This window comes from Elgaria multicarinata, chromosome 5, assembly GCF_023053635.1.
Source record: "Elgaria multicarinata webbii isolate HBS135686 ecotype San Diego chromosome 5, rElgMul1.1.pri, whole genome shotgun sequence".
Classification (NCBI taxonomy): domain Eukaryota; kingdom Metazoa; phylum Chordata; class Lepidosauria; order Squamata; family Anguidae; genus Elgaria; species Elgaria multicarinata.
In genome coordinates this window covers 34,166,061-34,237,024 of record NC_086175.1, presented here as the reverse complement: position 1 = coordinate 34,237,024, position 70,964 = coordinate 34,166,061, and the positions used below count along the sequence as shown (strand labels likewise).

At 47.8% G+C, this 70,964-nt stretch overlaps 2 protein-coding genes across 2 annotated transcripts; one reads left to right on the top strand and one right to left on the bottom strand.

The window, feature by feature from the left end:
- Positions 1-26,682: 26,682 nt before the first annotated feature.
- ZIC2 (Zic family member 2) lies at positions 26,683-31,291 on the bottom strand. The gene is made up of 4 exons (XM_063127452.1): positions 31,102-31,291; positions 29,957-31,071; positions 27,475-27,638; positions 26,683-27,009 (listed from the first exon to the last, which is right to left on the bottom strand). Exons 2-4 carry the CDS (start codon positions 31,014-31,016, stop codon positions 26,683-26,685), a joined length of 1,551 nt encoding a protein of 516 aa, XP_062983522.1. The 5' UTR covers positions 31,017-31,071; positions 31,102-31,291.
- A 13,046-nt stretch (positions 31,292-44,337) lies between these two features.
- ZIC5 (Zic family member 5) lies at positions 44,338-52,466 on the top strand. The gene is made up of 2 exons (XM_063127406.1): positions 44,338-45,706; positions 50,686-52,466. The coding sequence occupies exons 1-2, from the start codon at positions 44,338-44,340 to the stop codon at positions 51,144-51,146; spliced, it is 1,830 nt and encodes a 609-aa protein (XP_062983476.1). The 3' UTR covers positions 51,147-52,466.
- Positions 52,467-70,964: the final 18,498 nt, after the last annotated feature.

Here is a 70,964-nt window from a genome sequence, read left to right as displayed (position 1 = left end):
CACAATCCTATGCATATTTGGACAGAATACAGCTCCCAGCATTCCCCAGTCAGCCATATGCTGGGAGTTATAGGACTTTTTGTCTAAACATGCATAAGATGCACTCTAAAAGTCATATTAGATTGTAAGCCTATGCGGCAGGGTCTTGCTATTTACTGTTTTACTCTGTACAGCACCATGTACACTGATGGTGCTATATAAATAAATAAATAATAATAATAATAATAATAATAATAATAATAATTTATGATCAAACTCTACTAGGCTACTAGGAGGAGGGCTTTCTCTGCTGTGGCACCCCGGTTGTGGAATGAGCTCCCCAGAGAGGTCCGCCTGGCGCCTACACTGTACTCCTTTCGTCGCCAGCTGAAGACCTTTTTATTCTCTCAGTATTTTAACACTTAATTTTAACTTAAATTTAAATTTTACTGTTTTAACTCTGTATTTTAATCTTATATCAATTTTGCTGCGTGGGTTTTATCCTGGTTGTGCTTTTTATACTGTATTTTGTAATTGTGCTTTTAACCTGTTGGTTGTTTTGTTGTGGTTTTAATTTTTGTGAACCGCCCAGAGAGCTTCGGCTATTGGGAGGTATAAAAATGTAATAAATAAATAAATAAATAAATAAATAAACTCTAGAGAGGGATCAAGGTTGAAAAAGGAAATTAATTCTGTTGAATACCAGCTGGCTGATAGCTTGCATATTGTGGTTAAAATTAATTTCTTGCTCCATAAATTCACTACTATAACAAATGCAGTGTAGAATGTGTCATAATATCTCATTATAATGTGCAGTCACCATAATCTAATCAAATGCATGCTGCCTCAGATTTTCCAGGAAAGAGCTAAATATCAACCAAATGGCCAAATTTCTCACTTTAGTCCATAAGGTCACTGATTTGACCTTATGGACTAAACTAGATTATTTGTGGGATCATAACCCACTCTTGTTGGTGTGCACCCCTCCTCCCAGGGTCTCAGACAGAGGGGGGATTCACCTGCAGTCATCCTCTCATCCTCTTCAATCTCTCTAGCCACCAGAAGATAAACAGGGAAGCCTCCTCACTTGGTCTTAGATATTCACTCAGGTGAGGCCCCATAAACAACTAATCTCTGAAATACCTCTTCACTGTTCCAACAAGGACTCTATTTGTCTCCTTACTCCTGAGCAATAGCTGAGGCCTACATACCCCTGAGGTAGCCTCCCGGTTGCCTTGGCAACAGGGCTGTTTCTCCCTGCTCTGTCACTACCCTGCTTGGCTGCTTCTTACCACCATTGCCAGGACAACCACAGGGCTATTTGCCATGCAACTAGAAGAGGCTCATCATCAGCTGTCTAGGAATTGCCCCACCCTAATTTTTGGCCACTTGTCCTTCACTTAGATGGCAATTATCACCCACACTTATTGCAGATTTGCAGACAGTTCAAAAGCTCTGCTGTGGGTATTTCAAGAATCCACAGCATACACATTCCAAAGTTAACATATATGTGGCTGACTTAAAGCAATGCTTCCTCTGTTCCTATTCCTAAAGGATTCTCTCTCCTCCAGCAGAGGCTAGTAGCTCCGATTTCAGTGGGGCTGTGAATCCATTCTGGGTTTTAGTCAGAATCAACCAGAACGCTAAAGGAGCTATCCAAGGTACTGAACCGTATCCATCAAATAGGTTCAGCATCTTGGGTAGCTCCTTTAGAGTTCTGGTTAGTTCTGGAAGAATGAGAAACCTGCCATACATGCTAGGCTGGCTTTGCTCACTATGCTTTCCATTTTGGTAAATATGAAAATCTGATATTAATTGATAGATGGAGAGGAACTTTTATTTTACTGTTAACAATATGCTTGCTACTCTTTTCATTATACTTTTAGTGAATAATATAACGTGTGTATTTAGAGATATTTGGGATCTGCTTTATCATAAAAAAGCATGTTATTCTCTTAGACTGAGCAATAAATATAAATTCTTTAGTACCAAATTTGGATTGTCTGGTTTGAGAGACATTTTAGGGACCACTACTCATATATTAATTCTTCAAGTCCAAAATACTCAGTAAAGATTTGTAAATCTATTACTGAGTTGGGTCTGTCCTTAAAGCTGCTGTATTCTCTCTTATTCTGATGAAGAGATACACCCTCTCAAGTTTGGGAAATAAGCTAGTCAAATGGAGTGAGAATTAGTTACTCATTTGAAGTGTACTGAATACCTGAATGACTTGTATATGTATATAGAGGAAAAAATGCTTCATGCATCTGATGAAGCATGTGTTAGTCCATAAAACCTTATGCTATAATAAGTCTTTTAGACTTTAAAGGTGCCACAAGATTGTTGTTTTTTGCTGCAACAGACTAATATGGCTACCCCTCTGGAGATATTATACTTCATCCTACACAGGTATTTAGTTAGAAAGCTTAATCCTTCCGCAGGTATTGGTTGAAATACAGTATTTCAATACGTACATAGCTGGGTGTACTGGCAGCCAATTCTCCCAACAAGACTGTTTCTATTGCTGTTGCTAGTATCATTGCCTGTGCAAAGAGACTATACAACAGAGTCTTTGTGGAGCACTCAGCAGAGATATTTACTCTTCTAAGGGCTGTTTCCTGTGTGGGAGTTCTCCCAGTGCCTTAGAAAACATAATCCGGGTAAACAAAAATTAAAGAAAATTGAAGTATGAGGACTCCTTAATATTACTCAGCTTTGGAGGTTGAATATAAACATTAGAACAAGGATACTACTATTATTTGCTTGTTTACCTTTTCTTTTCTTTTTTCTTGCTTTGCTTGTTTTCTTTCTTTTTGTGTGTGTGGTCAAATCAAGGCCAAGTCTCCCAGTTGGTGAAATAAATTCAACTTACTTGCAAGTGGAAAATGGGATATTCCCATGGGAACTGGCAATCAGCATGATTTCCAAACCAGTTAAATCATGTATTGGGTTTAAGACAGTATAATCCCACCAAAAATAATCCCCATGATTTGTTTCAAACTTGATTCAACCTGGTTTAAACTTGGAATGATCCACTGAAAATGGGGTTTATGATCTGATTCTAGGATCCAGAATCTCATAGTATACGACACTAGAGATATGAATTGAAACCACAAGGGAAAGGGACCATAGCTCAGTGGTAGAAAGCACATGCATGTAAAAGTGATGCATCTCCCATTTGAAAAGTGATCAGGTAGCATGAAACCTTAGAGAATTATTGTCAGTCAGAAGTGGTAATAGTGGTTAGATGGACCATCAGTCGGATCTGGTATAAGACACCCTCCTTTGTTGTTGGACCTTATGGCAGTGCAAGAGAAGCCACCATGGTTCTAGTAGCTCCTCCTGCCCCTGGCTGATACAGTACAGAAATGGTATGCGTTGAAGCATTGTTCTTCATTGATGGAATCTAACAGGTGGTGTTAAGTGTACTTTTATGCCCATTGTACAACATCCAGCAGACCAAAACACAAGAATAGTCTTACTAGACTAGTCTAGCAAGTCCAGCATTGGTCTATCTAGTCCAGCATTTGGTTTTCAACAGAGGCCAACCAGATGTCGCTAAGAGCTCAGAAACAGGAAATGAAAGTGATTCTACACACACACACACACACACACACACACACACCTTGTGGTTTGCCATCATCTCAGCATTTTGTTGTTGTCCCCAGTGCTCAGTCCTCCATTTGTTAGCCTGTGGTGATGGCTGTAGAAGGAAGGAAATACCATTAAAACTTGAAAATGCTCAAAGAGAGAAGCATCTCAGGATCTCAAGTGACACATCCTCAAGTGGTGAACTCATTTTCTGAGTGTAAACAAAAAGGCACCATCCACACATGAGGAAGGTGTCAGCAGGCTTGGGGAAACTCGAAGGTTTTCAGAAGTACAAAAAATATTTAGGGGGGGGGAGTTTAAGGGAGCACCCACATCTCCAAAACAGTCCAAAGAGGACTAGACTGAGCATGTGGAGTGTCTACAAAATGCTGAATGTTTGTTGAGAAGGGAATGGAAATTGGGGTGGCTGCAGTGTCCAGGGGAAAGTATGGCTGCTAGCTGGAACTCCAAACAAAAACACTCCGCACTGCAACCTTTTTTTGTGAGTCCCACTTGTGGATTACATTACCTGACTCAACAAGTTTGTTAACAGCAAAGTTCTCTGAAGTTGGTTTCAATTTGGAGTTGAGTTTTGGGCATTCTCTTTTTTGGCCTCAGAGACCAATAGTGCAAAGTATGATCATAAAGCCACCAGTTCCAAAATAATCCCATGCCCTCTGACCTCACTGGAACTACTCAGAATTATGTTGCTTGTGTACTGCAGGTGATTTCTGCCCAGCTCTCCGAATCCTAAGGCAGCTCTGATCCCAAAACAGTGAGGCCAAAGGAGAGCTAGGGCTAAAATACCTACTGTATATGCACTTACCTGGGAGTAAGCTGCATTGAATTCAGTGAGACTTACTTCTAAATTGACAGGTATAGGATGGTAAATGAGGCTGAATACCAAATGGTAAATGAGGCTGAATATCAAATGCTGGAGGGTTATTATTATCCTTTTTATATGGTTTTCTAAGTAGTGGGATAGATGCAGAGTGCTTCACTAGATGGACTTACCTTACCATCTAATCCAGTGGGCTCTCCTTACGTGCTTAGTTCACTGGATATGTCCTGATTTAAGATGATTCCTGCTACTTCTGCTTCCATGTCTTGCATGCATCTGGAGGAATGTGGCATGTATATTTTCCAGCTTACCTTTTTATCAGTATTTTGAAAGGTCCTTCACTGTGTAATGTAAGCTCTTTTTAGTTATCTTAAAGGATGCTGAAGACACAGAGTATAGAGCAGTGATTATTCTTGGAAGAACAAACATCCCACACAACTTCCAAAGGTACAGTGAATCCTACTTTCATTTTGCTGGACTGAATGAACTTGCATTACATGGCTCTTCTCGTTGAGCCAAGCCTCAGCCCTCCATTTTAAGTTGAATATGTGCAACTTGCTGAATGTTATTTCTCAAGAAAGTCTTCTTTAAAATACACTTCTTGTGGAAGCAACACCAGGGAATTAAAAGTCGTATAGAAAACTTGCTTGCTTTGTTGTCAGTGAGTGACACTAGCACTGGAAGACATGGGTTCAAATTCCCATTTGGCCATGAAAACTTGATAGGTAACCTTGAACCATTCATGTTGTGAGGATGAAATAGGGAAAAGAAGAACTAGCTGCTCTGAACTAGCTGCCCCTTCCTAGAGTTGGAAGACCTAAAGTCGGTAGTGCACGCACTGGTAACTTCAAGGCTCGACTTCTGCAATGCGCTCTACATAGGGCTACCTTTGTGCCTAGTCTGGAAACTTCAGCTAGTTCAAAATTGGCAGCCAGGTTGGTCACCGGTACACCTAGGGGTGACCACATTACATCAGTCTTAAAATCTCTTCACTGGCTGCCAATTAGTTTCCAAGCGAAGTATAAAGTGTTGGTTATCACCTTTAAAGCTCTACATGGTTTGGGTCCATGCGGGATCACCTTCTCCCATACAATCTGCCCCACACACTCAGGTCCTCTGGGAAGAATTTACTCCAGCCAACAAAAACAAGGCTGACAACTATTACCCAGAGGATCTTTTCTTCTGCGGCTCCCAGTCTTCCAGAATTTAAGAAAGCCATAAAGACTGATCTCTTCTGGCAGGCCTACCCAGTTGAATTTTAAGATGCCCTTTTTAATGGTGTGCTGCTTTTAATGATGCACTGGTTTCACACGTTTGAATTAATTGTATGTATTTTATGGTGTTTTTATTTGTGTTGTACCCCGAATCGACCCAGAGGGAGAGGCAGGTAACAAATTATTATTATTATTATTATTATTATTATTATTATTATTATTATTATTATTGGAGGAAGTATGGAATTTAAAAAAAAATCTATCATCACCACTATTTCCTATATATGTATACCTGAGAGGCAGGCGTGATCTGTGTATTCACAAGAATTGGTACAGACCTCCTTAATTTTAATTGGGCTATAATTTCAGAGATTAGTTGTTTATGGGGCCTCACCTGAGTGAATATCCCTTTTCTCATTGAAATATTGGGTAGAATTAGTTCAGTGGGTGTTTAAGGAACATGAATGTGAAGTTACAAGAAGCATGGCAGTATTGATGCTTTTTCTCTCTTCATTTTTACCTGTAGTTCCAATAACAATCCAAATGAAAGGAATTAGATAGGAAAAGTAAAACACTAGGGCTTTTGACTGTTTAAAGAATGTTTTATTGTATATGGTATGCATTTTAATTAATCAGTTTGTGGATAATATTTAAATCTATTTGCATATTACCAAAACTTTGAATTATGTGCTTTCCCCGAGCTATTGAAGGAAGTGTGAGACTTAAAATGTAATTTAAAATGTAAGAAATAAACCTACCAATCATTGTTAGAAGGAAAGTGTTCTCTATTACAGCAACACAAGGAAATTAAAATGACTTGGGCAGGGGAATAACTGCATCCTTAACTCTCAGTAACTCTGATTTAAAATATGCCCTTAACACATTATTTAAGAAGGTTCCTGAAATAGCTAATCTGAGAACATAATGGATTAGGTGTACATTTTTAAGGCAATTTCCAGAAGGTTAGTTTATTGCAGCAGAGAGAGAGAGAGAATGCCAGCTGGGAAATGCTGGGAGTTGTAGGACATTTCCCTGTCTAAATAGGCATAGGATTGTGCCCTAACAAATATATTCCGGCATAAGCTTTTGTGGACTTTAGTCCACTTCATCAGATGCATGGAGTATTATTTAGGATTTCAGATTTTTATACAAAACATTGGGGTGGGGTGGGGTGTAAAGAGTGAAATAAGAATGAAATTAAATATAGAAAATAGTGATTATGACAATTACATTATTAGCAATGGCCATTTAGAGTTCGATTGTTGCTGGTAATAGAAACATCCTGGCACTAGGTAACGCAATTAACACATGTGTGGTTAGAAGCAAAATCGTCTCTCCTCCTCACACAGTCCAGTTACACACTTGCTGGTGCGGAAAAGCTGTAAGTGGGAAGGAAATGGGGAGGTGTGCCTGGTGGGCCAAGCTGCCATCTTGAGGAGGGCAAATGGCTGTTTACTGCGTGTCGTCCCTGTGGTGACAATGAGGACCAAAGGCACTCACACAAAGGTGTGAGTGACTTGCGCCAGGCAGATTCCAAAAGAGGCTCCAGGGGCCACGTGGATGAGTTCCTGCTGGCTTCTTTTATAGCCGCTGCGCCCTTTGTTTTGACTTCTCGGCGGCTTTCCTGAGAAACGCGCAAAGAAAATGCGGTTCGCCTATAACGGCCAGCAGCAGGCAATCCCAAACCTCGGAGGCAGCGAACGCTGGGCGCGCATCTTTAACGCGCTTTTCCAACTGTACTTCTGAACTAGTGGCGTGGGGTTTTATTTTTTAAAAAAACTGTTATTTTTGGGGACCATTTCTTGATTATAAGGGGAGAAAGGAACCAAGCCTTCCCCCGAAAAGAAAAATGGAAAGAGTTCGACGTGCAGCGAGATTAAACGTTGTAGAAGGTGTTCAATCTAAAAGAAGGTCTTTGATTGGTCCAAAAACTATTTAGGATCGGGCTGCCACCCTTGAAAAAGGAATTCGGGGCGCGGGCTCGCGGATCCTTTCTGAAGCGACTATTCTAAGCAACAGCCCGATCTTCAGAAGCAAGTTAAACCGGAGTCGTCGGATTTTAGCCCATTTATCTGGTAGAAAGTCTTGACGACTTAAATGTTCTTTGTCGGTTATGATGATAGCTATTTTTGGCACCACAGAAGGTATTTCTTAGAAATAAAGTGTATTTTAAATTAATGGAGCAAAATTTGCCCCTAAATGTGTTTTGAAACGGACAGAGGCCCCCAAACTGAAATATTAAACTAGTTCTGCCCGAACCCCATGGAAGAGGGATCAAGATCCGAGCTAAACGCATTTATTTAAGTTCTGTTCAAATCCGTGGGACATTACTGCTAGAAACCGTGTTTTCAGGTCGAAGTGCACGTTGGAAGCGACTCCCCGGAGGGCTTATTTGCGCATCTGTGGCGCGTTTTCACACTGTAGCGCATATTACGTTTTCCAACGCTTCTCCCTTTCCCCCACCCGACAAATAACATTCACACGTGCGTGCGTACAAATGAGAACGAGGGGGTGGGTCAAAGGCGCATCTGAGCCTCACGTGTGAAAAGGCCCTTAGTATTCCGGGCATGCGTAGCCAAGGACTTGCCTTGGCAAGACAACAAAGCCCTTTAAAAAAAAAAAAGCAGCCATGCAAGTTTCCCTTTGGAGAGGCTATTGGCAAAGAAAAATCCAGTGACCAAAAGTGGAGGGTGGTCTCTCTCTCTCTCTCTCTCTCTCTCTCTCTCTCTCTCTCTCTCTCTCTCTCTCTGTTTTTTGCTGCATTTCCTAATCAAAACAGCTTTTCCTGTAGCTAATTAAGCCCCCTCCTCCATCCAAAGAGGAGGGGACTAGTAGAAATCCCCCCTCCCCCCTTTGCCACTTTCCTTCATCGGGACACCACTTGAACTTGAGGCTCAGTTGCTTCGGAGAATCCTCGGTGTTTTTAATTAAACACAGCTCTCCCCCTTTCCTGCTCAAAACCCATCCCATAATAGGTTCAGCGCTTGCTCTCAGTTGTCCTGGCAGCTGCTGCTTGTCGGCTGTTGTGTTTGAGCAACGGACTGTTTAAGAGGGGAGCGAGAAATAGCTCCACGCAGCCCTTAATAGACCTGTCGGGACAATGAATGCACCTTGGAAATGAAACAAGCCAGCGGCGGGCGGCTGAGCGAGTCGCGGCCAAACTCGCTGCAGGGGAAAGTAGACCCGGGGCGGGGAGAGAAAGGGAGCGGAGCCTTCGCTCGGAGAGGGGTCGGCCGAGTCGCCTGAGCCGAGAAACTTGGAAGGGAGTTTCTTTGTCTTCCAGGATACGGGCTGCCCGGACTGGCTGCCAAGGGAAGGGAAGTTTCGGATCATGGCCTCGTTGAGGGCCCTGACTGGACCAACAACCCGACAGCTCCGAGCAACCCTTCTAACACGCCCTGATCTCGAGCACGTTTACGCCGCAGTCCTGTACACGCTTACCTGGGCCCAAGTCCCATTGGGCTCAGTGGGGCTTACTTCCGAGGAGACGTATGGGGTTGCACTCTTAGGCACACCGAATGAGGCACCCAAGGAAAGTACATTTAGGCCGAACTCCTCTTATCCACTCTTGCCTGGGGGTAAATCCCATTGGAGTCAGTGGGGCTTACTTCTGAGGAGACATGCCTAGGATTGTACTACTAGGCTGCAATCCTACCAGCACTTTCCTGGAAGTAAACCTCATTAAACGCAACAGGATTTACTTCAAAGTAAACACGCATTGGAGGAGCTCTAAGCATAAGTAGAGTTCCAAGTTCTGTAATTTCCATGTAATTGGTTTGGGTTCCAGATCCGAATTACTTTTGAGCAGGAAGGGGTTTCACAAAGGGTGTATAAAGCACAGATGCATGAAGAACACGATGGTTTATTAACTAGAGAAAGAATTCGTGCGAGATCGAAATCATCCGGAGACCCTTGCAGCAGAATCTTATACATGCCTACTCAGAAGTAGGTCCCATTGAATTTAAAAGGACTTGCTCCCAGGTAAATCGGCATAGGATTGCTGCCTTCGTGACCCCAATTCCCCAAGCCCAAGACTGAGCGTAGCCACGGTGTAGCTCCCTATTTGGTTTGCTCTGCAGTAGAAGACACAAACTTAAACCAATTCGGGGGCGGTTTTCACAAGCGACTGTGAGAAGAAGGTCTGGAAGTGAGAATCTCTGGTAGAAAGTTTTTAGCAGGACCACCGAGGGCGGAAGGTCGCGGCTTTTGTTTTTGGTTTTAATGGTATGGAATCTACGTTCTAGATAATGTAAGGCGTTACGACAGAATCGAGGCGCGGGCGAAAGAAAAACAAAAGTTTTCCGCCCGGCAAAGGGGAAAGAAAAAAATAACCCCGCACTACACAAAGCTCCCCGGTGCGCCGCTTCCCCGTCGTCGGAAAGTGGAACGCCCCAAATGACACGAGGGAATCCGATTTCGAGAGGCGCCCCCAGTTTTACGCAGTGAATCATATTTCAGGACTACGTCTTCTTGAGTTAACATTTTCAAGACTGTGAAAACAGAAGGGCTTCCTTCCTACAAGGTCTGATTGAGACTGGAATCCTTTTCACCGCTCTCAAACGCCAGCAGCCGGATTCGAACTCGGGGCAAAGTTCTCATTCGATTTCCAGACCATAATAGTGTGGCATCGTTAACCCTAACTGATATTTCTGGTTGGGGGGGGGGGGGTCGGGATAGCCGGAGGGGGGAAGTACTAACCAAGATTTCAACGGAATTACCACCCAAGCAGCACGCGATCCTAAATACATATAGATGGGCAGCCTCGGTCCTTGAAGTCAGTGAGAGGTCGGGGGGGGTTATATGGAGCGCCGTCAGGGCCCTCGCTTCGATTAATTCATCACGAAAGACTCTGGAGCTTCCGAGAAAAGGCTAATTTATTGCTCGGTTTCCCTCGCTCCGAGTTGCCATATCCTTTTTGGCTAAAATCAGGTCAGTTTGGCAAGCAAACAACCAACACGTCACCCTGTCTGTAAATGTAGGTTCTGGAGGGTGGAGCTGGGCGGGGGGGGGGGGGGCTCAGAAAGTCTTTCTTTCGAGAAATCCTCGCCAAGGATTCTGCCCAAATCGACACAGTTGGTTCCAAAAGCCAAAATGCCACTAAACCATTTCTGTCTCTAAGGCTTACCCGGGAGTAAGTCCCGCAAAGTAGGCGTGTATTTAGTACCAATATAAACTTTCTTCGTTTATCCTTCACACATCCACATGGCAAGTTGTCCCATTCGTCCCAAAGGGCATTTAAAAAAGAAAATTAAAAAAATCTAGAGAACAAGGTTTAGGAAGGCTCTTGATGCAAGAGTTTGTAAGTGACTTGGGCTGCAGTCCTACACACACTTCCCTGGGAGTAAGTCCGGTTAGCTTGAATGGGACTTATTTCTTGAGTAGACGTGCATAGGATTGCACTGTAAAATAAATATATCCATTCACATCTAGGGCACGCAACTGAATGCAAGCATCCCATTTAATTCCAGGAAAAAGAGGTATAGCGCAATCCTATGCCTGGTTACTGGAAAGAAAGCCCCACTGTTTTCAATAAGGCTTCATCACAGGGAAATGTGCATAGGATTGCAGGCTCGAGTCACTATTGGAATCAATGTGCTTAAGGGAGCAATCATATGCATGATTCGTTCCCCATGCTGGCTGGGGAATGCTGGAAGTTGTAGGACTTTTTCCCTGTCTAAACATGTTTAGGATGGCGCTCTAGGATGACTGGGGTCGTGCCCCCAGTAGTACCTCTCCGATGACATGCGCCTGCAATTCCAGGCAAGTTTACTTTGGAATAGATCTGTTTATTTCATAGGGGGTTACTCCTCCATAAGTGTGGATGAGTTTGCTGCTTGTGGGCCAGATGAACAAATACTCTTGGGAATGGATATTACCCCCTCTTTACAAGAGACTTGCTTGAAAAAACAGGTCGGTTTCACCATTGATTTCAAAGGCTGACTTCCAAGTGTGCTTAAGGTCTGGTCAATCCAGCTCATCTCTAAACCGAATCATTCTCAATTCGCCTCTTTCAGTGGCACTTCGGGTTTAGGATCAGAGTGTGGCACTTTGTATGACAAGGAGGAGGAACGTCTGCATTATTATTATTATTATTATTATTATTATTATTATTATTATTATTATTATTATTATAGGGACACGTTAAGGATACCTGGCGTTCATTCCTGGTCTACTTTTAAAACGCCGAACCCCATCCACCACAGGCTTACCTGGAAAGAATTGCCATTGAAATCCATATTTCCAAATAAAATCGATAGGACTTTCCCAAGAAAATGGGGTCTAGTTTCGAAATGAGGCGTTGGGGTGCCATGCGAAGATCTTAAGCGCATTGGCAGCCCGATCCTACATCTTTGGGAAGTGAACACTTTTGGTTTCAGCGGATATTGTTTCCAAACAGGGCGTTTAGTGTTATTCGGAATTGGAAGTAAGTCCTGCTGACATCGAAGCGGAGTTAATCCCGCATGAGTATCCTTAGATTCCGCGCGTCACTCCCCTTTCCCAAATCATGTAACCGATTGCTTGTCTCAAATTTATTTATGCTGGTTTAAGGGTGTGCCAAAAATCGAGATAGTGACCCTGAAAGGTGGACACTTTGATCCGGAGCATATTAAAGTCAATTTGAGGTCTCCACCTCCACCAACCCACCCACTTCAAAGGACCAGGCACAGTGCGGACAGTCCATTTCAGTTGCATAGGGACCCGATCCTGAATCAATTCTTGGGGAGGGAGAGGAGGAAACGCGTGCAGCAAGGTGAAGGGGTCGCCTCCCAAGCATTCACCGACGTGCTTTTCAAAGGTGGGAAAGCGAGGCTCGAGGCATCTCTGCCTAAATAAACAGCGATTCCCTCTTGCCTAGGAGGTGCGCCTGAAAGGTCCCTAAGGCTGAAATCCTAAGCACACTGACATCATGTTTACTCAGAAGCAAGTTCCACTATGTTCTCGGATATATTCAGAAGAACATTTGCAAAGAAATTAGCAATCAGTTGAAGAAGAGGACACATTTGCGATGCCTCCACGCAGAGGTACTATTTGCATGCATATTAGGTCTGCAAACCTTTCTGCTGCCTTTAAAGCCATCTGTCAGCCTTTCGTCGTGGTCGCTTTTTAGGCCTCAGAATAACTATAATGTTGTTTGAAAACCAGAAACAAACCACGGGTTATCCAGTCTCCCTGTACTAAGCCCAGGGATTTGTGTCTTTCGGACAGAGGGGCATATTATACATAGTCCAGAGCAAAGAGTCGACCAGGGAGTTGAACCAGGGACAGAGCTATTTCTGACAGATAATCTCATGTGGTCTGGAATCAGTGAGGCCTTTCCTAGGTGTGGCGGGATGCAGGCCGTGGAGTCCTTGCCCCTGAATTTTCAGCATCCATTTAAAAAATAGTACTGAACCCTTTTGTCTGTGGGAATATAGTGAAATGTTTCCAGGCAGTATTCTACCCCATTGCTCGGAGTTAAACCTCTTCCCACCCACCGGAGTTCTAGCCAATGAGTGAGAAGGCACCGGGATAACTCATCAGGACCAGAGACTTATTGTTTATTTCAGTTTGAATCGATGTTATTAATATTTAATTCATTTAAATAAACATTTTCGGCTACTTGTAATTTGGTGCTGGAAGCTTTGCATTGGTTCATATTCTTAGGACCCCTTCAATATAAAATGCTTGTTTAGGAGCATGTGCCCCTCTGTGTGTGTGTACACACACACACACACACACACACACTTACTTGCAAGTAAGCCGATTTAATCGGAGATAGGTTACCTTGAAATCGAACTGAAACAGGCCAGATTAACCACTAAATCTAAAGAGGGGCCTGTCATAAATAAAAGTACAGGCTATACTATGGATTTGTTGTGAGATGGTAGGAGGAATCCGAAACCATACCGAAAAGCTGGGTGTCCGGGTGCCTCCAGGTCACACAAAAATATAATTAATAACAGAATTCCACACAACGAATAAGTCGGAGAAAGCGAGCCGAAAAGGTGATCTTTGGAATAAAAGCAATGCTTCAGTTTTTCCGAATAGGGATCGCAGTGAGCCATTTATTTACCACAACTCCGGGTACCCAGTTTACAAGACCATAAATTCTCCCCGGCATGTAACTGGAGAAATAAAACCCCGGAATAGTGGTTTTTAATTAAGTTGTGTTCGGTTTGCTCCAGATCCCCGTTCGGGGACTGCTCTGCTCCCCAGAACCCAGATAACTGAAGCCCCTTTCTAAGGACATTTATCTTTTTCTTCTTGCCTTCCTCTTCAACTTGAAGGGGTTGGCAGAGGTTAACAAGTTAAAGAGCTGTTCTGTTCCACATTACTTAAGTATTGTGCTTTTTATAAAGCTATGATCGAATGAAGGTGACTGGAAGGAGGAGCAGAACACTCCCGGGCATAAGAAGAAATCATGCCGGGCTGGGAGGGAAGGACCAGTGCAGATTCGTACTTGGATTAAAACCAGACCTCCAGGTTTCTGCAGTCTTCCCGAAATCACGGCAAGTCACCCGGGCATGTTACCTTAGCGCCGAATAAGCTGCAATCCTATACACATCTATTCCGGGAAGGGACATGCCAAGAGGTTTGGAAAGCTTATAAGGGCCTGATCCCATGAGGATCCGGACTGGGCGATTTTCAGGCTTGCTGGAACCCCGAGATCCACTAATGGGAGCCTGGTTCAAAAGGCTTGGAATTAAAAGAATTCCGAGCCCAGAAATTTGTTTTGACAGCTAGCAGCACTGTATGGAGCTCACACATCTCTCTCTCTCTCTCTCTCTCTCTCTCTCTCTCTCTCTCTCTCTCTCTCTCTCTCTCTCACACACACACACACACACACACACACACACACACACACACACACACACAAATCCACTCTCCGATATTCTCAGCAGCAGCAGTCAATTTAGGACTTGGGGAAGTCATTTTGCTGCTGCCCTTCTTAAACGATTGGGAGTCAGGAATCCTTGCGGATCTACTGCAAATTGCTCAGGGATCTACCAGTAGACCCGGATCTCTTTCCTGGTCACCCCTGCTCTAGCTCTGTCCTCTTGTCCCTTCTTTCTGTAACAGCCCCTGCATAATTAAAACATTATCTCTTTCTTTCCTTTTTTCCTTACTTTTGTTGTTGTTTTTACAGACAGTGGGCATAACCCCAGCCAAAGTTGAGCACTTTGAAGTCCCTCTGAAATCAGTGTTAAACATGGGACCAAGTCTCCTATAAAAACATGCTTAACTTCGGCTGGATCGAGCCTATTAGGTGTAGTGTTTTATTGCCTACATTAAGCTCTTTGCTTTTTATATCTTACTTTATGTGATTTTCTAACGTATATTAAAAATCTGTTTTTTCACTCTAAGTTATGTGTAAAATACAGTAATCGATTCTCTCTCTCTCTCTCTCTCTCTCTCTCTCTCGCGCGCGCGCGCGCGCGCACACACACAGACACACACCTTCAGATTTCCTCCAACTTTTGGTGTTTTTAAAATCCTTTCCTTTTTCCTAGGACTTTTCGGGGAGTGGGTTTGTGGGGTGGGGATGGCCGACGAAATATTCGCCGCTTTTGTCGCCCTCATCATATTTTGTTATTCTTTTGTTTGTTTGTTTTCCTGCTGGGGACACCCACAATTGTTCGGGTGTCGTCGTCCCTCCACCCCACCCCCGGTGGAGTGGAAGAGGAGGGGACGAAGTGACGGGTTCGTTTGGTTTGGTTTGATGTTTGTTTGGTGTGCTTCCCCCCCCCACACCACCTCCCTTTCAAGGTCTAGGTTTAGCTGACGCGTCCGGGCCTTTTCAAACCGAGGCGCTGACGCGGCGCGCCTTTGATCGGGGGCGAGAAGGAGGAAGCGTGCGTGGCGCAGGAATCCGCGGCGGCGGCGGCGGCGAGCTCTGAACTTGAGGCTGGTTGGCTGGCTGGCTGGCTGGCTGGCCGGCCGCTCCTCACAGCTGCAGCCTTGGGAAGCGGGCTGGGCGAGAGAGCGGAGGGGGAAGCCGCAGCAAGGCGTGGTGGGGGTGTCAGCCGGAGGTGTTCCGTCCAATAACTCAAGCCGTAAACTCGATCCTTTAAAATTACTTCCATAATAAATCAGGCCACAAGTTAAGAGCGAGCGAGCGAGCGAAAGTCCTTGGACCTGGGTCGCCTTGCTAACAGTAACCACGTGGAGGTGGGGGGGGGCTTCATTTAGGGTCTCCTCGCGGCCCCCAATCCCCTTCCTAGACGATCCCGGATTAACAAAAAAGTTGGTGGAAAGGGGTCTGGCGCCCGGGAGCCCAAGTTCGTTTTTGTGCGAGGCAAATTGCCCCTGAGAGCACCTCGAGGACGAAGAGTCGCGTCTTTCTATGTCAGGCAGGGAAGAGGGAAGAGAGGGAAATTCATGGGAGCGGTTTCTTTTTCTTTCCTATTTTCCTTCCCCCAGGATCAAAACAACCCGAATTTGGATATCAGATGCAGCCCAAGCGTAACCCAGTGGTGCAGTTCGGTAATTTTAGACTCTGAATTTAGTGGTTTTAGCCCATTTTTCAGATCGTAATGTGTATTTCTCCACTTGCTTCGAAATGTGGTAAGCCAGCCCTGCTGTCTTTTCCGGGGTGTGTGTGTGTGTGTCCCGCTCCTTTTTCCCAGTGGGGCGTTGGACTTCTGCCCCCGAAGTTCTATCTTGACGGCACCACTGAATTTATCAGAGACAAGGAGGTCGCTGGTGTAGGGGGAACACCCTCTTAAAAAGTTGCCTTGGGTCTTACTGTGACGTAAACCTAGGCGCCTAAATAGGGGCTACTGGACCCAGCGGGGCTTACTTCCCCACTGAGTAAAGAACGTTGGAATGGGCACTGTAAATATGATGAGGATCCAAGTTTATACTAGACACGTCAACTTGGAAGACAATGTAGCATTGAAATCAGCGAGAATGGCCGGTGTTTACTAGGGGAGTAAATCCGACTTAGTTTAGTTGGTGTTAGGATTACAACGGTACATCAAACCCTACACATATTTACTCAGGAGTAAGTCCTGCCACATTCAATGGGACTCTTTATCGGGTAACTCTGCCTAGGATTACAGACTTAATTCTTCATTTGGAAGTTCTCCGGCTGATCACACTTACCTGGAAGTAAGTTCTGCCAAAGAGCAGTAAGGCCGAGTAGGCATATTTGAAGGTCAGGACCAGCTACACTTCTGTGTTCAGTTACAATCCCTTGCACACTTGTTCGGGGGAATACACACTCTCAAACAAGTGGGCCTTACTTCCAAGTAAACAAGGATAGCTGCGCGTGTCACCGACTGAAACCGTCAGGACTTACCCAAATACTTGCTGATGGGAGGAGAACGCGGAATCTAAGCGCGTCTGCAATCTGTTCGAAGTAGAAGGCCTGAGGGTTTCATTTTATTTTTATTTATTTATTTATTTTATTACATTTTTATACCGCCCAATAGCCGAAGCTCTCTGGGCGGCTGTTTGTATAAACAACCCTTAGACCCTGCAGACAAGCCAAATGTCAGGCCAGCCACTGCGCGTTTGTGTGGACCTGGCTCCTGAGCGTGTTTAAGCCCTAGGAAGCGGCCTTATCCTGACTCAGACCAGGGGCGGGCAGCAGCGGCGGCTCTCCGGGGTCTCAGGCCGGAGCTTTTCCAGCCCTACCTGGAGACGCCCAGCATTGCCCCTGGGACCTTCTGAAGGCAAAGCAGGTGCGACATCCCCACCCCAGGGAGGCATCTGGCGACCCCGCAGCGGCTTGCTGGTTTGAGTAGGAAGGAGGGTCCGGGAGGAGGAAGGGGCGGCCCTTTGGGGCTGCTGGTCTCCTCCCAGCTCCGGAGTAGCGCCTCGGGCTGCAGAGGGGGCGGAGGGGAAAGGCCGCGGTGGGCAGGAGGCGGTCTGGCGGAGGGGTGCGCGAAGTGTCGATGGTGGGCGGAGGAAGATCTGGCGGAAGCGCCGCGAAGAGGAGGAGGAGGGCGGTGGGGTGGGCAGTGGAGAGAAAGTCAAGGCCAATTAAAATCTGCAAGCGGCTCTCATTAGTATTCATGACACACCGGCCTTTCTGTTTATCTTTCTCGGCGGATCAATATCCCCGCGGCCGGAATGGGGGCCCCGCCTGTGGGTGACCTTTCACTTTCTCCTACTCCTCGCCCCATCGCCGCTCCTTCTGGGCCTTCACCCCTCCACCACCCTACCCCACGGCTGGGGAGAAGGAAAGGGCAGAAGGAGAGGGTTGGCAGGAGGGAACGCTGCAAAGGGGGGGGGGGCTTGGGGCAAGCCGCCCTCCTCCTTGTCACCACTACCACCAGCAGAAAACTGGCACGTCGAGATCCTGAACACGTGTCCCTGGAAGGCCCCTGGGAACGGAAAGCGGGTGGCTTCCGCTTGGGGTGGGCCGCCTAAACAGGCCCAGCACCGAACCCAAAGCCCTGGCAAAGGCGGATTTTTTCCCTTGCTGGGACGCCATTCCTGCGGGCCAACCTAAATCCCTGGGGGACAGCCTTGGACTATACATCTCCCAGCGTCCCTCATGCTGGGAGTTGAAGTCCAGCACATCTGGAGGGCGCCAAGTTGGGGAGGAAATCCCACTGGGGTCACTGCTGGAATTTGGGATGGGAGAGAGGAGTGGAGGCCTTCCTCAAGAGTTGGGAGGAGGAGAAAGCTTCGGGGGGGGGGGGCTTGTGGAGAAAGTGGCCACTTGGTTGCAGCTGGGTGGGCCAAAAGGCAGGAGGCCTCAAGGAGGCAGAGTTCTGGACCTGGCTTCCAATCCCCGCTCATCCACGAAGTCACTCGCCCTCAATCTAGCCTACCTCAGAGGGTTGTTGTGAGGATAAAACGGGGACGCACTTGGTGCACTCTGCCCCCTGACCTACTTGGAGGGAAGCCTGGGATGCTGTAGTAATAGAAGCAGTAATACCTAGCGAACCAGTCACCCTAATCTGTCTCCCCTCCAGCTCCCCTCCCCCCTAACAGGGCCTTCCCGGGCCCAGAATGTCAGCCCGTAATTTGTAGACCGCTTTTCAATATGTCCTCAAAGTGAGACCGAGCCAAAGTCAAAATATGGATAACAGGCACGGTGCTTTAGACGGAGGCAAAAGTGAAATCTCTCCTCCCCCCCCCCCCACCCCGCATCACACTGAGCACAGGTTTGTCTTTGCTTCTGTATTCTCACCTCTGCGTGTAGAAATCGTAAAAGACCCCCCCCCACCTACCCCCAGGAGCTAATCTGTATATTTACACACAGAGATGGGCTTTAGCTAGACCTAAGGTTTATCCCGAGAGCAGGCAGGAACGACCCCGGGACGATCCCGGGATAAACCTTAGGTCTAGCTAAGGCCCCAATCTATCACACAGTTATTGCGAGATCCATCGTTGCTTGGAGGGATGGTTGGATAGACCCGGCTGTAATACATGGTTTGATCTTCCTCTCCCTTTTCTATAGTATATAACATTACGGCATATAAAATGATGATTTCATCTCCTGCCCCGCCTTTCTATAGTATATAATATGATCGTGTAGAACATTATAAGTTTAATCTCCCTCCCCGCCCCCTTTCTTTGAACCCAATCGCCGACTGAGTCGACATAGCTCGACCCCTGAGCACGTGGGGGATGAATCTCAGCCCTGGCTGGGGATGACACCGACTCATTCGCCCTTCTGCCTACCAAGCGGGGCTTCTCCCGAGGAGGCTGAGCGGGCCCCGAGTCCCGATGCCACCGCCGCAGTTCGGCAGATCGAAACGGCTACCGTTTGGTGCAGCTGATGGGAGACGGCCCCGTTCCCAGGCGAGCGCTCCTCCAGAGGAAGTCCAGGGGCCCGCGCGAGTTGGGCTTGGGCGGCTTTGCTTTTCCTCTCCGGACTTGGGAAGCCTTTGAAGTGGTGCGCCCCGCCCCCCCGTCTGACCGTCCTTCCCTTGCTGCTTGGGAAGAAAAAAAACCCGGGGCTTTGGAGGCAGCCTGCCCGAAAGTGCCCCTGCTTCGAAACCAGCCTCGCTCCCCAGAGGGCCTGGCCCGGGAGCCCAGCCCACCCACCCCCGAGCGGCGAAATGGAGCCCCCCCCCGCCCCAGCGCAGACCCCCCACTCCAGGGCGCCACCTCCTCCATCACCCCTTACCCCTTCTTAGAAAGCGCCTTCTAAGCGCCTCCAGCCGCGGGACTGGCCTCCACGGAAACCAACTCCCCCTCCGTTTGCTTGGATTTCCTCGACAGGCGTCACCCTGGGGTCCAGCCGGCTCCCTCCGCTTTACAATCTGATCGGGCCAAGGCCGCGATCCTTTTCTCCAAGCCTGCTCTAGGCCCTCTGACCCGACGAGGCCGCTTTCCAGAGAAGCCTGTTGCAGCCTGGGGTCTGGCGGAGAGTTCCTATCCCAACCTCTGCCTCCCTCCTCAAATTCGCTTATATCTGCCCCAGGGGGTTGCGCAGGAGAACGGCTGGAAGTGTTTGCCTGCACCAGACGATCCGGTCTTTGCCCCTTTCTCTTGGAGAAGCTTGCCCGAAGCGCCCGTATAAGTGGACAGCGGGTTTTGTACCCTTTTGCTCAAAGAAGCTCGGTCCAGTGTGACACCGGTCCAATGTGCCTTAATTTATTTATTTATTTTATTACATTTATATACCACCCCACAGCCGAAGCTCTCTGGGCGGTTTACAACATTAAAAATAGTAAACATTAAAAGTATACATTTTTAAAACACACACACATAAAAACAGTATAAAAACAGTATCCATTTAAAAAACAGTATCCACTTAAGTGTTAATCCCATTCCGTTCATTGTTTCTGGGTGAGCAGGCGCAGGGTCGGGTGGTGGTAAGGAAGCACCTGGGCATTGCTGAAGCTTGCACGGGCTGACTTCAGTTTCTCTCCCGCTCTATGTGGCTGAGCAGAAGACCGCCTCTGTCTGGCCATAAGCGAGGAATCGGCTATTAAAAGGCATCAATGTTATCAAATGTATTTCGTTGCCCTCTGTTGTATTCACCGGTAGCTCTTCCTACACATCGCCCTGCTGGGATAGGGTGGGGGGGGAAGGGGACCCAATCCAGCCGAATCGAAGCACTTCGAAATCCTCTTGGTGGCACATGCTACAAACCAACCAACGTCCCATTGAAATCCATTGGGCTTATAAATACTTAACTTTGGCTAGAGCCTTCCTGCGCAATTTTCTATGAGGTTGCGCTCCAGAGAAGGCCTCGGGGTGGGCGGGCAAAAGTGAAGCAAAAAAAAAATCACCCAACAGCAACAAATTCTCCTCACCATTCCTGCTTTCCTAACCACTCCTTAGGCCAGACTTTCCCAAACCTGGTGCTGGACTGCAACTCCCAGCTGTCTGGGGGATGCTAGGAGTTGTAGTCCAATCAGGGCCCTTGGTTTGAGGAAGGGTCCCTCATAGGCTTAGGGCTTCGATCCAGGGCCAAGGATCCTCAACACGCTTCCGTGGTGGAGCGAACTGCAATCCATGGGAAGTCCTCTCCTAGTGAAAGGCGCCTAAGAAGAGGCCGAAATCAATGCCTTCTGCGAGCACGTTCTTTAAACGGATGCTGATTTGGGCCGTGTAAGATTTTCAAGCTGCAATCACGCAGACTTGGTCGTCTGGGAAAGAGCCCTCTTGGACACAAAGGGACTTACTTCAAAGATACATGCGTAGGGTTGCGCTGTCAGAGAACTGAGGCTGGGTTTTAAGCCTGGGTCTCTAAAACCGGAATTTAGTGAGCCGGTTAAGAACAACAGCGTTGCCTCTAGGCGGATCTGGCTGCGTCTGGTGATGTCCGAGATTATGCGCTCCTTACACACTTCCTTGGAAGTTTAAAACAAAAACAAAACCTCACTGACTTTAATAGCGCTGCCTTTCTACACGCTGCTCTTTGGGTTGTTATGGTCTTCGAAGTGGGGCTGCCAATTGGGTTAGACAGACATTGCACACGCGCCCCTCCCCTCCGGTGAGATTGAGAAAGACTGGGCTACGGGATGTCAATGGCGGTGAGGAGAGGAAAGGGGGCCTCTGTGGATCTTTGTGGGCAAGATATGACAGGAAAGGTGGTCGGCATTTCTCTATGCCTGTCAGTTATTTCTGGTTCTCCTTTACAAATGAAAACACAGCCACTGCATACTTACATACTACTACTACTACTACTACCACTACTATATACTATGATGTGTATACTTACTACTGTATCATGTAACACTACTGCATATCTAGTACTATCTCATAACAGTGCATAGTACGACTGCTTAGGACTGCTAGATAATGGAACACCATGACTACCAGTAGTTACTATTGTTCTCATACTCACTGTAGGTGTGCCTGTCACCAAACATAAGAGAAACGAGAGAAGAGGAGATTTTTAAATTATTTTTTTTGCAAAATCGAGTCAAATCTGAAAAAGAAATTCAAGTAGGTTTGGTTAGAGAGACCTGGATTGGAAGGAAGAGGAGGAGAAAGTGTCATGATTGAAACAGGGAGGAAATAATATTATCGATGTAGACTAACCTTTTCTGAACATGCCTATCCGTTTGGGGAGCATGGATGTGCCACTTAAACAGAACTTAACCCGGATCCCTATTTATGTCTCCTTGGAAGTAAGTTCCACTGAGTTCAGTGGGGCTTACTCCAAGGTAACGTCGCATGAGATGACAGCCACAGATAAACCAGTCTCATTGATCCTACGGATTTGGGAATCACACCTGAATGCATGTAAAAAGTCCAGAGAAAGGTCTGTTGGATCTTTCCGGATTCCCCCCCCCCCCACGCTTTATGTAATCTGCGTTCTATTATTTATAGTGTGTTCTATTATACATTCTAGACTTGTTCTATCATGCATTATACAGGCGACACGAGCATTATAGTACCCTTCTCTGTCAGGGTGATATGTGCGTCGGCCGCGGGGCAGATCTACCTGGACCTCGTCTCGTCTCTATCTGTCTGCGTCCTCCAACCACACGGTCCTCAGACTCGCTGGCAGGATCCCTCTTCCGCCGCAGGAGCGCGAGTCCTTGTGAGTCCTGGGAGGAAATGGGGCGCTGTCCGCAGCCAAGGCCAGCTCAAGTTCAAGTTCACGGCCAGCCTGGGGGAGGGCGGAGGGAGGCGAGAGTCCCTGCCCTCCCCAGGGGCCTGAATGAAAGGAAAGGCTTCTGATGTCAGGCGCCCGGGAGGGACTCGGGCCACTTGGGGAGGAGCGCTGCGCTGGAGCAGAAGCTGCCCTGGCGTGGCTGAGGCTTCTTCGTTCCCCACCCCACCCACCCTGGCCACCGGAGGAGCCTCGGCCTGACATCGCGCCCAAGGAAGGAGGAGGGTGTCCGGCGAGCCTGGCTAGTGAGCTGGGCGGGGAGGGAGCCTGGCTGAAGGCGCGGCCGGGAGCAGAGCTGGTGGACCCCGGCGGTCTCCCCGGAAGGACGCTCCCCCTCGCCTAGGCCAACAGGACCGTCTCGCCAAGCCGATCGGGCGAGCAGCTTCCGAAGAGGTACCATCTCTCCTCGGAGGGTTCCTGGCAGCCTGGAGTCCGGGGTTCCTCCTTCCTCCAGGGTGCTGGATCTGGAAGACAGCTTCCCGTTTCACCAAAGCGCCGGGCCGGCGAAAAGGAGCCGGGGGAGGCATTCCCAGCTTCGAGGGCTCTCGCTGCACCTCTCCAAGATCCAACTTTGGACGCCACTGAAGGGCCGACGGGTGTGGACAATGAAGAACGCGGCATTGTTCAAAACCACCAAGCAGCCCAATTTCAACCCGGCTCTTTCTGGGGCATCTCAGTTACTCTCCATCCTTCCCACCGACAGTTTACCGGTCACAGCGCGATCCTTTCGAGAGATCCGCGCCATTTGCTAATCCTTTTAATAAAACTGAGACTGTAATCCCCACCCACCCAACACACACTTTTGGCTTAATATTATTAAGGGAGGAAAATGGGATTTTTAATAACCATTTGATTACTTCAGGGTTTTTACATTATGCAGCCGAGAATGAATGAATGAATGAATGGGCAAGAACAGAGCAAGCTGCAAAGGAGGAAGCCTGCCAGCTCTTTTTGGGGGGCGGGGGGGGGGACCGGACCGCAGCAAAAAGCAAACCTGGATAGCCTTAGGGCGTGGGGTGGGGGTGGGGAAATCCTCTCTATGCCCCCTCTTCCATATAGAAGGGAACATATCTAGGTATCTATCCCCCTATATCTCCTGCACGAACACCACTACAGGGAAAAGCTTACCAACAGCTCTACTCTCGGCACATTTACTCGGAAGTAAGTCCCACAGAGCTGAATGGGTCTTTCTCTCAAGTCAGTTGGTGCACCTAAGACTCCTCTCTTCCCTTCCATCGCGCGGGATAGTGTGGCGAACATAAATTCCAAGAAAAGGATTGGATGGAATGGAAGGGAAACAAGCCACTGCGTTGGGGAGGAAAATGTATCTTTTGCGAGGTTTTTGGCTGGCGCTGAAATGCTTTAGCAGATGCCAGGAGCACATTTCTGCCGGGCTTGGAAAGGGGAAAGGAATGCTTGCCTCTTTTTGGTGCCCAGGTGGCTGCATCCGATTTTGGGCAAAGGCCAGCCTTTCGAAGGTTTTTAAGCCCGCACAGCTCGGTTCCACTTCCTGATTCCTAGAAAGCTGCCTTTGAAAATCAAGTTTGTCTTTAAGCATCGATCTCGGATTCAAGTCAAAAGGATGGATTCACACTACACTAAAATCCAGTTTAGCCTTGCAAAGGCTAAGTTAGGTCGTTCTAAACAAAAAACAAAACAAATTTTTTTAAAAAAAAAACCAAACACCATATAATTTTCCACTCCTGTAAAATATTATTTCACATTTTAAACCACTTTCATATATAATCTTATTGGTCAATTGGGTGGTGGAGTTGGAGGATTTCTTTAACAAGCAAAATATATCAAACCTAAGCTTTCTATACTCTTTGCATCTTTAGCACATATTCTCATAGCTAACTCATGATTGCACCTTATTTCCCACAGAAAGACCACAAACAAACCAATGTATTTTTAGCCTTATTTCTCTGCACTCCACAAACCTTATCTGTGGAAAAATAGATTTTGGCAGAGAAGTAACTTTAAATTTAAAATTTAAATTTAAAAAAGAGTAAAAGAAATGACTCCAGTTTAAAGTACAGTATGGGAGATAAGTTTCAAACTCTGGAGGAGCCCTGATTTTATGGGAAAGCATCATGGATGCATTTCTATTTTATTTTATTTTTTAAGGAAAGAAACCAACATACAAACAGTGCTGATTTCAGGAAAATGATTAAAACTTAATATAACCAGTACTGGGGGGGGGGGGGATTACTACAGAGTGGCATTTTTAGAGAGAAAAATATTTGAGCATAAGTGTTTTTAAAAAGCAAGAAACTAAGAACATTGGTATTGATAGTTTAGAAGGGCATAAAACTGAAATGAGTAAAATGTTTAAATTGAAAGATATGACACAGCCAGAGTTGTAAACAATTTTAACTTCCATTGAGTTTCAGCTGGAGACATGTGAAATACATGGCATAATTATTCCACTGAAATAGCACATTAGTGCTTATTTTTACAAACCTAGGGTAGGATCCAAAGTCCTGTGCAGTGCAATTCTATGTGTGATTACTCAGGAGTAAGAACCACTGTATCAAATCAGACTTACTCTGCAACCTAGAAATTGCAACCTAGAAATTTGTTGTTGTTGTTGTTGTTATTATTATTTTCAATAGGGTTTACAAACCTATAATGTATTAAAATGTTATGAAGGTTTTTTTGATTTAAAACTAATAAAGCTTAACTTTTGAATTATTTGTAAAGTCATGTGATTTCATTGCCTTTTTTTTTAATGCATTATATATAGAGTGACATTTTTCTCTTTGAGAACAACCTAACTAACTAAAGGAAATCTTTGGCATACCAAGAAAGGGAAATACAAGAAAGGGAAAACTATCAGTGACTGCAGTTTCAACACATTTTATTATATTTCTGTATGCATTACTCTCCAAAAAACATATCACAAGAAATAATGAAACCACATAAACCTTCAAATAAAAAAATTCTGAAACAGTTTATGCTCACAATTGTACATATTTATAGTTAAGAAACATTCTTTATAAATACTGTTTCCTCTGTAGCAAGTAATACCATAATTTAATTACAAATGGATAAATATGGCAACAGGTATTTACACAAGGAAGGGTGTTATTAGGGAAACAGAAAAAAAAAAAAACCTAACGGCACTACGTTTATTCCCACCCACCCCTCCCCACAAACTTCCAAACAGGAACTAACAAATCGAACTTGCAAAAAGCACTAAAACATCACATGTAAACCCAGCTAACCGAAAATACATTCACAAGCATTGGAAGAGGAGGAGGAATTGATCTGGGTTGTTTTGAAGAACAGCATGGAGACTTTGGCACGTGTTTTTTTTTAAAATCTTTCCAGTCTATATTGAATGAAGTATACAATCAAAGTTGCCTCTCTCTTTTTTTTTTTTTAAAAGGAACACAATATTAAATACCACAATTACAAAAGAAACCATTTGCTTCCACATTACTTTTCCCACTCCCCTTTTAAAATGGGTGAATTAGAGAGAGAGAGAGAGAGAGAGGGAAAGAGAGAGAGAGAGAGAGAGAAGGAAGAGAGCCAGAGGAAGAGAACAGGAGGCAGAGAGCGCATCAATTCTGGGTGAGAAAGAAAATTCATAAAAAGGAAAACCCAATGCAGAGTTCACAAAGCGGACCAATTTCTATACACCAAGAAAACTTTGATTACCACCTTGAATTCCTCTATGTGCACACAGAGTTCGAGGGATGGAGGCCCGGGGACTCGCTCCTCAGCCGTGCCTGATCTTTTGTTCCCAAGGCGCCGGAGGCAGAAGGAATGAATGTTCGCCAGGCTCTGGGGTCTGGAGGCAGTGGGGGTGGGTGCATCTTGGCGGGTGAAAACCTTTTATTGTTTTTAATTCCTTCTTCTTCTTCTTTTTCTTCAAAGGGAGATGTGATTCTCACTTTCTCTCTCACACACACTCTTATGCTGCTGTCCCGATGTCCCGATCCGAACAAAAGAAAAAGAGAGAGCGCGCGGGCGCCAAATCAGACTCCAACAGCTTCGCTTCCAGGGTCTGGGGAGAGCGGCGGCAAGGCCAGGCGGCCTCAGACGTACCACTCGTTGAAGTTGGAGGTGAGGCCGCTGTGACTGGAGCTGCCCCCGCCGCTGCCCCCGCCGCTGCCGCCGCCTCCCCCATTACCGCCCGAGCTGCCGTTGCCGCCTGCGCCGCCGTTGCTGCTCCGATGCACCGCGGACACTGCCGCCGCCGCTGCCGCCGCCGCCGCTGCCGCCGCTGCTGCGGGAGACAGGTTGTTGGTGGCCGTGCTCTGGGTCTCTGCGCTGGGGGACACCAAGCCCGGTGGGGTGGAGGACTCGTAGCCGGAGCTGGCAGCAGGGGAGGACTCGGAGCCTTGCGGGGAAGATTCATGGACCTACAAGCCCCAAAGAAACAAAGCAAACTTATGAACTGCCCTTTGAAAAAGGAGACGCACAAAGGGGGCACCCAGATCCTCAGGCCAGGACTCCCCTTCCACCCATTTCTGAAGGACTAGAGTTTCATACACACACACACATACATCCCTTAATACTGCAGTCATTCTCGTTCCGCCCTCCTCAGTGCTGAAATCCGGTGAAAAAGTGGATGTGTAAAGAGGCTAACCTGTGTGATTACATCCCAAGGAATTTTGTCTTGTTTGCAAACTTCCACCCCGTTTGAAACATCCTCCCCCCTCCCCCAAAATAAACGCCTCCAATTTCAGTGGGGCTTTGCTTGCCAGTAAACATGTAGCCTGTGGCTACCAAAGCGATGCCATCCACGTGCTTTCCTGGTTTCTCTCTGGTCCTCTCTCATTTAAGCATTCCCTGCCCTGCCTTGTGCTACCTCCTCTTTGGATTACCTTCATGTGCTTCCGCAGGGAGCTGGGGTGGGTGTAGGATTTGTCGCACATCTTGCACAAATAGGGCTTGTCTGAAGTGTGGACGTGCATGTGCTTCTTTCTGTCGCTGCTGTTGGCAAAACGTCTGTCGCAGCCTTCGAATTCACACTGGAAGGGCTTCTCGCCTGCAGGAAGAAAGGCAAACCTGGTGTAAGAATCACCCAGCCGACTTCCGATGCATTCCGCTTATCTAAAGCAACCTTTCTCAAGAACTAAAGCCAACGAGGGGCCTGAGAGATCACGGAAGAAACTGTACATTCCTGGTTTGTTCTTTAAACTAAAGGAAAGCATTGTCGATTTCACTGACTTCCAATTATCTAAACTCACGTATTTGGAATTTCTGTAAATTTCAGTCGAATTTAGGAAGGAAGTAGAGTGTGAAGTAAGATGTATTGGGCAATACTTAGCTTAAAAAGAAAAGAAGAAGCAGAGGCAGATCATACAAGACAACCAAGATTTTCAGAAAGTCCCTGGACCCGGGGATTGGTTACACACACACACACACACACACACACACTGATCACAGTGTACAATGTCAACCTGTGATTGTTTTTAAAAACATTATTCCCCACAGAAACGGAGAGAGAGAGAGATGCTGCAGAGTCTGTTGGAGGGCATATATTTCGTCCGTTTTGTTTCAACTGGTGTGAGAAGCTACGTCTGCCCCACAGGCCAAAGCACTTCTCCAGTTCTCATTTAAAAACAACACCCATGCCCTGTTAAACCTCAGAACCAAATGACTCAATGTCTGAAAACATTGTGTATTTTCCTCCCCCTTTTTATGCAAGCCTGGAAGTAAATCTTCAGATATCCACTGGGAAGGGGGAAGGGGGGAGGGGGGGAAGAGAGAGAGAGAGAGAACCAAAGGAAACACATGCAAAATCCTCGCTTGGCATTTTCCTAGAGTTGCTTCACCCTGTAAGCCAGATTTCCGAGTAATTTGTAGGTGTGAGAACTCAAGCCGCCACCATCGCCGGATCCCCCCCCCCCCGAAATCGGAGGCGGGAGAGACGCACAATTTCACGTGAAATTCCATTAGCACCTAAATTGTTTCTTAAAGACATCCGCTCAGACCCCAATCGCGGGCATCTCCATGCAAATCAACATCGCGTATTTGTTAAACCTTGTTAAAGCCCGTCTCGCACCTAAGCCCGTTCTTAACACTTCCACAACACAACCAGAAAGGCCCACAGAGCTTTCCTACTTAGTCAATATTGATGTCCAGAAATCGCTCAAATATTTGGTTGTCTTTTTCCAGGGGTGGGGTGGGGTGGAGGAGGGATGCAAAGAAGAAGACTTCACACAAATCTGGCCATTATCACAGAGCCTGGAAAACGCCTCGGCTTGATTCCTCTGCCTGGACTCACGAGAGTTGTCACCCGGAAACACGGGCTCCTTTCTCGCCTCATTTGGGGTGGGGTGAGGAGTAGAGGAAATCCCACGCCTGGACGTTTGTCAACCTGAAACCCTCTGTTGCTTATTACATAATTTTAATAAACCCGTGCAAAACCACCTTCAGCTGCCCAAGTGAGACTTCCAAAACACTTTTGGAAATTAGAAAATTTTATGGCCCTGCCTCACCCCATTTAAATTTAATGGAAAGCAGCCCCTGTAAAGCGCAGTGAAGGGGCAGCGGTGGGGCGGTGGGAGGCGGGAGAAGCAAGAGCTTTTGCTCCAAAGGTTAGCCATTCTAGAATTTATAAAACGCAGCCTTACTTTTGATCACTTCAGCACATTTATCAAACGGCATATCTGTGGCTTGCTTAGCTGCCCTTTTATTTATCCACTTTCTTGAAATACAGGGAATGCGTTTGTTTCAATAACGCCTCCGACCTGATCATATTTGGAAATGAATCCGGTGGATTTCAAAGGAAAGCACTTCCAAGTCAGCATGCTCAGAATTGTAGGTTCACACGGAAGAAGATCCCTCTGAAACCAAAGGGATTTCTTTTGTTCTGTTTGTTAAGAGTGTCCAGGACTACAGTGTGGGGATCATTTGTGGTTTGCCCTGGCCTTCGTGACTTACCATTTGTGCCCCCTTTTGTGTGGGTTTCTTTGAAACCTTCCGTAAGTAGATTTACTTGGAACTCCCTTTTATTTCAATATATCATACTTCCATGTCATGGTTCAGCCAGACTTAAGAGCTGTGCGCACATTCATAACCAAATCTGCCTTTACATTGTTGTTATTATTTATTAGTATCACTGGTATTAGTATTATGCCATCAGTTTACCCACCATGCCCTTTAAAGGGATGCTGTCGAACAAGAGAAAACAGCTTTTAGGGCAGGTGCCTAAAACATTCACAGAGGGGTGGGAACAGGATCTCGGTGCTTTGTTTCTGCATTAAGAGGAAGCGGTTGGTGCCGGTGTTGTTTTAAACCCCCACCCCTGCGGCCGCCTCCCTTTCCTCCCCGGCGCGGGTCTCTCCCGCCCTCACTGACCTGTGTGCGTCCTTTTGTGGATCTTGAGGTTCTCGGACCTGGCGAAAACTTTACCGCATCCCGGGAAGGGGCACGGGAAGGGCTTCTCGCCCGTGTGCACGCGGATGTGGTTGACCAGTTTGTATTTGGCCTTGAAGGGCTTCCCTTCGCGCGGACACTCCTCCCAGAAGCAGATGTGGTTGCTCTGCTCTGGCCCGCCGACGTGCTCGACCGAGACGTGGGTGACCAGCTCGTGCATGGTGCTGAAAGTTTTATTGCAACTCTTTTTGGGGCTGCTGAGCTGCTCCGGGTCGATCCACTTGCAGATGAGCTCCTGCTTGATGCACTGCTGCCGCATGTAGCGGAAGAAGGCCCCGGGGTGGTGGTGATGGTGGTGGTGGTGGTGGGCATGCGGGTGGGCGTGCGGGTGGTGGGCATGGTGCGCCGCCATGTTCATGCCCATGTTCATGTTCATGGGGCCGTACTGGCCATGCAGCTGGGCCGCGGAGTAGGGGTCAGTCCTGGGGCTGGACACCTGGCGGTACTGATCCGAGCGGCCGAAGACTTCCCCGGGCAAGCCCAAGCGCATCTGCCCGTTGAGCACGTTGGGCGAGCCGGGCGCGCCATGCTGGTCCGCGATGCCCGGGAACAGCAGGTGGCTCTGCGCCTCCGCGTGCGGGTGGTGGAGGCTGCCGCTGGCCGCCGCCGCCGCCGCCGCCCCGAAGAGCCCGTGCTGTCCGCCGCCGGCCGCCGCCGCCTCCCCGAAGCCTCGGCTCCGAAACAAGAAGTCCCGCGGGGAGTTGAAAGGCGGCCCGGAGTAGGAGCCCACATGGGCGGCGTGCGGGTAAGCCGGCGCCTGCGAGCTGAAGGCCGAGCCTTGCCCCGGCGAGAGCTCGTGCGCCGCCGCCGCGTTGAGCTTGAAGGCGCCCAGGTGAGCCGCCGCCGCCGCCGCCGCCGAGTCCACGAAGCTGTTCTGCAGGCTCAGCTCGCGCTCCTGCATCTCCGCCGCCGACGGGGGCGGGTGCCGGGCGAACGTGCCCACTCCCAGCGCCGGGAACTGCGGCCCCGCATCCAGCAGCATGCCGCCCGAAGCCCCCTCCAAGGCCCGGGGCTCGGGGCTGCTGCTGCTGCTGCTGCTGCTGCTGCTGCTGCTGGAGGAGGAGGACGAGGACGAGGAGGAGGAGGGAAAAGACGAGCCGCGCCGAGGAGCGAGAGAGTCCAGGCGCAGGCGGCAACCCAAAGGCTATTAAAGCAGCCGAGCCGGGGGCGGGTGGGCAGGCGGGAAGGGCAGCGCTGAGGGGGAGAAGACGGAGTGGAGGGAGGCTGAGACGGCGGGGGTGGAGGGAAGAGCGGAGGAGAACGAAGAAGGGGGGAAGAGAGGGGTGGTATATGGGGCGGGGGGGGAGAAGGAGAGATGGTGAGGGGACTCGCCTGGCCTTCCTCTGGAAAAACAAAACAAAAAAACGCCACCGCCACCGCCACCCCCCCTCCCACTCTCCACGCACACACTCACGAGCCCCTGGCGAAGAGATGTCACCGCCACAGCCACGCCGACAGCCTCTCTCCCAAACAGGCAAGGCGCTATATAGACACGCTCACGCTCACGCGCGCACCCGCACCCGCACCACACACGCACACACGCACCGTCACCCGCGCGCGCCACAGAGTGAGCGAGCCAGAGTGGCCGGCTCTCTTTCTCACACTCCGCACGCCCTCCGAAAACAAACACACGCTGCGCGCCGCTGCACTACCCCACCCCTGTGCCCTCTGCGCCGCCAACTCCTCCCCCTCGCTCCGACGACCACCCCACTCGGGTTGTTGTTGTTGTTCTTCTTGTTGTTGTTGTTCTTCTTGTTGTTGTTGTTATTTATTCCCGGGATTTTTCTTCGTCGTCGTCTCCTCCTCCTGCTGCTGCTGCTGCTGCTGCCGCCGCCGCTCTCCCCGCCATTCGGTTTCGCCTCACGGACTCCAAACTTGCAGTCGCCGTTTTCCTCACGGGGGAAGGAATCCGGGCGCCTCTTTCTCGCTACAGCCTCTCTCTCTCTCTCTCTCTCGCTCTCGCTCGCTCTCTTTCTCTCTTTAAGTTGGGGAGGAGGGGGGAGAGGCGGGGGAGGGGAGAGGAGGGGAGGAAGAGGAGGGGGAGAGAGATGCGGATTAAAAAAAGGGGGAGAAGAGGAGAGAAGGCGGCCCAGAACAATAACACAGTCGGGAGCTGGGGAGGGAGTGTCCAATCTCCGTCCCTCAGTCCGGGCGCAGGTCCCACTCAGGCACGGCCAGCGCTCGCCATGGAGATGCCCCAGCCGCGCGAGGGAGCGCGGAGATGCGCGCCTTCCTCCTCCTCCTCCTCCTCCTCCTCCTTTTTGGCGGGGGGCGGTGGTGGCTTGTCCTCCCTGGGCGCTGGCTGGCTGGCTGGCTGTCCCTCCTCGCTTCTCGTCCTCGTCTGCGTGTTGCAGTGGGCGCCGCGGCGGTGGCTGCTTTTTATCCCCCCTCCCCACCCCCTTCTCCTCCCAGCCTCTCCCGCTAGCGCCTAGGCTGGACTGGCAGCTCCTCTCCCACCGCCCCCTTTAACAGCAGCCAGGCCGTTCTCAAGGCGCCGTCTCATTGGTCGGCCCGGCCCCATCAATCCAAGCCTCCTCCACCCTTAGACGGGCTAATAGCCACTCGCGCGTCCACTACTCCTCCCCGCCTCCCTCTCCCTCCCCTCTGCTCCCACCCCGGGCGGCGGCGGCAGCAGCTCGCCAGTCCCGGCGGGCACCCCCACACCTTCCTCCCGGCCGAGGCGAGCGAGGGGCAGCCTTTGCCGCGTAGGGCAGAGAGGAACAGGCGTGGGGCGAGGCGGGGACGCCGAAAGACATAGGGTACCGCTCGCAGCAAGCACCAGTTTATGCATCTGAAGCTTCCCTTGTGGGAGAAGCCGGGCGAGGGGGCGGGGGCGGGAGGCAAGAAAAAGAAGATCCTGAAGAGGCTCGTAGTCGAAACCTTTGGGGTGGAAAGGGAGACGGGAAAGCGAGTCAGTCTGAGCCATGTTTTAAAAAGAAGCATAAATGGAAACAAGACTTTGAGTGGGTGGGTGTCAAGGAGGGGGAAATCAGAGCACACAAAACAGCTGCTGGTGTGGAAAGTGTGTGTGTGTGTGTGTGTGTGTGTGTGTGTGTGTGAATGAATGAATGTGTGAGAGAGATTCCAAGGAAAAAGTGCAATGCCAGTCTCCTAAAATCGACGAGAGCTAATCACCCCACCCCATAGACACCGATAGGATATGGATGCACGGGTGTAAATAGAGATGTCTCCGGCTGGTGTAAAAGAAAAGAGCGCGCTAGTGGGTGGTTGTCAGGAGGGGACACTGCATAGCGGGGAGGGGGATACTTAAAAACAACCCGCGACTGCAACCTTTCGCAGATGTAGCTGGGTGTGTGTTCGCGAATCTCATCGCAAAATTCTTGTGCATGGACATTTGCTAACCCGATTCGAAGATTAACTGGCGAAATGAAAATAATATACACTACACATTCCCTGTCAATAAAGATCTGGATCCTGAATGAGTTGGTTTTGAAGTGGACAAAAAAAAAATATCCCCCTAAAACTGCAAATTTGTTAGGGAATAACAATAGAGTAAAAGTAACAAACAAAACAAAACAAAACAAAAAGTAATGGAGGCCTTTCTTTCTCCCATTTAGGAATACAAATAGTCCTGTGCTCATCTGACAGAGGAAACCAGAAAAGCAGGTTGGGTTGTGTGTGTTGATTTGGGGTTCTTTATTTTCAAGTGGACCACATTCGCATAACAACAAAGCCCTGTTCTTATGCTTTCTCCTGTTCTTATGTTCTCTTGCGCCCACACAGGCCCATTTCTTAACAGATTTTGCTTTCGGAAGGAAGGAAGGAAGGAAGGAAGGAAGGAAGGGGAAAGAAAGAAGCAAAAGAAGCAGAAGAAGGAAGGAAGGAAGGAAGGAAAAGAAGGAAGGAAAGATTATGGTAGGTAGATCAATACATCATACAAGCATATAGGCACCAGGCAGACAGACATATATAGAAGCATAAAGGAGTAAAATAATTGCCAAGAATTGTCGTCCTTGGCTCGTTTTAATTAAGCTTTTATTTTGGCGCCAAGATACATTTTACTACAATGAAAATGCTGTTTGGCAACGGCAGGGCATTATTTCTACCTAGCTATCTCGCTTGCTGAAAGCCTTAGACGAATATAGGCTCTGTTGGATAAATGTGCAGGTCGGGTTTCCGTCCAGAGCCGGAGCTGTTTCCAGGACAAGCAGGTACCTTGCTTCTTATATGAAATTATGCATCACACAGTCCCCTTGCCTCTGGATGAGAAAAGCCGCGAGCTCTTCCTCCCCCCCCCACGCCCCCTCCAGCCTACTAGCTGCCTTGCCCCGTGTCGTCTCGGTCAGGATTGCTTCGCCAGAGCTCTGGCTTCCCTTGCCAGCTTGCAGGATGGACGGGGGAGGGGGGGACACGCGCACCCCCCCTGCCCTTTTATTGACCTGAACAGCCTGCATTGCAGAGGCAAGGACCGATTCCTCTGGACCAGATCTCCCCTCCCTTTCCCGAACCCAGCGCTTGAGCGATGCCACCCCAGAGAAGCCGGTATCTGTACGGCCTCCTCTGTATCCTCTCGCATTCGGCGAACTTGAACCGTCGTAAAAACATGACGCCACTGCGCACAGGGTTTCTTTAGATTCCCCCGACCTTAAGCATATCTGCATGGAGATAAATCCCATCGACTTTAAATGGAATGTTTTGTGTCAAAAATCGGAATCTTAATTGCTCTATTTTTTTTACCGGGGGGGGGTATATCACACGCTCCCCCCCCAAAAAAAATCTGTGGATAAAACAGTGTTTCGTGTAGTCACAAGTTTAGCCCACACATTCGCCCACACTTTCCTTCCTGCCTGCCTTCGGTCGATCCCTCTCGCGCTGTCTACGGCCTCTCCAACTTGCTCAGGACACTTTTTGTAGAGTAAACCCGTCTATTCCGGCGAGAGACCCCGCAGTCTGGACTCTTTGCTTTCCTTTCAAACTTCCAGTTTCTTCCCTCCCTGCAGGAAACAGAGGGGCTGACCCAAGTTCAAAGCTAGATCGCCGGCCTCTCCCCCACCCCCATATCGTAGAAGAGCTTTATTTCCCTCCAAACCGCAAAACCCTCTCTTTCTCTTCCCCCCCCCCCACCCGCAATGTCACGGGGGTGAGAAGGAAAAGGAAAGGAAGGGGTGCGGGCAGAAGAGCCGAGAAAGAAACCTGCAGTCTCTTTCATGGGCCGTTGGCCGGAATGCAGCCTTGAAAGCCCATTCTTTGTCAGGCAAGGCAGCCGCCAGCAGTCAAAACCTCTCCGAAAAGTGAGTTAGGAAGGCCAAGGGAACGAGGCGCCGGGTTCCTCCACAGCCTCCACAGGTCTCTCGAGCACCTTTCCCCGTCCCACCCACTCCCATCCCGCTCTGCAGCCTGCCAGACCTTCGTACCCATCGCCACTGGTTCGTACTTTTCATTCTTTTCCACGCTTCTGCCTTTCTCTCTTCCAGGCCGGGAAAGGAAGACGGAAGGTAGCTGTGCTCAATTTTCTTTGCTGTCTTCATACTTGACTAGGACCTGCCACTTCTGGGCCACCGTCCTCTCCCCAATGACATCTGAGCGCATCGGGAGGGGAGGGGATGGGTGGGTGGGAATCCCTCGAGATCCTTTTCTCTGTCTTCTAGGGCCGTGGCATTGCTGCCTGGATCCTGGGTCGGGTGACCGATGCCGGGCACAGGGCATTGGATATTGGATGTGGAGGGTTTTTTTTATATTTATATGTTATGTGCTTTGATCCGTGGACAGGTTTCTACGTCTAGGTGATTGTAACAATACGTGTATTTGCCAAGAGAAACGGTCAGAAAAGCCGATTCTTCTTTTGACTGAAACCCCATTGATTTCGGTTTCCTAACAAGGCATCTAGGATGGCAGCCTTTCCGTGTAGCCCCGATCCTGTTGCATGTTTACTTGGAAGGTCCAGCGCGGTGTGCAATGGAATGCACTCGCCCATAGCTGCACGTAATATCGGAAATATGTTCCCATGGAATCCATAGGATTAACTCTCAAGCAAGTAGACAAAATCCAACCAAAGGTAAAGAATTCCAGGAGTACATTCCTATCCACACCTACTTGAGAGTTAATTCCCAAGAGATTAAGAGACTTACTTCTGAGTAAACATGCATCGGATGAGGCTCCCCCCCTTGATTTCAGATTTAGAATATTCCCCATGGATAAAGACACACTTAAAGGCGCGCTTGATTTTGGCTTCCCCAGGCTCAAGAAGTGAAGGGCCAGGATGCTACGCGGCCGCGCTTACTTCTTCCTGAAACCAATCGGCTTTGGTTCCAAAATACACGCGGCGTTTTGCGGTGTGTGTTTTTAAGTTGTGAGACGAGAAATATTGATGGGAGGAGGGTGGTGGTGGAAGAAAGTCGCGATAAGGTGCCTGATTCAACCCACCCAACCCCGTGCGAGTCAAACTATTGTGTAGACGTTCAGGATGTGGAAGCAGCGCTGTCTGTTTAACCGAGAAGAGACCGTGGGGTGGAGGGGGTGGACAGCTGTTCCCCACCCCCGCAGCCTCGCTGGCCCGCGATTGTTGTCTGTATCACAGTCACTCCTAAATTCAACAGGCTCATCAACAGGATATTAAGTTGCAGGTCACCTTTGATATCGCCAAGCTCAGCCACTTCTAGGCCATTTGACCTCTGACCTTTGAAGACCGCATGTGCTGGCTGAAGGAAGGGCGGGGGGGGGGGGCAGCCTCCTTCTGAAACGTACACTTTAGAATAACCCACCCTACCCCCTTTTTCTCCTTCTCATGGATTAGTCTACAGAAGCCAAATATACAAGCAAAGGGGGAAGTCATGAAAGTCTCAGCCAAAGTTGTAACTTTTAAAGGGCTCTTTTAAAAACGACAACAGTCCCACCACAACGCCTAGAGGGTGTCCACGGAGAAGCACCCACCTCTCCCCCAACCACACCTCCCCGTTACTATTAAAATTTATTGTTCTTTACATTAGCCAGCAGTTGGGGTGTTACAGAGTACAGTGGATTGAGGTGTGTGTGTGAAGAATTAACGAAGCCACTGTCGACATGTTGGTTTTCTTAAGACCCGCATAATCCATGAGGCAAACACTCCTTTTACAACTGTAAAACAGAGGACCTGATTCTGGGGAAAAAACCCAATCATGGATGATGATGATGATGATGATGATGATGATGATGATGATGATTTATGGGAGTGAATTGAACTAGTGCTTAACTCTGCCTTTGAAATCAGTAGAAATGTGAAATCTCCTCTTGATGGTTCTTTATTCATTCGTAAAGGACCCCAGATCTTTTAATTCAGTTTATCTTTGCTTATCTCCTTCTGCCTCTTTCGGGTACTCTCCAACTAGATCCTAGATTAGGAGAAGCAAAACAAGTTAAGTAAAGCACTCCTCTTTCTTGCGATGAACTATGTAATGCACTTTCTGCTGTCATTCATAAATAACGGGACCATGTGGGAACCATATTGCTTATACAAGGCAAGCCGTCAAAAGTGTCACCGTTTGATTTATATCAGAACAGCTTCTTCCAGTCTTTGACTTTAAAAAATTGAGGGGACCGGAAAGATGCACATATATGTATGTATATATATCACACACATATGCTTAATTTTCTCAGAACTATTTCTCCTAAAAGAAAAAGTGCACACATCTTTAAAAGGAAAGGAAGAAATATTAGGAACCAAGTAATCAGGAATAATACTACGGACTCATCCTATAGCATGCCCTGGCTTTTTCTAAGGTTGTCGTCCTATGGGCACTTACCTATGAGTAAAGCCCATTGAATGATGTGGGACTTGTATTCAAATAATCACAAAGAGGGTCCAGATTCTGTTGCTTTGTGCTGGCCTCAGTTTAACAGTCTATCTGCTTTAAGCGTTAAAAAGGTGGTTAATATTTTGTACTGCCACTAGTTAAGAAATACTGTGTTACTGTTTGGATGCTAATCCTGGAGGATGCTATTTGAGTAACTTAAATGTTTTCAGTTGCAATCCTATACACACTTACTTGGGAGTAAGTCCCATTGACGTCAATGGGGCTTACTTTGGAGTAGACATGTTTAGGGCTGGATAAGGATATTTTAAAATGGTGACCGTTTTTTGGAAAAGCTTCACTGTACATGTTTACTCAGAATTAAGCCCCATTAAATTAATCTGAGGTAAATTTACATAGGATTCTAGCCTCTCAATGTTGTTCATCTCCAAGCTTAGGTAGATTTTTAGAACATTTTTTAAAAAATATACATATAAAACCATTAATGTATTTATGGCCTATGAGGCTTGATGGTTATCATTTCTAATTTAATGCACTTTTTAAATACTCCAGCAGAGATATTGAGCTGCCCATTTCAGACAGGCATTTGATGGCAAGATTGGAGATTGGGGTGGGAAATGCTATTGGATGAAGTTGTGTGTGTAGTGTGTGTGTAGGCATACATGTGTGTCTGTATATAGTATCTCAACTATTAGAGACATGGTTATATTCTCCCTTCAGGTCATTCTTCTTCCCAAGTATTTAAGGAGAAACATATGCTACAGCACAATGCTATGCTTGTTTACTCAGAGGTAAGTCCCACTGACTTTAATTGGATTTACTCACACGTAAGTGTGTATATTTCTGAAGCCTCATACCACAATCTTATATATGTCTGCTTAGGAGTAAGTCCCATTTCAATTCAATACCTATTACTGCCAGATAAATGTGTATAAAATCTTGAAACTCGGCTATGTAGGCCAGTCAAAATAAAGAGCCTGATTTCTGTTTACACTCAATTAACGTTTTAACTACAAAATACCGATTATTTTGAATTCAACGGGGCTTACTTCTGAGTAAACATGTGTAGGATGGAGTTGTTAAGAGAGAGACACTTATTTAGGGGTGGCTGTGTGCTGTCCTCCTTAGCAACGCAAAGCAAGACCCCAGCCGGCTCCATGAAGTTGGCTCCAACCTGCCAGGTTGTACTCGAGAGAGCTTTGGATACACAGCAAGGGGGCGGGGTGGGGTTGTGTATACATGCAAACCTCTTCGTATGTGGAAGAGACAGAGAGATGAAATTAAATAATCGAAATTCTGTCTTTTTAAGCTTGATGTACAATAAAATCAGGAATGTAAAAAAGAAAGAAAAGAAGAATTTGTTTCCAAAGGGAATTTAATTGATCCAGCATTGGGACAACGCATTTAGACAGCCTGGCTTGCCCTACCAACTAATTTTCATATGAAACTCTTATTTGCTTGGTATGCTGATCCTTAGCCATTTTTAAGCGGAAATTACTCTGACCCATAAATGCGTTGCTTTTAGGCTTCTTTTGAACTCCATCGATGATTCATATTCGAGCACTGTCCCATTTCGAAGAGCCAAAGAAGGTCCAATGACCTCATATTAATGCATTTAACCCATTCCTTCCTTTCTTGTTAGAACCCAGCACAAGAAGTAATACTTTTAATCCATTCCTCCTCCCCCCACGCACACACACCCTGTCGCTGTTTTGCAAGAATCTGGGCCTGTCGCCGAAAGCCAAGCTAGTAGCCACCACCTCGGGCGCCCGGATAGTCCGAGTCATTTTAAGTGGCGGAAAAGAGCTTGCATTCAAACGAGAAGCACCAAGAACCCAACAATCAGTGCAGCTGAACAGGCCAGGAAGAGCCTGTGACTCAGCTCCGTTATTTTATTGTTTTCTCGGGGGTGGGGGTGGGGGTGGGGGTGGGGGGGCGCGGGGAAGAGGGTGTATTCTTCCTATGGAAGACCCGTGTACAATATGGTCAAGGGGGGGGAGGAAAAAGGGGGGTCTAAGTACAGTCACGAGGTTCCTAGCATAGAGGCGGGGGAGGTAATGTGAGGAGCAGACGAAGTGTGCCATATTCCAAGATTTGCCTTTCCTAAACACGTTTACTTGGAAGAAAGTGATAAAGGCGTCTCTGAAAATTACCTACAAATAAGTATCGTGGTGCAGCCTCTTCGAAGGAATCGCATGCATACTTCTCAAGGACTGCAGCCTAGAGTTTCACGCTAAGCAAATTTAATTGTTGAATGGGACTTACTCCCAAGTAAGGGTGCAAAGGATTTTTATTTGTTTGTTTTGTGTGTGTCTGAATAATTTCGTGCCTGTTTTGCTTCCAGGGCTCCCCTCCTCCCCCCCCCCTTTTTTAAGATCTTCTTGAGAAAAGCTGTTAATTGCTCTCTCGTTTTAATTGTTCCCCAGAAGGCATTTCTCTCTTCTGGAATATCACCCCCTCCCCCTAAATATCAATAACATGTGTGCACTAAAGACAACTACTTGCAAATGGGCTTCGGGATCATTAGCATATATTTGCATAATGCCGCCGTCAAACAAATGCCTTAAGCAGCAAGCAAACAAAAACACGAACTCTGGAGAGCTGATTTACTAAACGTGCCGTGAAGTGAATTTTTTTTTAAAAAAAAAAAAGTGGAAGAGGAAAAAAAACCAGGGTAGGAGGAGACAGGCGAAGAGATTTCAGACTTATTGGATTGATTGGTTCGAAATAGATATTGCGTTTGTTCAGTTACTTGACATAACAGGTACTTCAGGATCGCGATTCATACACCTGCCATGAATTTCTGCATAGGTCCACAGGTCACAATGGCCCACAGAGCCCAAAAATGTTCTCCCCTTTTTGTATACAACTTATAAGGCACGATCCAGCCTATGAGAACTACTCTTAAACCCCACTGATTCCATTGGGAGGGATGACTAATAACATCGCAAGCCTAGGCGTGTCTACTCGGAAGTAAATCCTATTGAATTCAATAGGGTTTACTCGTAAGTCACTGCTTCGGTTTGCCTGGGATCGTGCCCTGAATTGGCAATAAGCATGATTTCACTGGTGCACACACTAACAATGCAGGAGAGGAGATGACACACAAATCTTCTTGTAAGAAGAGACTTGATTCTTTGGAAGAGTCATTCATGCCCTGTCATTGGCGTATCATGGGGGTATCATCGATTTTAATTCATCAGGCCACAAGCCCAGTCTAACCACCTAAACTATCCTCACCATTGTCCATAAAAACAAAGAGTCTTGTTGACCCCTTAAGGACTACCAAATTTATCATGGCATGCTTATGACATAATAAATGTGTTAGTCTTCAAGATGCCACAAGACTCTTCGTTGTTTCTGCTGCAAGAGTCGTGCAGTTCTGGAAATTGTCCCTAATGTAATGTTTATGCATTTATAGAGGTTGCCATTAAAATCCTTTCTTCCCTGCTCGCCATCTATCTGTCTGTCCATCTATCTAGTATTTACAGTTCCCAATGACAAGGGATATATATTTGAATTAAGACGTTCGAAATCGATGACAGATCCATATCACGCTGCGTTTAACAACGCTTGTACAGGGAGGCCAGCGCAAGGTCGCTGCGATGCTACGATGCATGTTTGCAGCCCTGTCAAAGAATAAGCGTTTCAGATAAAACGAAAGACATTTTTCTTACCTGAAACCAAAAACAGAACTCAAATCATGTTTGGAAAGAAACACTGGACATTTGACTCGAAAACTATGGAGCAACCCCAGGGAGTGACGTAAAAGAAGCAGAAACAAAAGCAAGCGAACCTTCTGTAAGGCTTTCCCCAAACCTCAAGTGATGGGGAATAAATCTTCAAAATGGAGTGATAATTAGTGTTGCACCACAACGAAGTGCGGGCGCGTGTGTTTGAAGTTGGGACTGAGCTGAAAGGCCGCCATCCTAAACACAACTGACCAGGGAGTAAGACCCATGCAACACAGCGGGTCTTACTTCCGAGTAAACATCAGTGGAACTTCGCTGAAAGAAAGGGCAACTTGGAGCAGGCGTATTAATAGCCGGGTGGGAAGATCTCCTTGCAGGAGACTGTGGAATGTATCATGAGCCGAACAGATTACCGACATGGGTGTCTCACCTACCCAAGGGCTAGTTAGAAAGTTGGTGGCGGCAGTTTTCACGTGGTTCCTAATAGAAAGCGCTCCTTCCCTCTCGCTTTCTAGGTGAAAAGTAGAGAATGTCTTACTGCACGTTTATTTCAGAGCGAGAGAAAGGGAGAGAGAGAGAGAGCTGAAATTGACTTGGGAGTCTTTCCACATCGTCTCCGTCTGTTTCAAATTAGGCGCAGAACTACTGGAGAGACCCTTTGCCAAAAAGTCAGCCTTTACCACTTAGGGCGGCGTGTCGAACCAAGTGTTAGCGCCGCCCCGAGAGCTTTTCAGTGCTATTTAAGGTACGACTACTTTGCATTATGGAAATGCTACTGCCAGTTTCTGCTCCGGGACTTGCTCCCGCTGCGGCGACTAAGTACTGTTCTGCATACCATTTGGAGAGGAAAAGAAAAGGGGATTTTCTTCGCTCTTTATTTTCAGAGCTGGAAGATCGTTTCCCCAACCTTGTTTTACATGATGTACAGATGTTTTCCGTTTCATTCTTGAATTCGCTTACATGGAAGTAAGTCCCATTAATTTCAATTGAATGTATTAATCTATAGAAATTAATGGATTTACAACAATGTGGTTTTTTTTAGAGGCTTAGGATTGGGGCCACCAGTCTCTTCCCTGCTTAGGTTGGATCAGAAAGTGGATATTTCTCAGTATCCTCCAGAAAACTTCTGTCGTTTCCTTCCACTGCTGTACACCTGTTCTTCAAATAAATTAGAACAGCCAAGGGCTTCCCCTTAATGGCACTGGCAAACTTCATATGGGGCATACAGAGTTCTCAGGTTTTGCCAGACTGTAAAAGAATACAACGTGCAAACAAGATCGAAAGTTTTAAAAAACAAAACCGAGTGGAGAGAAAGAGTGATAGAATACTCTTACAAGAAATTATTTCACATCCTAAGGATTCATCCCATCAGCCAGGTTTTTAAATAAAAGGAACACGGATTGACTGATCTATTATTAGGTTTCATTGAAATGGAGAAGAACTGAAGAGGCGAATCAGAGGTCTCCTAGGAGACTCCTCCGTTTGAGATGAAAAACCTCGAAACTATTTCTTTCTACTCCTGCTACAGCAGCACTTGGCTTTATTCCGTTATCTAGGAAAGGGAATCGTTTCTGCACAGCCACGAATTAACCCTCATAAAACATCTGTTGCATCTTTGACTACGGCCACCGAATCTCAGTACTTAATGGAAGATCTATCGGCTTTTATTCTGAAGCCAATATAAGTAACAAGACAGGTGTTGCGTCAAAATATCTCCTTCCACCCCACTTCCTTCCAATAAAAACTTCTGTCCTAAGCACCTGTGCTTGGGAGGAAACATGCGAGTAAATAGATTGCACCCCACCCTAAACTTGTTAGCTCAGCCTTTGTTTCTGTGGGGCTCCCTCCCATGTCATGTGTTTAGGACCGTGGCCTCACGGTGTTCTTGGGATCCCCGTCTCTCAGCCTAATCCCAGCGGTGTTCAGTGGAGTGTGAATCCCAAACTACTGAGTGTGCATAGGATGGCCGCTCCAAGCTTGCAGTCCTAACCCTATGTTTTGGTCGGGAGGAAGTTCCTTTGAAATCGATGACACTATATTCCTAGTCAATGTGGTTCTCCTTTGAGATGTGCATTACGTCGTTATCAACGATCGTGGATTATTGCGACAACGGCCGTTGACCACGTGAGGAACTCCCTTCCAAAACCAGCACCCTCTTGTAAGCACGGGGCCCCGGAACGAAGTTCCGACGCAGCTACTACTCGCAGCTGAGCGTCTAGGATGTGGGGCGCGATAAGAACGCCGTGTTGACTCGCAGCCGTAAGATCAACAGAGAGGGCTTCGCTTGATTGGGGTGCGAGGGGGGGGGGGGAGAGGAGTTGTAAATTATCCTTTCTCCAGTTGGTTGTGGCGCTCCAACTCCTCCCTGCGTAACTGTGTGCGAGAGTCGCGTTGCAAAGCCTGACACCCGCCCAACAAGCGTGCCGTCGTGTTTCCCCCTGGCACGGTGCTTGCTTGGCACTCCCTCGGTGGCTGGGCGCTAACTTCTCTCTCTCTCTCTCTCTCTCTCCCCCCCCCTTTCTTTCTCCAAGTGCAACTTTTTAAGAGGAGGGAGGGAAAGAGAAAGGAGAGTGAGAAAAAGGAGGGGGAGGGGGAGCAAAAGCAGGCAAGAGCGCGAGGGCGGTGCCCCGCTGAGCGCCCGGCCTGAATGGGAGCCAATCGCGCTGCCCTGGCCTCTGCCAATCATCGGTCTCCCTCCAATCCCACCCGCGCACATTTCCAAACTCTGGTTCCCAACTGCGCCGCTCAAATGTGCCGAGCGCTCTGCCAATCGCTGGAGGCCAGAGCGGGGAGAGGATGGAATGAGCAGCCGAGTTGGGAAGCGGAGTAGACAAAAGAAGTTAAAGAGCCGCTTAATCGCTCCATGTTTGGCAAGGCGGCGGTGCTGGTGACGGCGGCGGCGGCGGCAGCGGCAACAACAGCGGCGGCGGCTGGCAGGGGGAGGAAGGCCGCAGCCCCCGCGGGGCCGGCCCAGGCGCGGGCTGTCCCAGTGCGTCTGGATGGGCAACTGGGCTGTGGCGCCATGGAGCCCGCGCTGAGTTGCAAGAGAAGCCCCAGCCTGCGCTTGGCCGACCTAGCCGCCTTGCACGTTGGCAGCGGCGGCGGCGGCGGCGGCGGCGGCGGCAGCGCCACCAGCGGTGGCGGCTTCCATCACTTGCACCCGGGGGACTTGGGCTCCTCGGACCCAGCTGCTGCTGCCCCCTTCGGGCCCGAGCACGTGGCGGCGGCCACGGGGGCGCTCAAGCTCAGCCCGGCCGGCCCCGAAGCCACTTTCGCCGCCGCCGCCGCCTCCTCCTCCTCCTCTTCGCAGTCGGCCGGCGCCGGAGTGGGCGCCAACAGCGCGGCGCCCGCCTCAGCCAGCCATCCTTACGCGGCGGCGGCGGCGGCAGGCAGGGAGCTGGCGCTGAGGCGGGAGCAGGGCGCGCGGGGCGAGCAGCACCTGCAGCAGCAGCACCCGGCGGCCGCCAGCTCGCCCATGTTCATCTCCTCCGCAGGCACCTATGGCGCCGGGGGGGACCCGCACGCCGCCGTCTTTCCGGGGCTGCACGACCACCCCGCGGGCCCCCCCGGCGGCCACCACCCGCTCAACGGGCAGATGCGCCTGGGGCTGGCCGTGGCCGCCGCCGCCGCCGCCGCGGCCGCCGAGTTTTACGGCCGCGTCGAGCCCTTCCGCCCGTCGTCCGCTGCCGCCGCCGCCGCCGCCTCCGAAGCTTCCTACGGCCCCGCGCCGCACGGCTACCCCGTCAACTTGGCCGCGGCGGCGGCGGCGGCGGCCGCTTTGCAACAGCAGCAGCAGCAGCAGCAGCAGCAGCAGCCCTCGCACCCGCCGGCACATGCGCACCACGCGCCCCATCACCACCACCACCACCACCACGCGGGCGCCGCCGCCGCCGCCTTCCTGCGCTACATGCGGCAGCCCATCAAGCAAGAGCTGATCTGCAAGTGGATCGAGGCCGAGGCGGGCGCGCCGCCCTGCTCCAAAACGTACAGCACCATGCACGAGCTGGTCAACCACGTCACCGTGGAGCACGTCGGGGGCCCCGAGCAGAGCAGCCACGTGTGCTTCTGGGAGGAGTGTCCGCGCGAAGGGAAGCCCTTCAAGGCCAAATACAAGCTCATCAACCACATCCGCGTGCACACGGGCGAGAAGCCCTTCCCGTGCCCGTTCCCGGGGTGCGGCAAGGTCTTCGCCCGCTCTGAGAACCTCAAGATCCACAAGCGAACTCATACAGGTGGGTGGCAGAGGCTGGAGCCGGCTCCTCCTGCCTCTGACTGCTGCGTCTCTCTGGGCTCTTTTCTCTCCCCCCGCCTCCTCCTCCTCCTCCTCCTCCCTCCCTCCCTTCCTTCCTTCCTCTTTCTCCTACGTACACTCAGACATGTGACTTTTGTCATGAATAAGTAATTTCTTCAGCGCGATCGCTCCTAGACTGCTGCAAGTGAGAGATTCTCTCTTGATACATCTATATTGTGTCTGTGTGCGTGTTCGGTGTGAGTACGATGATCTCACTCACAGCGCCACGGGGGGCTGTTGGGAGAACGAGTGAGCTTTCCAGAAAGCTCCGCAGAATTCTTCAGCAGGCAAATGAAGAGTGTTGTGAATGTCCAGAAACTTAGAAGATGAGCAAAGTCCAATCAGGGCCAATTCCTCTGTCTTCTGGGAGCCGAAAGGAAAGCGTACCCCCAAACTGTCTCCTCTTTCTATTCTTGTTCAACTCCATCGAGTTTCTCTCTCTCTCCCTCTCTCTCTCCTTCTCTCCTTCCCTTCCTCTCTCTCGCCTGTTGTTTGATTTTTTTGTGTGTTAGTATGAGAGGAAGAGAAAACAATGTCTTCCAAGCGGAGACGGAGGAAAAATTGATTTTGTTGAGTGATAAGACTTGAGGGGGTCCTTTGCAAATGAGGTCACCAGCATTTACTTCTAGCGCTCTAAGAGAGGCGCATCCCTTGGGGGTTGGGAGTAATTGTACGTTGCTCTCTCTTAGCAGTTTTGGGGTAGTGATACTGAACGGCTATTTTCTTTTTAATTGATTGGTTTAAATATGTACTTTGACTGAAGGGGACAGTTTATTGCGAGAAATGGTGCTTTAAGAACAAATGGAAAGGCAACCGACACGGGTGCGCCTTTGTGCACGAAGGGGAATCTCCGCCAGACTCGCCTTTTCAATGGAGTTTTGTTTATGGCGCTGTATCTTTTACAGCTTTGATTTGCAACTGGCCTTTTGGCTTAACTTAAAAGGCAGTTGGGATTTATAGTTGCGTGTAGACAGATATTATCCACCGGAGGCTGTTTATAGGGAAGGGGGGCAGGACAGGACCGGGGGGGGGCTTTACCTAATTGTTTTCATGATTTATTGTGTGTTGTTGCAAAAAGAGAGAGAGACGGATGAGGTGCATCGTGCTATTCAAACGCCAAAGCAAATGGCCCCTGGCGGCAAGAACTATCGATTTTTAGATGGGGAATCTGTTGGACCAAACCCATCTGTGCGTGCACTCAGCACCCCCCTCCGCCCAGGCAGCCCTCTCAGCACCCTGTAGAGAGGGGGGCGCGGGGGGGGGGGCGGTTCAGTATTTGTCGCGTAGGCGAAGTGTATTAATGCTGGCTGCCTTCGATGGTGTTCTTGCTTTGGCAGAGTGATGAGATCTTTGGACGAGTCCTTTCTGACCAGGATCTAAGTGCGGGCGGATGAGTGGGCGCATGGGTTGGTTGACCTCCGTCCGGGTCGCAGGGAAGCTGCCCTGATCGATCCTAGAGCATCAGGATCCAACTAGCCCTTTCTCTCGCACCCTCTTTCCAATGGACTCCTTCGGATTCCTGGCTCTTCCCCTTCTTTGCTGCTGCTCCCGCTTGAGGACTGGCTTGTCCGTGTGCCCCCCCCCTCTTTGCTGCCTTTTGGCCAAGGTTCCTGCAGTTGGGGAAACGGGTGGAGCTGGCACAATGATTCGGTCCTGTTGCAGGCAAAGATAGGGACAGGGCTGCTCAGGCAAGGGTAGACGAGGGATTCTGTGAACCTCGAAAGCTTGCAGTGCTTGTTTTGTTTTTGCCACCGAAGTTGACCATGAGCTCGGATAACAGTACACACACACACTTGTGCCAGTTTGCTGGGCCCGGGCCTGGCAGGACTTTCGCCGCTGCCTTTGCCAATGCAGTGAGATGACTGCAGAGGCATCGGGTACCCACTTTCCCTCGACACGGTTCCCCTCTCCCCAGTTGCTCACGTTCTTTCAATGAAACACTCGTGCAAAACGGCTCAACACCACACCCGAGGAAATTAGACTTCAGCTCTCTGCACCCCAGTAGCCCTTCGCCCCGGGACACTTGGCCTTCCTCCCACGCGCGCAACCCCCACTCCTCGCCCCCACCCCAATTCAGGCGGAGGAATCGCCGTAGGTCGCTGACCCACAAACGCGGGAGGAAACCAGCCCCAGCGGCCTCTCTGAGGCCAGACTTCCCCCGGCGGAAATCTCTTTTCCTATCTGCCGGCGGCTGAGCCGGAGGAGGACCAAAGAGGCCGCGGTTTCGCGCGCTGCTCCCAGGCGTTTCGTGCCCAAGGCACAAGGACGCGTTTTCATTCGCGCTCTCGTTCTCTTCAGGCTTGAGTAGGAGGAAAACCTTCGGTCCTTCCGACCAGCATTTCCCCCGGCAGGCGCCTCCCTTAGGCCTGAATGAGAATTAGCCCCGGGGCTCCAAGCGCCCGCCGGATATTAAAGATCGCTTTCAAAACAAGGGTTCGTAAGCGATGGCGCGCTCATGCTTCCGGAGTAACAGCCGTCAGGGTAGGTAGGCCGCGGCTTCTCTCTCGATCCATCCCGCGCGCAAGTCGTTGCCCTCCGGAGCGCACGTGGGCGTATGAAAGAAAAAGAAAGAAGTGGGGGTGCTGCGCACTTTAGCCAGCCAGGAGTTTCCGAGATTCTACAGAGAAAAGGAGTTTAAGAACTCGATCTTCCGCTGCGAGGAACGTTGTTCTGTCGGGGAACCTTCCGGCTGCCTGCAGCACTTTCTCTCGGCTTCAGCGGGGATCATCTGCAACTGTTTAAACTCTGACGTGAACCTTTCGTCAGAGACGAGGCCAAAATAAAGCACCGGGGATGGCACGGGCATCTCTCTTCGGGATATTTGATCCTTGCAACAGGGGCTTCCCTTGAAAGGCAGCCCTCTGCCCCAGAACCAAGTGTGACTTTAAACACACGCACACACACACACACACCGCCGATCGTTATTAAAAGCAGACGAATCGGGTTAGCGAGGCGCACAAACCTCCCTTTCAACCTGATAATAAATATGCAAGAAACAACCTTCTCTCGCTAGCTGAGAATATTTCAGCTGAAATGACAGCGGTGGGATACTTTTACCTTATTATAACCAAACACAGCAACTCGGGAGTAAGTCCCATTGAGATCATTAGGGCTACTTACTGCCACATAAATGCACTTGGCACTGGAGATTGCATCTTTTTTTCCTCTGCGAGTTAATAATATACTGTAGCAACAGCATTTCGTTAGTGGGACGGAGACTTACAGGGCCAATCCTGTGCACGCTTACTGCGAAGTAAGTCCCATTGAGTTCAATGGACCTTACTTTTTTTCTTTCTTTTTGATTGTATGATTGTAAAGCGACCTAAGGTATTTGCGATTTGGGCGGTATATAAATGCAATAAATAAGTACTTTGAAGTAAGTGTGCATTGGATTGCAGCCTTAGAAAACCGTTCGAAGCTTCCGTTTTTTAGAAGATGTTTTCTCATTGAAACAACACCTGTATGTGCTTGAACTAAAATCGTAGTTTGGAAGCGGTGTAGGGTGGGAAAACATGCGCGAAACGGCTGCCATAGATTAAAACTTCTGCATTTTCAGTAGTGCCTTTCTAACTGTCAAAACGACAAAGGTTTTAATCCTTGGGTATCTTCCTAACCAAGGAGTAAGTCCTGTTGAACGATGTGGTACTTACTTGTAAGTAAACATGTTTTAAGATCAAGCTGGATAATAAAAGGCCTGGGTGATGTTGTTGTCTAGAAAACTTGATTTAAAATAATGGATGTCATCCTGATATATTACTAGTTGTAAATAAAATACAATAAATAGCATTTTGTTTGCTTTAAATGCATATTTTTGTATCAGGGTAGCTGTAGTGTATGGGATTTATTTATTCATTTTAATGTATACTTTCAAAAATGGGTTAGCCCATTCCCCCAACCCCTGTAGTGTGTCATAGCAATAGGAAATACTACATTTTTAAATTTTTGCTCCCAGACTCCTTAGACAAGTGTTCTCACTGGTGAGAGAAATGTCTGTGCAACAGACCCTACTAGTATTGCATTGCTTGGGCCAGTGAGACTTAAAGGTATACCAGCCAAAAGGGCCTGAGCCATTTTCGCACCGACAGTTAAGCTGTGCATTAAACCATTTAAACATGTTCGAGGTAGATTTCCTAACATAACCTAGTCCCAAATGAAGAGCTCTTACTAGGGCAATCCATTTCTTGCTTTTATTAGGGTGTAGTGCTCTTGGAGCGGTTTTTTCTCAGCAATAGGCAAGCTATAAAGCAAAGCATGGCAGAGAGAATGCCCCCCTCCCTCTCTGACAGTATGATTTCTTGAGTTTGGAAAGAAAGAAAGAAAGAAAGAAGTGTTTAACAGGTGTCACTTTTATTTTTATTTTATTTTTTGAAAAAGAACAATCTCCTTTTGCAAACCACTAGGAGGGGATTATGGCAATATAGGTTCTACTGGAGACAACGCTATCTCCCTGTATTGCCATGTAAGCCCCCACCCATCTAATCCATCATTTAATTTTTTTCATTTGCAAGAGAAATATGGGCATGGAATAAGGAGAGACATTTCCATTGTTTTGGATGGGAGTATCTGAAAGTCCTGTGGTATCCTATCACAATTTAGAAAATATTCCTTACCAACATAGTCTGTATTTTGGAGAAAATCTAAACCTTCCCATTCCTACCTTGTATCTCTATAGCGGGATTGTTTTTAGTATTTAATCCCACCCTAAAAATTTGGACTATATGGGGGTGGGTGGGGATAGACCTTGGGCAGGAGTCAAATTTCTCCGCTTTACTAGAGATGGTCAATCTTCTCCAGCCCTTGTCTTTCCTGTTCCCCACTCTTGTGTTTGGTTTGACATGTAAATACAAAAGATTTGGTATTTCTTCCTTCCCTTTCGCAAGGAGGCCCATTATGGATGTTTTCTCTTTCTCTCTCTTTCAGGGGAGAAGCCTTTTAAATGTGAGTTTGATGGCTGTGACAGGAAGTTTGCCAATAGCAGTGACAGAAAGAAACACTCTCATGTCCACACCAGTGACAAGCCATATTTCTGCAAAGTCAGAGGCTGCGACAAGTCCTACACGCACCCGAGCTCCTTGCGCAAGCACATGAAGATCCATTGCAAATCTCCACCACCTTCTCCTACCCCAGGATCTCATGGCTACCAGACCACGGGGACACCACTGGGTGCCCCACTGTCCCCTCTCCAGGACTCAGGCAGGGGTCGCCCTGCCAACCTTTCTCCTCAGGTCACCAATCTCAATGAATGGTATGTCTGCCAGGCCAGTGGGGCACCCAACCACCTCCATACACCGTCTAGTAACACCACATCTTCCGAAGAGGAAGAGGAGGAGGACGAGGAGGAAGAGACTTATAGGAACTCTGAGACAAGAACTATTCATTAGAACTGGGAGGGAGGGAGAACTTGGGTGATGGCACACATGCATGCCATCTTGGTTGACTCTGGCTATTTATTCAGTATATGAAACCCTATGGTGTTTGTACATATAATTAATTTAATTAAGACGTTGGACTTGCTTCTTTTTTTAATTATTATTTTATTAAAAGGAAGAATGTTTTAAAATACACATCAGACTGGAATGCAACAGTGACCCAACTTTCATCTCCCCACCCCAAGTCTAAGGAAGATGTCAGAAGAGTTGTTCAATGCATCTGCAACTTATGTACTGCCAATTTGACGGTTCCATACAATAGTTTCCCCAAAATAATACCAGGAATGTGGCTTATGAATGTAACTTGGAAGCTAATGGGCTTTCCCTATGCCAGGAGCTTGCCCACCCATTTTTGAAAGGTACGTACTTCTAGGCCTCTGCTCCACAACAAACACCTGTTGTGTTTGTTGTGCCAATTGATTCCTTGCATCCAGATAGAGTATCTGTACAGTTCACTGCCTTTGAAATCTTGGTCTTTGGATTTGCCTAAGATCTCAAAATTGAATTCTTAAAACATAGCCTTTGGGTTGGGTTTGCATTGCACTAAAACCAATGTCAAAACTCTCACTGTTCCTAGTCTTAAGAGAGCATCCTTACAAATCAATACTAAATATGTTTACGTGGAAGATAGGTTCATTGTTTTAAGTGGAATTCACTTCCATGTAAATATACTCGGACAGCTGGGGAGTCACAGTCCTGGATGAATAGAATTTCACAAACAGTATTAGGTAGATTTGTTGAGTTTTCTTCTTTTGGCCGCCTAACCCCAAACATGCTTATTCAGATGTAGGTTCCATTGATTTTAGTGGTGCTTACTTCCAAGTAAGTATACATGGAGTTCAGCCTTACATGTCTCAATTCTTCAAATATTTTTAATATTTTTAAAAATCTCCTTAAGCTCTTCCCCTGAAAATGAAGAAAAAACTAAAACAGCTGCTATGTGTCAATACTAATGTTGTGATGATTATTGAGGTTTTTAAAAAGATATGTTCAATTGTCCCACTGATTTCAATGTTACTTATAAGTATCTTAGCAGGACTGGTATATAAGTCTTTCTTTTCAGAAGAATTTGGCTAAATGAGAAGATCTGGCTTTTTATGCTACATAGCAGACATCATGAGACTAAACACACTTTACTTGCGAACCAGTCACATTGAATCAGAGTAAATTGAATTTATGAGTAAGCAATATTTGGGAATGAAGCCCGGCCTATAGTATTAGGTCAAAAGTCCTGTGAACTTCACAGCTGTGATGTCAAAATTTCCCCGATGAAAGAGTTACGGATGCTAGAATGACATATAGTTTCTGGAAGATATTATTTTTTACTGATCCAGTTTTACAGTCTTACATGTGCAAGAAGTTTTATAAATGACTTCTATCCACCCACCACCACAGTATCTGAAATCCTGTTTGGTATGCAGTCTACTAATGAACAAAGTGTATTGAGGTTTTTAAGAAAAGCAAATTGTCATAAATGTATAAATGGAGGGAGGGAAGGCTGAATAGATTACCTTTGGCCTAGCTGCCAAGCTATTAAAGGGAGAGGTCATGGAACACTGACAATTTCTGATGTGGTTGGTACGACACATTTCACATGCAAAATGCTGGTTCATCATAAACACCCTACAGATAATCTAAAGAGCACTAATTTATCCTCAGAGACCACCGATAACTGGTCGCCTACCCATTTCCAGGGCTTGTAGAAAAGTGGGGGGATTTTGTGTGTGTCTGTACTGTGATATGTAGTCTTGTCATTGTTATGAATTATTATGTGGAAGTGATTTATTTTGTACAGCTGAATTTATTTATTTTTTATTTTTAGATATCAACATCCCCCCTCTCTTTTCTTTTTGAAGAGCACAGAACACACCAAAGAAGAATGTTATTAATTTTGGTGATAGGTTGTTTATAATTCTGTGGTTGTTTTGGGGGAGGAAAGGTCATTATATTTTTCAAGTTACTTGAATGAACAATGTAATGTGAAAAAGGTCCTTCCTGCATGTCTCCTGTGCAGTGTGTTGGTGATTCGATATAGTTTATAGAGATATTTGTTTCTTAGTACAGTGCATGGTGCTGTCAATCTGGAAGCCCTTAAGTGTCCTGATCATATTGTTATATGAACAGAAAAAGGACATTCCTTTTAATATCTATATCTATAAATATATAAATGAGAACTTGAATACAAACCACTTTTAAAAAATTGTTTATTTGTTTTGCATTCCTTTTTTTCTTCAAATCCCATTCAAATAATAAGGAAAAAATACAGTGACTCGACATGGAATTTTAAAGGATAAGTTATATTTTGATGATCTTTGTTTTAGAAAATTTCTTACTGATTTTAAAAGAATTGTTTAATTTATACATTTTATTCTCCCCCTACCCCACAAAATAGATTGCACTATCCATTTTACATCGTCATATTTTGTTTAATGTGAAGCATAATATCTTCAAGGAAATAAATTTACTGGGAAGCAAGTACTTGGGTTCAATGGATTTACTTCCAAGTACATTTGGTTATCATTTGGGGTCGCCAGGAGTAGCATACTGTTTCTCTACTGTGCCACAGCTTTCCCACATATTTTTAAAACATACAATACCTCCTTCATACCTGTAAGCCTGGTCATACGAAAGCGAGATTGGTTAAAGTAAAATAAAAATATTCTTATATCTTACTTGTGCTTTATTGTGTGTGGAGAAATTAAGGGGTCAGATTGACATTTCATCATTTGCAGAATAGTCAGGGAAACTAATTTTTCCCTCCTTGGATGAGAAATATTTCTCAGAAGTATCTTAGTCCTAACACTGTTTTGTAGCTCTGCCTATATGTTAGCATGAGGAATTTGCAACAAATCCTTTTACTCACTTTACCAAGCTAATAAGGTGAAGACAACCAGCAGAATCTGAAGACCAGGCTACCAACTAAGAAATAAGGAGTTGCTATTCAGCCTTACACATGAGTGTGTGAGGAAGTGTGCCTATGCCTACCCTGTTAGGATGAAATAGGTTTCTATGTAATATATACACAGAATTGTTGAAGTTTTGTCAGGAGTATTACACACCTTAATGAATTTTAAAAGAAAGCACATTTTGAAAAGCAGACCTATATCTGTTTTGAATCCTGCCAATCACAGAAGAGGGAAGCCAACCTCACTGACAAATACTTTTAAAGGAATGTCTTTAAATGCCATATGATTTGGCCATCTCACTTAAGTATGTTAAACCTTAAGGCTCTCTTCCTGTAGCCTTTTAAACAAAGAATGGGCTAAAGCTATGACATAAACAATCTATATACCACTTTCCACCTAAAGTATTACATCAATCGATTGTTCTATAATAATGCTGTCATAATAGACTGAATAATTTGGGGATAACATTTATGGAAGCAAGGTAATTAAGTGAATATCTGAACAGTGCCTCAATTGGTCTCTGCTGTTCTCCTCGTGTTTGTTCTCCACTTCTTAAAAGGGCCTGATCCAAACGTCAGCACTGTTTATCCTCCCACCCAATCCCCAAGCAAACTTTGTCGTGTTTTTGGCCTCAGCTTTGTTGGACGTGCCGAAAGTGAAACAGGTTGCAAAGAGTTGTTTCGATGAATAAGGCCCATTTCAATCGGGAAAGGCGGTGGGGGAAGAGGTCTCTTAAATAAGCACTCCAGTCAAGGGCGGGTGTGCGGAGAAGGACTTATCGCTCCCTAATGGAGTTCCTGGTGAAAAGGAGGGGAGTTCAAAGCGCCCCCCCTTCCCTTTCAGACATGAATCATTCATGGGAAATATATCAAAGATAAAAGATATGTGACAATGAGGAGCCTAAAACAAGTTTTCCCCTTCTTGTTTTCTGCTTTCCAACGCCCCACCTCCCTCTCCGGGCGCTTCCCCCCCCCCCCCAGTCTATAGAGTTGAAATTGACCACTGCACGTCTTGCGCCACTTCAAAGCAATTTGGTCCAGAACGGAAGGCTCGGCGCTTGGACAATCTTCATGGTGTGTTAAGATTTCTATGGCAATTGGCAAGCGAGGCTTTTCCCATCTGAATATGGCTCAAAGGAAAGCCACGTATTGACACGAAGTTGGCCATCTTCAAAGACTTCATCTCTCCTAGGCAGGAGGGGGTGGTGGAGGGAAAAGTCCTCTCACACACAAGGCTTTAAATCAGCCGTGATCCACTTTTTGTCTTAGTTACCGGTTGGGGGTGGTGGCGGTGGCGGTAGAGAGAAGCAGCGCCGGGGTCTGCGTTCGGTTTGTGTGTGTGTGTGTGTGTGTGTGTGTGTGGTTGTTTTTGTTTTGCGTGTCGGTTCGTGTGTTTTTGGTAAAACTCTTCCCTTTCCTTTTTCTTTTTAAGTAGTGGCGGCGACGGAGAAACCACGCCTGGAGGAGGGAGAAGTCTGGGGAGCTTGAGCAAATTGGCAGGTTTGCATTTCACACGCGGTGGCTTGAACGCGTTTATTGACTTAAGCTCTATTGACTGCGAAGGCGCTTGCTTCCAAGTAACGCCCCGACCTAAGCTCCTTAGCTGAAATGAATCCCATCGAGCGCTATGCAGCCTGATTTGTGCGCTGCCTGCGGATTGGGTGTGTGTGTACGTGCTTCGTGGGGGGATAGGGTGATTCCCCTGCCCCATTTGGACTCAAGATCCTGGACATGCTAAAACCTTGGGTTAGTTCAAAGTGCATGCGCATGGCCGCATTTCTGCGCAGTTTCTGGCCACGTGTCGTTTGGTTACCTGGGATGAGTGAGTGGAGCCGTGGCAGAACCATGACAGCAGAGAGAGCAGCGCCACATCCCCTCACAGCACCTCACACTTTCAGTGGAGTCAGTTCACACAGGTAGCTGCCAGACATGTTTACCCCTGGATAAATGGTAACACCTACTGACTTGCGCGGGAAGAGGCCATCGCAAGTGGGCTATTAAGAGAAGAACATCCCTATCAGCTCGCACACAATGCTTTTAATCTGAACCAGTTCTCTTTGATGCACAGAAATATGGATCAGGAACTAATCCAAAGTTTTTGCACGTCCGAGTTATGTAACTAGATGCTAAGAAGAGAAGCGCGGGTTCACGTATTCATCTATGCACAACGTTATTAGGCAACATTTGATACTGTAGAGCTGAATGTATGAATAGCCTCCATTGAAAATAGTTCTCTTGTAGGTATAATGAAACCTCTACCACTTCCTCCTCCTCCTCCTCCTCCTCCTCCTCCTCCTCCTCCTCCTCCTCCTCCTCTTCTTCTTCTTCTTCTTCTTCTTCTTCTTCTTCTTCTTCTTCTTCTTCTTCTTCTTCCTCCTCCTCCTCCTCCTCCTCCTCCTCCTCTTTCTCTGTATCTCTGCTGCCTTACATCGAAGTCACTTGCCATTGCAGGTATCAGAGAACCACTCGAGAGAGAAGAGGTTGTATACAACAGAAGAAGAAACACACACACACACACACACACACGTTGGAAGAGTGAGGAATTTACATTTATATATTAAAAAGTGGAAAGTGGGGGTTAAGATTTCATGCCTACTTTTCCAAAACAGCAAGACCAACGATGAACCACAATTATAGAGACCTGCATCCCATGCAGTATTTTAGGGCACGTGGACAGGAAGGTGCTGCAGTTCCTCCACGGCCTGTCAGGTATTCGCAGGTGTACTCAGGCATGGAACTTGAGTGATCCATGAATTATAGGGCATTTTCATATCTCGTTGGATGGACCTGAACTATCCTCTGGCCAAAGTGGCTCTGATGTTCTGTTCCTTATTTATAAAAAAACAACAACAAATCTGTGCTCACATTGTGCACAAGCTATTGTAAAATCCGGGGTAACATGTGGCCTGGCTGTTAACCTAACAGAAACGATTCAGATTTTCCCAGGCCACCGCCAGTGTAGAGGGAGATGGGCAAACACAGCTTTGTCCCTCCACCCCACACAATCCACCATACAACGGCCCAGTCCTAAAGAAGTTTCCTTAAGCCCACTCGGTTTAAATGCAATTTAGGTCTGTGCAGAATTAGAGCCACTTTAAGGGACTAGAACATGGTAGGACTGTGGGAGGTGGGAGAGATGCAGAGCTGAGCAAGGATGTGAACCTGTAAGGTTTGGGACCCAGGGGCTTGTGCATACAGATAGATGCATCCCTTTATATAGGCCAGGGATGGGGAACCTGTTGGTCCCAGATGTTATAGGACCTCAACTCCCATCAGCCCTCACCACTGGCCACACTGGCTAAGGCTCATGGGAACTGAAGTCCAACCACTTCCAGAGGGCCACCCATTCCCCTTCTGATACACATGACATGATGTGTAAGGCAAACACAGGCAGTCAGCCAAATGAGAAGACAACTCTCTCCCTCCCTCTCTCTCTCTCTCTCTCTCTCTCTCTCTCTCTCTCTCTCCCTCTCTCTCTCTCTGTGTGTGTAGTTGTGTGTGCAGATGTAGATATAGATTTTCTGGGCACCTGGTGGTAGCTTTAGCATGAGGTGAGGTGCTACATTTGCCCTGACATTGTTAGACCACTGAGGATATACAGTGCAGTCTGTTATGTATATTATATGCACACAGAAGGCTTTTTCATGCCAGCAGGTATATTTCTTGGGTTCCTTGAGCTTGTTTACTGTACAAGTGAAGACTGGCAGCTGAATGCAGGAGCTGCAGAAAAGCATCGCTATTGAGGCGCTGTACAAGTTTTGCCCATCGTGTGAGATGTGTGATGACTCATTCACTCATACAACTTGATGTTGTAGCCGTGTGGGAGGGGGGGAGGGGGAAAGAGAGAAAAGGAGCCCATAGATAGGTGGAAAGAGGTGTGTGTGTGTGTCCCTCCCTGTCTATATCATAGGCATGCATGGATGCATGGATGGATAAAGCATGTGTATGCCGGTGTGTGGTGTTTTATAGATAGATAGAGAAAGAGGTAGAGATGTTTTACAGGCATAGGCAGACACTTGTAGGCGTACACATAAGAGATGGATGAAAGGACGCATAAAAAATGCGTGTGCGTTTAATCCATTCATTGTAGCCCACAGCATTGACACAGCGGTGATAACACAGAGCTGTCCTGTCTCTGTCCCTCCCCTAAAACGGACCCATCTCTCCTCCTTCAGGCCTCTGGCGTTCGGGGACCCCGTTTCTTCCCGTCCCTCCCTCCTCCCAACAGCATCCAAGTCAAAGCAGCAACTCCCAGTCCTTCTGCACCCCCGACCCCGCAGCAGATCTCCGGGCCCCTCTCGACGCTACAGCCCCCGATCCTCCCGGCGCAGGCCGCCCCCCACCCCCGACCCCATGGGCGCTGCCAGGCCGGGAGAAGTTCAAAGGCGGGGTCCTCCGGCGCGGAAAGCGCTCGCTTTGCTCCGGCGAGCGAGGCGCCGATTCGCGACACCCCATTAAGATACAGTTGCGGTGACCTCGCGTTTCATGGCCTGTTAGCGCCGTCAATTGGCGCTCCGTCACCGCCTCGCCTAGGATGCGCGCCCAGCGGAGGGAAGGGGCGAGGGAAGGATCGTGCCCTGGGTCGCCTTCTCAAACTCACCCCCCCCCCCCGATCTTTGAAAAATCAGTCTAATTAAAAGAAAGAAAGAAAGAAAGAAAGAAAGAAGCGATCCCCTCCCCCCCCCAAATGCTCCCCCCCCCCACTTGAACAACCAGCGCGGTTAATCAATAACGAAAAGAAGAGGGGAATCAGCCCCCTCCTCCTCCTCCTCCCACCCACCTTTTTTCCCCACCCAACTTCGGCACTTTTATTGGCGAACGATTGTCCTTTGTTTATTTAATGCCAAGCCGGTGTGAATGGTGCAAAATAAACACGAAGAAAAATAACCAAACAGATTATTCCGTCCGGGTGGTGAAGGGGGGGGGGGTAGAGAAAAGAAAAAGGCCGGACTTCATAAAAAAAAATTAAAAAGCGAGAGGGTGGGGAGAAAGAAAGAAAGTGCGAGGTGGCGGCGGCGGAGGAGGAGGAGGCTGCAGCGCTCAAGGAGAAAAAGCCTTTGAAGTGGGCCTTATTATGGCCGGCATACTTGGGGGTTGCCCTAACGACGCGGCTGAAAGGAAAGCGCTCGCCTTTGTCCCCGATTTGTTCTCCTTTGCTGGGTTGCCCGCAGAAATTACTGGCGTGGGGGCTGCCTCCGAGGTGCAGCCTGCAAAGCACTAACTTCCAGCTCAGACTTGCAGGCGCCGCTCTCCTGAGGACAGATGCTGGGAGGGGGGGGGTTGTAGAGAAAGGAAGGGGAAAAGGGGAGGGGAGCCAGGATCTGCGGCGGCGGTGGCGGAGGAGGACACCCCCCCCGTCTGTTCTCCAGGAATTTCCCTCTTTTGGGGTGCAGCAAGGCGGGAGAGTCAGCTGGTCGCCTGGCAGCTCCCCCATCCCCGTGCCACAAATGCATCTCTCTCCTTCTCCATCACTGTCGGAGGCACCCACGACGCTGGTGATGGAGGACATAGAGATCCGCTTGCTAGACCAGACCAAGGGACAACCTGTGACCATCGGACGGACTCCGTCAGTGCGTGGGACCTCCACGCCCGCAGCCCACCTCCAGGAAAGTCGCAAGCCAGGCGAGGCCCTTCCCCTGCTGTTCGTCCTCGGCACCTGATCCTCTGAAGTATATGGCTGCTACTAATTATGAATTGATGATGATGATGATGATGATCCCAATAAGTATGAATTGTGAGATAAGCAATTAGCCCAAGGGCAGCCATGGCACAGCTGTTGTTGTTAAAATCCCTTTGCTCTAGTTAAGTCAGAAACCCTCAGAAATCTACTTCAAACCACCTAGAGGTCTACCAAGAGATCCTGATCTACATTCTACCTGCCCTCTACTTTAGAGACATTGGGTTGTATCCAATATTAGTCTAAGGCTGGTCCCATTCATTTCAATTGATCTACTCTAAGTAGGACTAACATGGAATAAATCCAATATCCCACACCTATAGTGTCTCCAACCCCTTCTTTCCCTACGGTTGGACACACTCATTCAGTCTTTTATACTTACCAACACTTCCTTATTATTATTTCTGCTTCATTGTGTGCAAAGTGAAATATTTTTCAACCACATACATCAATTCCACTGGTTGGCGTGCTATCACACACATGTCTGTGCCAACCCTATCTTCCCATCTTCCCATTTGCAAATACTCCTTCCTTCCTTCCTTCCTTCCTTCCTTCCTTCCTTCCTTCCTATCTAGGGTTCACCCCATATATTTTTCTGCCTGAGACAGAGCAGCTAATGATCATCTCCCCCACCATTCCAGGTTCATATTATCTAAAGCAACCAAGTTATTTTGGCACCTGAGGCACCACCCAGCTTTCCCTGCAATAAAAATACAACAATAATAAATTAAATAGCTGCCCTTTCATGAAACCTCAAATCAACTGCCTGTGGAGGCTGCCTCATACCACCTAATGGTAGGGCCAGCCCTTGGTATTCCTTCCCACTTGATGTGCCAGGCTAAGCCTTTGCACTGAAAAAAATGTTCCAGAATGGAAACCTAGTACAAGCAAGGGTGCAATCCTATGCACGTTTAAAACCAAAAAACCCAAAAAGAGTTGTACAACTCCCAGCATTCCTCAGCAAGCATGGCTTGTGAAGAATGCTGGGAGTTGTAGGACTTTTTCCTATCTAAACATACATAGGATTGAGCCTAAGCCTTGCACACACACACACATACACAAGCACTTTCAGCCAAATTCTTTCTACTCTTACATTGGGGGCAATGTTCATACTCTTGAGCAAATGAGTGTTCTTATTCCTGTACAAACCCACTCATACCAAAGTACTCTTTTGTGCTCAATACAGTCAGTCAGGATTTAGAGCTTTATCACATCAGCGTTATACTGTGCAATCACTGTGAATTGTGTGCAAAGGACTCAAGTTTTCCAGCTTATAATCTGCTTTTATTGTGAATTACTCCCATGCATCCTGCTTTAATTGTGCTTCTTAACCAAAAGAAGTGCAATATTTTGCTACTAGTTTTCAAACGTATCATTTGTTGTTTTCCGAGAGGTCACTGGGACGCAGGAGCAGAATTTGAAGAAAAATTAAACAAATGCTTACATCTGCATAAGCTTTAAAGATGAAGACATCAAAATTGGCACAGTAATAGATATTAAGGAGAGCTTTAAGCATACCAAATTTGAATCAGATTGGGTCATCCGTTGATTTTTTATTGATTTTTTTTACATTTCCCACCTTAAACCCATTTCCTGATATGCAAAGGATCTAGCTGCCCGGTAACAACAACAACAACAACAACAACAACAGTGACAGCTTAGCACTATAGGGGATAATTTGAGGGAAACAGTTATGTGGGATGAAGCTCTTAGTCACCTCTATACAAACATACAGACAGCTTACTCATTCCTTCCTTCTCCCACCCCCTTCCAACTCCCCTCACACAGGTACACAAAACCTCCACATAAGCACATGTACTACTCCCTATGTCCCTACTCACTCCCACAACCTTTTGATATCGGGTAGTCCCTTGTCTGTTTTCATATGCATGTTCATCCTCTGATGGTTGCAACACCAAGGAATTACTACTTGCCTAGGTGAAAGGCCCATCTCAGACAAACACCCCTTGGAGGGGTGCACCCTTAACCTCTTTAGATGGTAATGTGTATTTTCTGCAATTGCTTCAAATTGTGGAAAGTCAGCCCTGCTGAGTTTGGGCTCCTCCTGCTCTTACTGCTGTGGGGGAAGGGGTCGACCTCTGCCCCAAAGTCCTGCACTGGGAGCAGCACTGCAACACCAGCTAATGAACAGGGGGTTGGACTCGATGGCCTTATAGGCCACTTCCAACTCTACTATTATTTTATTTATTTATTTATTTATTTATTACATTTATATACTGCCCCATAACCGAAGCTCTCTGGGCGGTTTACAAAAGTTAAAAACAGTACACATTAAAAAAGTAGACAACATTTTTAAAAAACCATCAGAAATATAAAAATAACAGTATAAAAACAACAGTACCTATTTTAAAAAACACAGTTCTAGCATTGTTAAATGCTGTTAAATGCCTGGGAGAAGAGAAAAGTCTTGACCTGGTGCCTGAAAGATAACAATGTTGGCGCCAGGCGAGCCTCATCAGGGAGATCATTCCATAGTCGGGGGAGCCACCACCGAAAAGGCCCTTTCCCCTGTTGCCATCCTCCGAGCTTCCCTCGGAGTAGGCACTTGGAGGAGGACCTTAGATGTTGAGTACAGTGTACGGGTAGGTTCATGTCGGGAGAGGCGTTCCATCAGATATTGCAGTCCCAAGCCTCTATGAAAGTCTGGAAGAGATGGAGAGTTGTTCAGGTAGGTGCCTGAGCCACTGGTCTCTCCCAATATTTATTTCGGATACACCAATCGTGTTGTCTTGTCCACCTCACACCTGGCGGCAGAAAAAGGCCAGCACTCCCTTCCTCCTGTTGGTTTCCCCCCCTCTCCCCCATCAGCCATTGCGGCTAGCAGGTACACCTTTCACCCAGATGACTTCTTGAAAAGGTCTCCGGAAGCTGCACGTCCATTTAAGAAATGGACCTCAAGTAATAGCTGGGGATGCTAGTCAGGGAACCCTCTCGATGGCATCGAGGTGCTGTGAAAGACACCTTACACACACACACACCCAGGACTGTCCCTCCCCACACCAGCAGTTAGCCACTTTCTCCTGGAAAAAGGCGAGATCCCAGAGCGCACCAAAACCCCTCCCACAGCCGCTTCTGCCCGCCTCCCACCCCCACGTTGAATTTCTTGTTTGTTTTGGAGGCTGCGCCTGTTAGCAGCGCCTTGACAGCGCCAGTGTTCGACAAGAGTTATAAGCGCCGCTCCCCTCCCCAGGCTCTGAGTCTACACCGCCCCCCTCCCCCGACAAGAAACCTCAGAGGCTGCCGAGGCCTCAAAAGGCCCCTCTCTCTGGTTGTGGGCACCGTGGAAAAAGAATGGGCTCGCGGAGAAAGGAGCACCAGTTGGGCCTTTGCGCAGCGCCGGGCCTTATAAATACGAGCTGACACCAGGGGATGGGGGCCGGGTGGGGGAAGCGGCCGTTGGAGGGAGGCGCTCGCCAGCCAGCCGCGGGGGCCGGGAAGTTCTTCTCTCTCGCTCCCACTTTTGCAAGGGGCTGTTAATTAAGGCTGCTCCGGCTCCCGCTCGCCTGGCCTTTGTCTCCGCTCAATGGCGCGCTAGAAAGCGCCGCTCTCCGCAGTCCTAAAACCAGGCGGGGGTGGGAGGGTGGACTAGGGGGGCGGGTGGGAATAACGGGGTTGGGGAAACAGAAGTGTCACTAATCATTTTAAAGCTACCGGGAACCTCGATTTCAGAGACACAGCGATCAAAAACGCCCTTTAATCGAGGAAAATGAAGAAGGAAAAGCGGGAGCGGGGCAGGATAGAGGGGTTTTCTTGGAAGGGGGAGCTCAGGAGGGTCCTTGAATAAGGAGCTAACAAGCCCCGAGAAAGGACAAAGCGGTGTGTTTGCACGTTTTCGAGAGGCTGGTGTTGTGCAAACAAGTGGCACGCGGGCTTCGTTTGGCGTCAAATTAATAAAGGCCCGTTCCTGTCACACGCACGCGCACGCACGCGCACACGGGCGGACCCCACCAACTCAGGCGATCCTCGTGTGTTCGTGTGCCGGCTTGAATGGCTTTTGGGACAGGCTTGAAAACGCTCAGTTCAGGTGTAGGCTAAGCAGGTGGTCTCCAGGAAGTGGTTACATTGTGGAAAAGGGCAGAGAGTAAAACAGGTATCACGAAAGGCCGTAGTAACTAGGGAGGCAGGGGACGTTCAGGTTTATTTTTCCGGATGGGGAGAGAGAGGAAAGAGAAAAATGCCCCCCCCCCGGTTTGGTTCGCTCTTAGGAAAAAATAATCTTGTGTAGCACACTCCTTATGTGTATGGTTAACTCGGAAACAAGTCTCATTGAGTTCGACGATGCTTACTCCCAAGCCAGTGGACGTAGAATTGGAGCTTTAGCCACGATGGCTACTTACATCACTTCCGGGGGGCGGGATTGTTGGAAGGGTGGTTGGGGAAGCTTCAAATAAAGAAAACTAAAGTTGTAATGCAGAAGAAGAAGGAGGAAGAAAGAGGAGGAGGAAGAGGAGTGGTGCTAACAATATCAATAATAGCATTTAGTAAGTGTGGCTCTTTAGCGTCTTCAAAGAGCTTCAAAAACATTGTCCTGTTGGAATCCTTACTACAGCCCTGTAAGGTAGGCTATTATTATTATTATTATCCCAATATTGAAAACGGTAGGCTCGGAGAGAGGCCTTTGCTTAAGATCACTTGGAGTGTTCCTGGCGAAGGCCTGGTCTGAGTCAAGGACTTCCTGGACACTCACACATTATGTAGTAGGCATAAGCATGCAGAAGTTCTGGGTGTGGGAAACACTTTTCTCAGAGGCCTTAGCTAGACCTAAGGTTTATCCCAGGATTGTCCTGGGATAAATGACACACGGGATATCCCGGGAGCAGGCAGGGACGACCCCGGGATAAACCTTAGGTCTAGCTAAGGCCTTAGAGATATCTACAACAACTCCAAAGTGCACAGTTGGGCAATATTTTTATTGGGACCAACAAAAATGTCAGAAAATAGTGAACTAGCTTTCCAGTTCTCCAGAATTCTTCATCAGGTTGTGTAGGGGCAAGAGAAAAACAAAAACACGCCATTTAAAAAAATGCTATATGTTGTAGCTATGTATGGCAGCAGCATCTATTTATTTTATTTATTTATTTATTTATTTATTACATTTTTATACCGCCCAATAGCCGAAGCTCTCTGGGCGGTTCACAAAAATGTGAAGGGGCTGGAAAGACCCTTTCTTTCTTTCTTTCTTTCTTTCTCTAGCCTCATTTTAATACTTTTCCTTCCCCCCCTCCCTTGTCCCCATGCCCTGATTTGCATACCATCCAGCTTGATGAAGAGTTCTGGAGAACTCGAAAGCTTGCCCACTATTTTGTTATATTTTGATTGTTCTAATAAAGGTATTGCCCAACTGTGCACTTTGGAGTTTTTTCTCATGGATCATCATGGCTACGTTTGCTTTTTAAAGACTAGAGCAAAACCTCCCTGAAATTGGCTCTGGTTATGTGCTATGGATGGGTAGAAGGATGAGTTCATTTGCTTCAATTACAAGAGAAGGTTGAGTGTGAAAACTAAAAAAAAAATCAGACCCCCAAATAGTTAAAGACTGAGTGGAGTTGCTAAAACAGGAAAGCAAGCTTTCTAGATGCACAGAACTCTTATGAAATGACTAACTCTGGAAGTAGCTTCCATCAGGGATTCATCAGGCTGCTTCTTCAGGAAGGCTTTAAAGACCAACCTGTTTTTTGCTGGCTTTCCCATAATCTGCGGACTGCAGGTTTTATTGGTGTAACCTGTTTTTATAGTATATATTTATTTGTCTATTTGTATGCATTTGTATGGTTTTTAATCCTGTATGCCACCTTGAGAGGGTAAAACCCTCTCAAGGTGGCCTAAAAAATAATTTTAAATAAATAAATAAAACTTGAATTTCATAGAATCATACAGTTGGAAGGGGCCTATAAGGCCATTTATCACAGCTGCAAGTTAAACAAAAAGGTGACCGTTAACCATTCCTTATTATTGGTAGCTTATGAACTCAAATTCAACTTGGTATAGTTAGGACTGTGATGTGAAATGAAAGATCCAGTCAAAAATCTGAAAACCATAGTAGATTATTCATTGCATAGATATAGGCATAGAAAGATTAATACATTTGTAACCTTGGAAGGCAACATTTAAAGAAATTATGCCTATCATGTAAAATCTACAATGCCTGCTCTCTCTTCTCCTTCTTTCTCTCTTTGGATGCCAATCGCATTAAACCTTGTGGAATTTATTTTCCAGTAAGTGACCTTTATAACATCACACTGCTAAGCACATTTTCATGGAATCAAGTCCCATTCACTTCAGTAGGACTGAAATCCAACCAAAGCTACAGTCGTCTGCACAGTCACCTTGGGAGTAAGTTCCATTGAACTCCAACCAGATCCAGAGGTTCGAAAGGATATATTTATTTGATTCTGTAGTTGGATTGACCCCTAAACATAGTTATATGGGAGCAAAGGCCACGGGGCTCAGTATGATTTAGTTGTGAGCCGAAGTTCAGGGCTCCCCACACCACAAAATGGGCAAGATGGACCCCAATCCTAGCAGGGTGGGCTTAGCACCTTTTGAAGTAACTGAAACAATACAGATTGCTGTCTAAAGAGAGGGTGAGGAACTAAACTGCACTTCTGCACCCTAGTAGAAAGTTCGCAACACACTGGGCACCAACGTTAATCAAGTATTGTTGATTTCAGAAGAGGGCAGGGAGGGGGCAGGGGAGAGAAGCACGTGTTTAAAGCTGATCTCTTAAATACACTACTTACAAGGGAGTAAGTCCCAATGGACGTAGTTGGGGTTACTTCCAAGTAAACATGCATAAACATACAATTGTCCTGAATTGGGACTGGCCGGCGGGGTGGGGGTGGGGGTGGGGGTGGGGGAGAGAAAGAAAAGAGGAGGCGGCGGCGGCGGCAGCAGCAGCCCCTGTAAACGCGTCCGAAGGAGCGAGAGGGAGAGGGAGATGGGGGGGGTCGGGTCAGCAAAGGGCAAAGGGCAGGGTTTGATCACTTCTCGGGGTAAGTACCAGAGGATGAAAGACACATGTCAATCAGCGCGCTCTGTGAGCTAAACAAATACAAACAGATGATGGTAAATCTCGAGGACTTTCCTTTCTTCCTCTCTGACTCTCCTTTTCACCCCTACAAAGGAGAGAGATATTGATTGTCAAGAGAAAGGGCACACCGGGGTCTTTCTGTCTCTCCCAGGGCCTCAGATTCGCAGGGCAGAGAAAGAGGGAAGGGCCGGCCGGGGTGGGGAGTGGGCGCATGGACGGAGAGGCGGCAGAGCAGCGTTTGCCCGGATTTGCTGCCGAGGCCGCGCAGGGAAAGGGCGCCGCTGGTTTGCCCCCTTTGCATTGAAAAGGCTCCGGATCTGCTCAGAACAGAGGCGGGCGAGGGAAGGAGCCCCTTCCCCAGTCACTTGTCCCCGAAGCACGCGCGCAAAAAAAAAAAAAAAAAAAAAAAAAAAAAAAAAAAAGGTGGGGGGGAAGGGGGGGAAGAGAGAGAAAGTCCATCGCCAGACAGCGCCCCCGGGGGAAACGTTGCAGCAGGAGGAACTGGCGCGTTGACTTTGAGCGGCTGCAAAACTTTTGTGTGGTACAAAATAAGAGCTCTTTCTGCCTCCCTCCTTCCTCCTCCACTCCGTCCCAAGCCCCTTTGAAGTGTGAGTGTCCCAGCAAAGAGGGGTTCTCCCCCCCTCTCCTCAGACTATTTCCCGGGCACCCTGCCAAAGTCCCAGGCCAGCATCTCCTCCTTACCTGCTGCTGGTGGCGGCGGCGGCGTGGAAAACGGGGGAGGTGGCGGGACGGGGGGAAGAGCCGGCAGCCGCTCGGTCAGCTTTAGAAGGGATTTCAGGAAGGCTCTCGAAAGCAGACGCGGGAGCAGCGCTCGTGGGAATGCAGCGGGGATGCGGGGTGAGTGAGTGGGGTCGTAGCTGCACAGCAAGGCGGGGGGGGGGGGGAGAGAGTTGGACAGAGGTTGCTAGGTGATTCCTGGAGCTGGGAAGACCCTTTCTTTCTTTCTTTCTTTCTTTCTTTCTTTCTTTCTTTCTTGTGAGGTCTAAACTTACTTCAATGGACTTGAAAGACCTTACACTAGACGTACCCCCCCGGATGGGAAATTAAACTGCGAAGTCACTCTGCACATGATCAGAGAGCTGATGCGTGGTACTGCTAACAGGTTGAGCTCTCTAGTTCAAATCTAGACGATGTTGATGGACTTCACTTTTTTTTGAGGGAGGATTGCAATATTTGGGGAGGGGGAGCTTTTCCAGTATCTCACTCAGTGAGCTTCGGGGGAAAAAGTTTAATTAAACCAGTTACTACATCAGCCCATTTAGTGCTTAGGACAAGGTAATTAATCCCGGGGGGAGGTGCGGGGTGGGAAGAGGGTCCCGTGAACCCTCTTCCCACCCAGCGGGACCCTCCATGAAATAGAAGTGCCCCTTTTGGTTGAACCATGGGGAATCTTCAGGTCTTACAGTGCCATCCTATACATGTCTACTCAGAAGTAAGCCCACGGAGTTTAATAGAACTTACTCCCAGGTAACCGTGAGACTGCACCTTTAATCGAGCTTTGAAAGGGTCAGAGGCAGTAGTGCTGTTAGGCAATATTGGAATTGACTTCATGGCCTTACGGGTGGGGGGTTCTTTAGACGGTACCATGTCTTACTTCACTTCCCCACAAATGTGGGAAGCCAGTCCTTCTGCCCAGTGGGGCCCTCGACCTCTGCCCCAAAGTCCTGCCCTGACGGAGGGTGGAGGACAATGCAAAGCGAAGGCTAGAGGGCTTTTTACAACAACCCCCACCAATTTCATTTTAAGCACACCCACACCCACACCCAGAGAGAGAGAGAGAGAGATCAATTCCAGCTTAAGCACGCACATGCGTGTCCCAAAACACGAACTGGAGGTTGCTAAACCCATCACTTAGAAATAGCGGCTCGTGTCTAATGAGTGGTCTCCCATTAAGCCCTATTCGTTTCAATGGGTCTGCTCTAAGTAAGACGAACCTTGGCTACAACCTCAAAAGCAGAAGAGGCGGAGGGAAAGAAGCAGAGGAAAATCAGGAAGGAATAGCGTGTGTGTGTGGGGAGAACAGCTGATCAAAACCGCGATCGAATGTAAGACCCTGGGGAAGAAGAATTCGCACCCAGACCCGTAACTGTATTCAGATCTGGCTGTCAATCCCGTGGATTTTCAGCCCAGCGTCCTTTTCGCGTCAGGGGGCTCAGGGATCGTGTTAAATGGTCCTCATCAGCGTCAAGCGTGAGAGAGAGTGTGTAAAGAGAACGAGCCAGGGCAACCAATCAGAGGAGCCCGTGTCAGCCTCCTTGTGTGGCCCTAGGCAAGGCGAAGGGCTGCGTGTGTGAGAGAGCCACTCGAAGCACACGTTTTTACTTGCCGGTAAATTTCCTGGAAATCAATGGGCCGGACCTTTGGTTCCATTAGCCTTAAGGAGCAAACGGACTTCCCGATTTCTTAACATAAAAAGAAACAAGAAAAAAATAACCAGACGCGCCTTGGTTCACGTCTCCCTTATTGGTTTCTCACAAATACATAACTGCCTCCCCCGCTTTAAACCAGAAGGCTGCCCTTTTATTACCAAGGGAGGCACGCCCCCAAAGTGCCCCGTGCCTCCGGGGAAAACTTTGTGTATATACAAGGCGTAGCATTCTTAAGTAAGTCTGCCCTAAGCTTTCTTCCTTCTTTACTCTTTCTGAGCACTTACTCCTGAGTAAATGTGTTCTGGGTTAAGGTGAAAGTACTCTGTACACAAGGGGTTTATTTTTTATGTGTACAACAACTACTGCTATTACTTACTACTACTACAGCTGATGAGGATGTAAACATTGCTAGCTTTTGACAAAGATTGAGGGAGTTTGTAAACGGTTCCGAGAAGTCGAGATGAAAGTCCGGAGGGTGGGGGGTGAATGGGAGGGGAGAGCTGGACCTCGGGAGGGTTTCTCTCTCTCTCTCTTTCTTTCTTTCTGTGTGTGTGGTGTGAGCGCCATGCAAGACCAACATTTATAAGTATTGACGCGTGTATACAAGACGTAGAAACGGTGAGAAAAAGCAGCCCAATCCGACATCCCCTTTCAGCTGGGTCAGGCTGTGAGTGTGTTGATGAGGCTAAGGGGACGAGTGTGGCCAGGTTCGGACGACAGGCTAATCAACGGGTCTTTTCCATTTTATTCCTATTACCCAGCCGCCCCCGTTGATTAGCGTGTCGTCCGAACCCGGCCAGTGTGGGGGGGGGGGCGAGTGGGGAGGAAGCATTTTTGCGGATGATTCACCACGCGCCTCATGGGTCGCCTTTCCCTTCGCACAGGTTGAGAGCAAGGTGGTGGGTTTTAAATCGCTGCGTGTCTGTGTGCCAGTTCGCCTGCCCGCACACGTGAATTCGATCGTGTGTGCGTGTGTACAACCTATGGCCCTGCCCTCCAAGCCCGGCTGTTAACTCGAATTCTCACGCCTTGAAGAAAAGAAGAAGGGGTGGGTGGGATTGCACTCCCCTGACATGATCCTGCAGCGGGAGTGACTTTGGCTAGACTTAACCGACGGTCGATATTAAAAGGAGGAGGAAGGCGGGCGGGGGTCTCCAATGTAATTAGAACTGCAAATCTAGTGAAAAAGATAAAAGGAAAGCAAGAAAGATAGAGAAATAGATGGCAGTTAGGGTTGTAGTACTGCATGTGGGTGAGTTAGGGTGGGTTTGCGTGTGAACTGTGAGTGAGAGAAACACACACACAGTACACACACCTAGAATGGACGAGCAGAGGTTTAAGAATGAGCCACAAGAGAATAGTCCCAGTGCCATAAACACATATCATCATCAGTCATCATTATCATCATCATCGTTGTTTTTATTGCCAAAATAGGATACCAGATAATCTTTTATTGGTCCAACAATAAATAAATTCTTATTTATTTTTATTCCGCCTTTTGTCCACCTTAAGGGACCCAAGGTGGCACTCTTAGGGGCATTGTGGAAAAAGCACTTCCAATTGTATTTTTTTTTTTTTTTTTTTTTTTTTTTTTGCAACGCGGGTAAATTGCCAAAATAAATGATGGTCTTCCTTTGCGAAGATTGGTTGGTGTGTGTGTGTGTGTGTGTGTGTGTGTTGTGTGTTCTCTGTTTGAAAGCAGCCCAAGGCTTGGAATTCTTTAACTGGAACGCTTCAGTCGAACTGG

Excerpts from the sequence above, each read along its gene's own strand:
- ZIC5 (XM_063127406.1), top strand. The coding sequence starts at position 44,338 with ATGTTTGGCAAGGCGGCGGTGCTGGTGACGGCGGCGGCGGCGGCAGCG. Across the intron at positions 45,707-50,685 it reads CCACAAGCGAACTCATACAG|GGGAGAAGCCTTTTAAATGT; the intron begins GTGGGTGGCAGA and ends TCTCTCTTTCAG.
- ZIC2 (XM_063127452.1), bottom strand. The coding sequence starts at position 31,016 with ATGCTGCTGGATGCGGGGCCGCAGTTCCCGGCGCTGGGAGTGGGCACG. Across the intron at positions 27,639-29,956 it reads CCACAAAAGGACGCACACAG|GCGAGAAGCCCTTCCAGTGT; the intron begins GTCAGTGAGGGC and ends TTCTTCCTGCAG. Across the intron at positions 27,010-27,474 it reads CCCTGCGGAAGCACATGAAG|GTCCATGAATCTTCCCCGCA; the intron begins GTAATCCAAAGA and ends TGGGGCTTGTAG.